This window comes from Mercenaria mercenaria, chromosome 10 (assembly GCF_021730395.1).
Source record: "Mercenaria mercenaria strain notata chromosome 10, MADL_Memer_1, whole genome shotgun sequence".
NCBI classification, from domain to species: domain Eukaryota; kingdom Metazoa; phylum Mollusca; class Bivalvia; order Venerida; family Veneridae; genus Mercenaria; species Mercenaria mercenaria.
In genome coordinates, this window is record NC_069370.1 from 64,500,387 (window position 1) to 64,572,475 (window position 72,089).

The 72,089-nt window shown below is 36.1% G+C and overlaps 2 protein-coding genes and 1 pseudogene across 2 annotated transcripts in view; all 3 read right to left on the bottom strand.

Moving 5' to 3' along the window:
* Window positions 1-366, bottom strand: part of LOC128546439 (putative nuclease HARBI1) — a 6,740-nt pseudogene extending 6,374 nt beyond the window's left edge.
* A 15,101-nt stretch (window positions 367-15,467) lies between these two features.
* On the bottom strand, window positions 15,468-56,803 carry LOC123560248 (uncharacterized). Its single transcript, XM_045352485.2, has 6 exons — window positions 56,684-56,803; window positions 45,713-45,874; window positions 42,862-43,558; window positions 17,419-17,594; window positions 16,375-16,598; window positions 15,468-16,062 (listed from the first exon to the last, which is right to left on the bottom strand). The coding sequence occupies exons 2-6, from the start codon at window positions 45,836-45,838 to the stop codon at window positions 15,834-15,836; spliced, it is 1,452 nt and encodes a 483-aa protein (XP_045208420.2). The 5' UTR covers window positions 45,839-45,874; window positions 56,684-56,803; the 3' UTR covers window positions 15,468-15,833.
* A 10,281-nt stretch (window positions 56,804-67,084) lies between these two features.
* The window catches only part of LOC123560247 (uncharacterized), a 5,349-nt gene continuing 344 nt past the window's right edge, over window positions 67,085-72,089 (bottom strand). The window contains exons 2-5 of the mRNA XM_045352484.2: window positions 69,859-70,555; window positions 68,880-69,055; window positions 67,778-68,001; window positions 67,085-67,438 (exon numbers count right to left, since the gene is read on the bottom strand). Coding sequence (XP_045208419.2) covers window positions 67,210-67,438; window positions 67,778-68,001; window positions 68,880-69,055; window positions 69,859-70,555 — 1,326 coding nt within the window. The 3' untranslated portion in view covers window positions 67,085-67,209. The remainder of the gene's footprint in view (window positions 67,439-67,777; window positions 68,002-68,879; window positions 69,056-69,858; window positions 70,556-72,089) is intronic.

Genomic DNA, 72,089 nt, shown 5'->3' on the forward strand with positions numbered 1-72,089 from the left:
ATTCTTGAAAAAGGGCCTATCACAGTAATATTTAAGAATTGATGTGGCATTATTTTTCCATACATAAGTAAATATAAATCGGTAAAATTACTTTGTCATGATAGATCTATGTGTGTAACTTTCAAATAAATACAATTTTATCAACAATTTGAAAGTTACGTATTGATCCGATTTAAGACTTTCGGGTATTTACTATACCGTTGGGTCAATAAGTGTAACAGTTTACATTGGAAACCAATCATATCGCTTCGTCCGATACTTACTTGCTATGTTGTAAAATTCTTTGTGGATTGCTCTTGCAGCGTCGTTCCCGGAATTTGATGTACTGTCTCTAATGAACAATTGCTGCTGTGGTTCTCCGAACATGCCGAGAAAAAACCGAAGACTTGGAGACAACCGTGAATGTCTCCAATAACAAGATAAGGCTCCACTGGCAAAAAACTGGAGCGTAACCAGGAGAGATATCATGGGCGGAAGGGGAGACGAACGAAAAGTCGGGCTCTCCAACGCGTTGAAAATCATTCCCAATAGAAAAACAATAGATTCCGGATGGAATCTGTAGCGTTGCCTAATCTCGGAGCGTGATAAAACCTCAAGAGGGTTTATACGATCGGGTATAACCCTTTCTACTCGCTGTCTACGGCGCAATCTCTCGAGGCGTCTTACAAAGTCGGCCATATTTGAGTAGATAACAACAATTTGAGGAAGCCATAGAGCTGTCTCAAATTAACACACTCAACTCAAGGTTTGAGTACTTACATGAGTCGATAAAATATTCGTGAAACACATCTCAAATAATTACTCAACTTAAGTCAAAACATGAGTACACTACTGAGTTTAAGTAGTTACAAGGGACTTAAGTTTTTTTGTGAAACCGGGGCCTGGACATGCGCTTATTAATAATAGTTCATTCTCACAACAAACATTATATTAATTATGTTACAATATCGCATGAGATTGTCTATTTTCGGAGACGGATATTTTCACGAACTTTAAACTGTTCAAGATAAAAATGCATTCTATACACATGTATACATTATTCTAAATTCACATAGATCTTCTCTTCTACACATGTTGTCTATTAGTCACACATTCGCGAGATAAGCCTGCATCGGTTTACATAGTCTTCCTGTACAGGGTGGCCAACCCACGTGACTTTTGGATATCGAACACGCGAGAAAACGTCTCGATTCAGGTAATATTTTTGCCTATATTTTCCTTATTACTTGACGGATTTTTATAAGATAAACAGCGTCGAAGACACCAAAATGAGTGCTTTCTTCCGCACAAAGCCTCTGCCGTCAGTTCTCTGTACTTTTCTCAAACACTTCGCCCAACTGCTTTTTCGTGGAAAAACTGTGTAGATAACGTACACACTTTCTTCCAAAACGATCAGTTTTTTCAAGATCAACAAACTTCAGTAGAAATCTATAGCAGAAATATTATAGCGCATGATTTAATTTAACCGTATATAATAAAACCTACAAGATTGGATGAAACACTAGTTGTTTAATGAGAAATCTTGCGAACTGGATATCGTACACACATATATAGTGTATGATATCGTTCACACTGATTTCATGAACTAACCAGGATAATGTTAGAATTACATTGATTTTTCTAAGTTGTATGTTCAAGTAAAAACCTTTAATATCACTGTTTCGGTGAATTCTATTTTAGGTAATAATGCCTCACATATCTTTCCTATTCATAAAAAAGGTACACCAAAAGTAATAAAATTGAAGATGCAATTATTATAAATATTGTTTGTTCTCTTTTGAACAAGAATGTGGGTCTTATTTTACATGTACTTCGACCGTCTGTTGTCATATTTGTATAAAATATCAAGCTTTTTATTCAGAATTATGTATTTTCATGGGTTCAGGCTACTCGTGTGATTAACATATTTATTCTACGTACTCCAAGTAGTGAACATCAATATTGAAATATAGCCGTGTTTTCGTAATGTTGGCAGTTCTATTGTTCCTTTCATTTTGCAATTTGTTTGTAAAGAGCATATTTTGTAACATGTTTGAAACACCCTTACTTCCTAAATGAATATATCTACATACAAAGTAATCATAATCATAATGACAGTGTAAGTGTGAGAAATATATTCTGTACGAAACTGACCATGTAAGTAGAAATGTACTTCCAAACAAGATTCATTGAACATTTCAAAAAGTATTTCCTACTCAGCATGATTGTGTATAGTGATAAAATGGTCTTTAAGGTATAAATTTCCAAAGTTAAGAATCACACAAGGCGGATATCTAAACACTTTTTCTGAACTTTGTGTGCTTTCCTGAAAAAAAAGCAAAAGCAAAAACAAACCAAAAAAAAAATATATCTGGTCAACATTAATATACAATTTATGAATCTGCATCTTTTTCAGAAATGAGTGCGAAAAATGTTATATCTGTTCGGCTTGGGAAATCCCTAAAGAGTGCTGAAGCACTACAACAGCACGAAAAGAGACACAATAACAGTGCGCCTTACATATGATGTGGGTAATCGCCTTTTTTGAAAGCAAACCTGAAGAGACATGAATGCAATGTTGACGGAGAGGTTAAATCACATCTGTGTATAGATTGTGGAAAAGCTTTTGTGACAAGATGTGACATATGTGGTTTTACCGAGGAGGATAACAGTAAACTTGAAGACCATATATCAAAGCACAACGAGTTGAGGGTATATAGATGTAGTAGGTGCAACCTGACTTGCAGGTATCGTAAGCAGCAGTCTCAGTCGACACATAAAGAAAAAACACAAGTGATGTTTTAACATTTATATTTGATTATTGTATTCCGTAATACAAGTTTCCGTGAATCGGTTAGAAGGCAGATAACGTTTTAGCTGCCATCATTATAATATATTAAAAACTTGACATTGACTGATTATTGTTGATATCAGTTTGCAAAATAGCAAAGTAGTATATTTTTCAAATGTTACTAGATTTCCAAACTATATCTATCCCGAGCATTTTAGCCCTCTACTGGTCGAAAACCATTTTCGGGGACTGTAGGATTGCGCTTTTCCGTCTGTATGTCATTCTGTAATTCCGTCCGTCCTCAATATATTGTCCGGTCCGGTCTGTCATTTAATACAACTTGGCAAAAAGTTTTTCATAATGAGACAATGTGTCACGTAGGTCATACGTTTAAATATTGCATGAACAGAGTTTGTTTCGTATCCGATAATGAGACAATTCGTCAAGCATAACGTTCCTACCCCTAGTTTATAGGTCAAGGTCACAATTGGTAGTCAAAAGTTAACATTGCATGAACAGGGTCTGTTTAGTATCCGGTCCAGACCTCTGTCATCCATTAAGGAATTACAGTATTACTTCGATAATCAGACAATTTGTCATGCGCAAAGCCAGGTCCCTAGTTCAAATGTCAAAGTCACACTTTGAGGTCAAAGGTCAATAGAGTTTTTCCCCTGTCGGGTCCATTTCTCTGTCATCCACTGAGGGACTTTAATATTACGTAGCACACATGTTTACAATAATAGGACAACTTGTCATGAAGATCACCCAAACCCTATCTCAAAGGTCAAGGTCACACTTGAAGGTCAAATTCAAAACTGATCTTTCCCTATCCAGTCTTGAAAATATTTTTAACAGAATCGCATGTGTCATATGGGCCGAATTCAAATATTGTTGGTGCGGTTTTTTTTTTCTTTGAAATTCTTTTTTTCAGAAGTACTTCCGTTAAATATGTTGCTTTTCTAAGTTTCATTTTCTCATATTTGCATGGAATTTGATTAAGTTGAAATTAAAAGCTTTTTCATATTTGTAGATGTTATAAGCAATAAACAACTGTATCTTTTTATATATGCAAAGTTTTATCCAAACGATGTCTGCTTTAACATATCATGTATATAGTACAATATTGCATGTTCTAGTATATCATTGATAAAGGTTATGCTATAGTTGAGATAATTAGTTGCCTTCCAGTAGGAGATTTCGTATTGCTGTTTCGTATTGCTGGGCAATACGTCCTTCACTTCTTTGAATTATCTTCATTTTTGTGAATTATCTCCAATGTTTTACTTACTTACATTTAAGACAATATCTTTGATGACTACACTGAATTTTACTGTATTTAAGCAAGTTTTAAACAGTCAAACTTTTGTCCGAAAAGGGGTACGAATCATATTTTGGGTTAGCTTTAGTTTGATGAACTGTGATTTTTACTTAACTGTACTGTGATTTATTGCTGTGATTGTATTTCGTCACTTTGATAATACCAATAAAACATATTAATGGAATAAACAAATCAAAATATTGAATACACTGTCTTGTCTTTTTAATGGGAATCAGTGCATAAACATATACATGTATGTACATTGTATGATATAAAGGTTTTGCATTGTGATGTATAAACTATTCTTATTGTATCTACCAAATATACATTTTCACACTCCTGTACCAATCTGAGCTCACATAACTAATTACATACACTTGGTTATTTAATTTCGTTAATCCTTGATGCAGCTTTTGGCCATCGAATGTTAAACAGCAATATTTTCCTTCCATTGCTTCAGACAAAGATTAATTGCGTCGAGAAATACACCTGGTTTTATTGGAAAAAAATCGTCGTCTTCAAGCATACTATAAGGATTAAATTTTCGGACATTGTCCAAACTAGGTACAGTGAAATTAATATCCGCCTCGCTAGGAGCACAGAGTCCTTTTTGAGCTTTCTCACTCACAATTTGTTCAGAGCTTTTGTACTCAGACATAAAATGAATGAATCTGCCTCCAAATGTTCTATATCCGAATTTCCAGAACTTTTTTTTATCCTCCGAGTAACGCATAATACTGGTACTTTCACAGCTATGAAATCCAGAGCAAAAACGCTATACATTGTATTTGATAATGGAAATCTTTCGAAATAATTCTAAAAGCATCTCGTCTAATCCTTCCTCAGCAAGACTGTCCAACACTTTTGGAAGAAGTTGAATCCATTTCTTTCTCTGAACTTTTTTTCTCTTTCTTAGATGAGGCTTCTTTCGTGTCATCGTGCTGGAAGAAGAAAGTTATCAAAGAGATAGGAAATTGGAATTTTAACAAATTTCTAGCATTTTCTTAATTTTTTTTCATTAAATCAATATTCAGCTTTAATATGGGAAATGACACTGAACTGAAACTGTAAGGTTAATGTTTTTCACATTGCTGTTAAATACAAATAATCAAATGTCAACGCACAGACGTTATTATAGATGCTGTACAGTGTGAACGATATCCATACATAAAACATGTGTGTACGATATCCAATTCGCAAGATTTCTCATTAAACAACTAGTGTTTCATTCAATCTTGTAGGTTTAATTATATACGGTTAAATTAAATCATGCGCTATAATATTTCTGCTATAGATTTCTACTGAAGTTTGTTAATCTTAAAAAAACTGATCGTTTTGGAAGAAAGTGTGTACGTTATCTACATAGTTTTTCCACGAAAAAGCAGTTGGGCGAAGTGTTTGAGGAAAGTACAGAGAACTGACGGCAGAGGCTTTGTGCGGAAGAAAGCACTCATTTTGGTGTCTTCGACGCTGTTTATCTTATAAAAATCCGTCAAGTAATAAGGAAAATATAGGCAAAAATATTACCTGAATCGAGACGTTTTCTCTCGTGTTCGATATCCAAAAGTCACGTGGGTTGGCCACCCTGCTGTAATTTGATATTTACTGGGATAAGATAGAGCAAGTTTATAAATACTTTACACAAAGGGAAGGATCCGCAACGTGAGTAACAGATTTTTAAAAATTATACTTATTTTAAAAGTTATACTGATTTATATTCCGTATTTTTTTTTAAAAAAATTGACTTATTTTTGTTTGTTAGCAATTTCATAAAATTACATTTTACGAACTTATAGAATTTTTTTTTTTCACAGAATTTAAAATATTACATATTTGTTTGGCACGTATTAATTATGCTCTTAGTAATACCACTAGTATATTTGTATATGTTAAATAATGAAACTGTCAAATTTTATACATTTCAGGTGGAAATGTTAATTGGCGGAGTTGAAGAAACATACAAAAATGACGAAACTTGAAAGTTTCAATTACTGCATTACTTTTTGGACTTGTATTAGACTTACGTCGCCATAATATGAAATAAAGATGATAAAATACATGTGTTGATTACTTGTTTGATTGCAAATTACGTTGAAAATTTGGTCAGATTTTGGTTGAAAAGTGGTTAGATTTAGGTTGGAAAATGGTCGGAATGCGACGTCTAGCCAACGTCAGGATCCGACGTCTAAATGGTTTGCAAATCCAACCAAAATCCAACGTTAATCCGACGTCGGGGTCCGACGTCTATACGACGTCTAACCGACGTCAAATGCCTACTGGGACATGGAACCTTCAATGATACACGGGTTGTGTCGTGTAATTCCATAAAGAGCGGCGTTTGGTCCCCAGATAAAGTAATATGTTTGCCCCAAACGAGAAAACAATGGAGAGAACTGAACAAACCGGAATTTAGAAAGGAGATCTGAGGTTATGGAGCCTGCATATCACAGCAACTGTCAAAAGACAACATTAAAAAGCAGGCACGTACCATATCCAAGGGATGATTATACAATACCCCAGGCTATGAAAGCGTGAGTATTGGAACCACCCAGGCCGAAATGGTCATGCTGAGAAACTATGCAGTACCATTAACACGACATAAAAGTCGTACTGAACGATCTGAGAAGATCGAAATATAAGAATTCTTATTGTCGTAGATATTCTGCTGTGTAAGCTGGAATCCTATGGCCTCTCAGAATACTCGGTTAACATTCTGTCTTCATACTGTTCTAACAGGAAGCAACAAGTCATGGTTGGTGGGGTTGTCAGCACTATGGCTCAGATAAAAAAGGGTGTGCCCCAGGGCTCTATATTAGGTCCCCTACTATTTAATGTCTTCATCAACGACATTTTTTACATTATTGATAAATGTACATTGTACAATTATGCTGACGACAACACACTTTCTTTTAGTACCCCCAACTTTAAGCAGTTGATCCAGGTCCTGCAAAATGAAAGCAGTATACTTATAAATTGGTACCCATATACAAAATATATGCAAAAAGGCAGGTCAACAGCTTAACATTCTGAAAAGAATAGGTAGAAATTTATGTAGACTCAATAGGCTCACCATTTTTCATTCTTTTATTTTGTCTGATTTTAATTTCTGCCCGTTAGCACGGCATTTTTGCACCAAAGGGAACTCTACTAAGATAGAAAAGATTCAGGAAAGGGCCTTACGCTTTGTATATGAGGATTACACAAGCACATATCAAGATATGCTCGATAAAGCCAAGTTACCATCTTTGCACATCCGAAGAATCAGAATCATGGCCACTGAAACCTTCAAAATCTTAAACAAGTTAGCCCCTTCAGTTTTGGATGATCGTTTATGTAAGAGGAATGATTCTTATAATTTTAGATATACAAATATTTTACAGGTACCACATGTTAAAACAACTAGATTTGGTAAGAACAGTTTTAGATATGCTGCTCCAGGTCTGTGGAACTCACTACCAGAGGAATTCAGACTAACTAACAATTCTAATCAGTTTAAAAATATGATTTCTTTCTGGAATGGCAAAAACTGCAAATGTGTTGCATGCAACTCTGGATAGTTAGCTCTGCAGATCTGGAAAGGCATGATTCTTCTCTTTAGCCAATCCTATTCCTAGTTTCTCCAATTATACGCTTTAATTAATTTGCTTCGTGCATATGCTTTTCCTTAGTTTTTTTTTTATCCTTATGTGCTACTTTTATTTGGTTATATACAATGCTTGTCTTTTTAGTTCTTGTCTGTTTGCTTTGCTTTGTGAATGTGCTTTCCTTAGTTTTTATCATTATGTGTGCTTTTAATTTTGTTTGTCTACTATGCTTTCATCTTGGTTCTTGTGCTTTAATTCATTGTTTTTTTAGTTCATGTATTCTTAACAATGCATTTATGCCTTGATTATATGTTTTGCTTTGTAGCTATTTGTATTCTAATGCTTATATACAGTGTATTATATGTAGTCGGTTAAAAAGCTCTTATCAGCTTATGTTGTATTGTTGTATCCTCTCGCCGACTTTAAATAAAGCTTACTTACTTACTTAGATATCATTGCAGATCACTCACTTACTCAGTTAGTCGATAAATCATCAACTCGTAATTATAAAACTTTAGTAGTAGTATGTAAGTTTATTTATACTCCCCGCTGGTAAACCATATGGGCGAGACTATCTTCGTCTTCATCTCCGATCGTAGAGCTGAGACGGACGTCTTGTCATGCTGCTGTCGTAGTCCAGTTGGAGTACCGAATTCTGCGTTCGATGAAAATGACAATAGTAAGCTGAGGTGGTAAACGATCCTTCCTAGGGCCATAGCCCTTGTCCTTGGTTGTGACTTCATCGGCTGTCATGAATATAGTTATGGTCACTTCCGGTGAAGCCGCATGCCTGCTCCGCGACGTGCACGTGGCGAGAGCTCAGGAGCAGCGATAAAATTTTAGGTCTTCTATCTCTTTTTATACTACGTCACACCTCTCGCAAGTATTATGGACAGGGTGCGCGTCGGTGATTAGTACAGAATAAAAGAATAAAAACTGAAAGACAGTTCTTTCAGCAATAGCAAGAATGTGAAGGTGACGAATGTTGTTAAAATGTTAAAAGGATGGAGTAAAAAGATAAAAACAATTGCAGTTTACTTGGTATATATATCGTATAGAACATGACGAGCTTGGGATCTAAACGTCTATTCTCAAGCGTGCGCCAGTCAAGGATGTTTTGCATTTGTGAACGTGAGTAATCATTCTTGTCCCATCTGATCGTGCGTCGCTGGACCATTTCCAGCTAGTGAATATGGACCTGTGTAAGTGGTGACCATGCACATGAGGCATATTCAAGCTGCAGCTTGACCAATGTCTTGTATGCCAAAGTTTTGATGCTTTCATGTCTTGTATTGATGTTACGTTGGATGAAACCTAGTTTTCTGTTTGCATTAGTTGTAATTCTGGAGATATGTGTGTTCCATCTAAGATCGTGATCGTGACTGATGTCGACACCAAAGTATTTGGCATCTTTAACTGCAATGGGGACAACGTTTCACTAATTATACATCAATTATCGATAACATGGAAACAATTCCTCCAATCGGTGAAGCTGATCATTATATTATTCTTTCCACTTGTAATACCTCTCTTCGTAGATGTAAACGTAAACCAAGGCTACCCGCCGTATACGGCATCAAGTCAGAACGCCCCCTGGTCAAAACACCCCCTTGTCAAACCCCAACCCCGTTTTGATCAATACGTCCTCCATTTGGTTTAGATTTTGGTCAAAACACGCCCCCATACGCCCCCCACCCCACCTCATCATTATGTTTTTATAGTTTTCTTCTTTTTAATTCTATGCTCAATCTGACTAAAGTACATCTCCTATTACGCTACGCTTAGGATCTGAAGTCGAGCTATTGATAGCCTCGTTCTGACGACCCTTCCGATAGCCAACCAAAAGCTAACTTACAACATTCTGCAAGCTTAGAAAAGCCTTGGTTTTTTGATATCTACAATTCTAATGTCGTAAAATGTTTGATGACCAGTTAGCTCAGTTGGTAGGGTACTTGCTCTGTAAGCGAGGGGTCCCGCGTTCGAGCCCTGGACTGACTGCAAATTTTTTCTTATCTTTGACATGGGAACAAGTCGTCTGATTGGTTTAAATGAAAATAGATTTGCGAAATAAAAATAGCAATATTGGAAATCCAAAATATATCGGAGACGAATGTGAATGGTTCATTCTCAGATCTTCGTTTAGAACATCAAGTACTTTAGTCAGATTGATTCTATGCTTAATACTTTTAGATCCTGTATTACTAAATTCCAATTTTATTATAGTAAATCAACATCATCTTGGCTGAGAAACTTTTTCAATTTAGACCGTAGTCAATATCAGTACAGATAAACCATAAGTAACGGACTTAGAAAATCTATTTCTTTTATCAACACCTAAATCAGTTTAACACCTTTTAAATATACGTAGATTTTTATTAATTAAGCTGTATATTGACAGTATATACTTGTACCATTAAGTGTCATAAACCCATTAATCACGAGTTTTAAGATGTGAACATTTTGAGAAAGGATTATCTTTCTCTCAGCACAATCAACATTTGCTGAAATTTGAATATACAGATATGAATATGAATTTTATTAAGCAGAAAACATCTTGATTTGTTTATAGTCAAAACACCGTGAGTGAGAAAACAACATGTTATTTTAACATTTCCAAACAGTACACGAATCAGCTGGAATGTTATAGATTGATTTTCAACTGATCAGTTTTAACTTTATTTATAATCATTTTAAAGAACTATAACAACTGTTCTAAATGAAAATATCATACAATATATGACATAATTTACGGTATACAGTAATTTCAAACTGAACGTTGAAAAGTGGTCAGGAGAATTTTGCTGACGACTCCCGGTACATACATGAAAAATAACGTTCAGTCAAGTTTTATAAATTAAAGAGCTCCCGGTTTATACGGCATCACAGTTCAGTGTCCAGTTTCTTCAATACGGTAGGAAAATAATATGAACAGTATTTATTAATTCGTAGGAAGGTGTAAAAATGCATCTAACGGCGATAAACATTGAACAAATGATAATCACGAGCTGTATTTATTAACTGTGTGTGATATGACAGTGTCATAAGTTTGAGGTAGTGACGTTGCCTTGGAGGCGACAAATAAATATTATGCATGTTCTAAAATTTGTAATTTAAATATTTACATTCAATGTGTTCATACCCCTCATATTTTCAAATTTTCGCAAAATTGGACTAAAGAAAAAGAAATGAGAGCACTTTTCCAGGAATTTATTGACCACCCCTCGTACTAAAAAAGGAAAACATGCAAATAAAAAGATATAAAAACTAAGAATGTTGTCGTCTGTCTTCTCCTACCACATACAATTGTTTGAATTAAGTTTGTGTTATCTCAAATCAAAGATACAATACTTAACTCGGTCCCCATTTTCCTGGTAATAGATATTTTAAATTATTCACGTTTTTCATCGTCTGCTAATCTATTTTTATCTCCAGTTCCCGGTAGTTATTTTACCTCGTTTTCTGCTTGCAATTCACGATTTTCTCATGTTTTCAATGCACTATATAAGTGATTGTTAACTGATACTCTTCACTCGAGGTTGAATATTTGACAACAGAACAAGTATTTTGATTATTTGTTTATTCCCCCCACCCACCCTTACAGACATTTCAAGTTTCTTAATAGTTATTGCTGATGGCTTGTAGCGGTATTCGTATATTAAAGGCAGATTTGACATTTTGACTGTGATTGCAACAAGAGTAATTATTTAATTCTAAAGAGATTCATCAGGCCAGACATTACGTCTCCTTTATGTTCTGATAGAAAATAAGGTTAACAGTTACGTACCTTATATTTGAAGGGTCTTAAGACATGAACAGTTCTTTGATAATTATTATTGTTGAGTATTCATGTATTACTAGAACTTTAAAGGCAGATATACATTTAATATTACATGAGAACATTTGAATTCTTCATGCCAGACTTAGTATCTACATTTAAATAAGTGACATTCACAAGTACGCATTTAATTCTGTATCAATATATTTTATGCTGTTTTTTCCCAATGCAATGTTATTCTTTCGTTATCAAATTGAAATTGCCGTTAAGTTTTCATGAGATTTTGATTTTACCATAGAGGAATGTTATGTTTTTCACACTACACATTTTTTCTTATTTTGTGGTTGTTCAACGAAGCTGCGAGATACCAGAATGGCCGTCTTAGATGCTGTTTAACTATTCTAGATCAGATGAGTTCAAGTTATTACATTTGGTTCATCCATAGAAAACACATTTTTACAGTTTTGATTTTCATATACATCTGATTGTATGTTTGTCTTAAATTTTGATAGTATGTTTTTAGGCTGAGAGGTGTACAAAGATAAAGATACCGCATTTTCCCCACTTCTACTGGTCGATCATTACCACATTGCACAACATCATACCATCTGACATTTGCACGACAAATATATTCGTATTTTTTTACATTTGAATGCTGTCAAATACTAAGACCTGTATCCTATATTTTTGAATGTTGTTTTTGTAGTTAGGAACATGAAATTAGTGAATAATTGATTGACTCACGACATAGAGTGAGTAAATTTGTTTTAACTGACTCGTGTATCTAACAAAAATATACAATACATACAGTTTTATTAACAAAGTCTGTATCTAAGTAATAAATACAGTACTTTGAAGTTACTCCATATCTGTGATAGTTCGAACTAAATACATATCATGTAATAAATAGATAAGTTAGTTTGAGTTTTGTCTTTTTCGTCTAAATAATGGATGTTAAAGTTGTCACCCGCCTTTTTCGAAGAAAAAAGGGATATAGAAATAGGCTGCGTCCTTCCGGCCGACCGTCCGTCACATTTCCTGTCCGGTCCATAACTCTGCCATTCACGAAGTGATTTTGAAATAACTTGGCATAAATGCTCTGCATAATCAGACGACGTGCAACGAGCAAGACCCAGACCCCTAGCAACCAAGATCAAGGTCACACTTCAAAGGTTAAGGTCAAAGGCAACCAAGTTAACTTTCTTTTTTGTTTGTACATGAAATTACCTCCCTTGTATATGATAAAGTACAATACTTGTGTTTTTATATCAGTTTTCCTATTAAATAAAAATTGAACATGTTTTAAGTAAGGTGATATAAAAAAAAAACTATTAATTTTAGACTTGTAAAATGCAAACCCAGGCACAAGTTATAACGTAATGATATATATAGGTAAAAATGCAGCAATATTGTGGTTGCAATACATTAGGTTCATATGTAGTGCAGCTCTGCATTGACTAATAATAGAATAAACCTTTTCTGGTGTGTAATCTAAAAATATAAGTTTTCTTTTTCAGTATCATTTAAGTGTCATGCATTTCATTTGTTTATTAATTACCTCTCTTTAATATGATAACATATTTGATTATATTTTCATTTATTTTTCCCTACCAGTTTAGAAATAAAATCACATTAAATTTTTAAAATACAGATATTAGCTTTGGAAAGCATTATAGCTTTCCAGACATTTTCAAACTTCATAATGTCTTCATGAATTATATGATATATAGTTATGTTTTATATACATTGACACATTGTTAGTATGTTGCTCTATTACTTAGAGTTTTTTTTGTGGGTGGGGGGGGGGGGGGGGAAGAGGGCCGAGGGGATTAACACCGTTTTTCAACAGTATTTCAGTTATGTAACGGCGGGCAATCAACCTAACCAGTTTTCCTGGATTCTGAATCAGAGGTGGTTTATATATATATATATAAACCACATATATATATCACATATGCAATTCTTTGCACACATTGCTCTGCAGTTATTTACAAATATTTCTGTTAATCGTTGATTGCAGTATTGTCCAGTGAAGCTTTCTTTACGAATTACATCTTTCGGAGCAGATCCGTTTTTTGTCTACTCAATTCAAACGAGCATCCATAAGAGCAGTTTCTTTGACATTCTTGCGCAATACCGGTAATAACATTTTTCAGTTAGACACATAGTACATTTTTCGTATCAATTACATGTCCAGCCTTTAGGACAGTCCAGATTACAGGTCGAGCTATATGAGTAGATCGATATAATTTGCATGAATTTCCTGAGAAGTTATCTTGGCAATCGCATTGTCCAGTTTCTTGTTTACGAACGTTACCAACACAGCCAGAAGATCACTTTTGTGTACACATACGTTCGAAATAACCAGAATTAATCCCGAACATTCGTAACTCCTTGGCCAAGTGGTTAAGGTCACTTGCCCCTCACCGCTGTAGGTTCTAGTCTCACTCTGGGCGTTTAATTCATCTAGCTGTCTTACGGAAGGTCGGTAGTTCTACCAAGGTGCACGAAATAATGCATGGAGGGACACCGTGATGGGGTCTTCCTCCGCCACCAAAGCGAGTTGCCAAATGACCCATATAATAATATGTCGGTGCGACGTTAAAATCAACAAAAACAAACAAAACAAAAAAGTATTCTTTAGTAATCACACATACTGCATTTACATAATCTTTTACATATTCCTGAAACTACATGTGAAATAAAATCTCGAAATGTTTATTTTGGCTGGTAATGATTTTAAGTTTATCTGTTGTTGTTTTCAAAGTCGTAAAATATCACTTTCACGCTTCAGACGTAAATTGAAAGATCAATTTTATATAATCTGATTTTTAGTTAAACGCAGAGTCACGATATGACGTCATAACATACCCGAGGTTTTAGTGTTGCAAAATACATTAAATATTTTCTATTAAAGGTATATTGTTATTTGTTTCTTGCAATAGAAAATATTGGGGGATGATGACGGAGATGGGTAGGGCACCCAAAATTACTACAAAAAAGAGAGAAAATGTTCATATTTTCAATATTTGAAATTTTCTCACTTCTCAGTAAGATATATTCCATATTCACTCAAAACAAACAAATATCGTCTATTTATCATAGAAGTACCGATACATATTCCGCTGCGGAAGGTGACTATAATTATAATCATGTTTAATGTATCTACAAAACATGGTTTTATGCTTAAACTATATCGATAATGGCCCTTTCCGCAATCTGACGTCATTCACAAAAACATGAACAAAATGACATCAAATTGGACACAACAATTTTTAAAAGAATATTAAGTTATATCTAAAACTAACTTTGCTAAATTGAATCTACAAGACTATACGATTTTTCAAACGATTTAATATATATAAGGACGTATGCTAGAATTTGGAGTGAAAATTTTCACAACAACGGAATTTCCTCAAACCTTGGATATTGAAGGAAAATCATCTGAGAAACAAAAATATTCAATAAAAATCATAGGTCATCGGTATTAAAAAGAGTTATCTGCCCTTGAAAACGGCATTTCCCCCAAAAATAACGTTTTCAAGGGTAGATAATTCTTTTTTAATACTGGTGACCTATGGTTTTTATTGTATATTTTTGTTTCTTAAATGATTATCTTTCAATATTTGAAGTTTCTAGAAATTCTATTATTGGGAAAATTTTCGCCAATCTTATATACAGGGAGTTCTAGCGTACGCCTTTCAATAAAAATATATTTGCTGGTATGCCTTTTTGTCTGTTATACATACATTTAGATGTCGAAAAGATCGATATCCTGATATTTATTTTGATTTCCTGATACTCGTGGAAAGCGAACCACTTTTTTGTAGCAAGTTACTATGAAAAAAGTAAATATAAAATAGAATGTTATTCTTATGCGTTATAAACGCACGAAGTTAACATTTAAAATTCTTAAATACACATAGCTTGACTTTCTTTGAGTAACTGGCAAGTCGAGCGTGAATAAATAACATTCCTGTAGAAAATTCATTGGATAAAACACTTTTCAAAATGATTCCACAGATTTTTATCAGCTATAATCTAACTTAACTCACTATATTTGTAAAATAAATAGCTCCCTAAAATGTGGCAACAGATAATATTTCAGATCAAATGTTTCGTATTATTTAGTTCTAATTCTGCATAATGACTACAGTTATCGAGAAGATACATCTACAGTAAATATTATAAATATTTGACAAGTTTAACGACTTTGTCAGGTCGTTCGGTTGTTTAAAAGTTTGTAAAATAACAATAATAATAATATTTCAAAAAAAGTGTCGCGTTTACAATCTTATACAAAGTGGATCCGGTACGCTGTTCACCATTACACAAGTCATACAAATGTACATGTTTATATTTGATATATGACAAAACTGCCTGAATTCAGACTCCGATTTCTTCAGCTCTCATGATTACTCTATCTTTAACTGTGTCCGCTAACTGTTCCATTATTTTTGACGGAGTTCGAATGAGGTCGAAACATTTTGTTGTGTTTTTCTTGTTATAAAGGTAAGTATGTTGTTCGTAGGTATCAGCTGTATTAGGCCTGAGCCATTCCTTTCTACAACTCCGGAAGTGATGCATAGTGACCTCCTGTGCTCTCGCATCGACCCTGTAAATAAAATGAAAAACATTCATTCTCCGTTGTATTGACTTGCAAAGTATTTGAACTAAGTCTTTGGCAGGATAGTTTACAATGATTCTGGTAAAGCGATAAAGTTGCCCAGTTTTCACTTTATTTACTTAACAACAATGTTTGCACAGGTAGCTCATACGTACTTACGTCAGAAAATAGCTATTTTGTATAATATCGGGTAATATTATAAACCGTTCTATGCAGACTAAATGCCACTTCAACTAACAAAAGGTGCGTATCAAAAGCTTAGGAATTCTGCAACATTATCAAAACGCATACATATAGTACCTTCTGTAGCCGCTTAAAGGTCTGAAAAGGTGGGTAGTAACTGATCCTTGTTGAACACGTGACGGCATATAGACCCCCTTCACTCGGTCATACAGTGGTAAGGTGCAATTATTATACCGTCCTATATGCAGCGGATGGTTAACATTTGTGGGGCCCCAAGTGTCTGCGTGTACTCTCACAGAAAATAACAAACCAGCAATATTTGTTCTGCTAAATTTCTTGTCCTGTAAAAGAACAAGGATTTTCAAACTGTTACATGAAAAATAAACAAGTTTTTGAAGATCTGTTAGATATCGATTTTACGGTCCGAATTTCCTCTACCTTGTTCCATTCCTTATTCATTCGACTTTAATTCGAATGCGGGACATTTCCGAAGTCACAGCGGTCGTTAGGTTAGATATTATAAGGTTCTTTCATTGGTTGAACGTATGGATAGATATATCTGACTTGAGGGTAGCTGTTTAAGTAGGATGTAGGCTGTTTCAAGTTACCGCAAAAGAGTTACCGGAGAGCCAGGTATTTCCATCCGCACTCATTCATAAATTACAGCACTTGAGTCATCTTATTTCCCGGGGTGTAAGACGAGTTTTCCTAGCACCGGCAAATACACGGAAAAATCCTGTCCAATATGCAAGAAGCCTTCATATGTAATACGTTCATTTTACCGAAAATTTGCAGATTGCTTGTGTGTTGTGAGAGAGTCTGTCATTTATATCATTTATACTGCCGCTGTGATTTCAAAAGTTCAAAAGCACGCCTCACTGTATGAACTGAGATACTGGCAATGAAAGAAATAAAATAGGCTATAAATTCATTATGGTGTGAATTATCTGTCTTTTATCTTATCATTGGGTCCTTCAAAACAATTGCAATTCGTAACCAAACGAGACCTAAAAACCACGACTAACTCCTTAGAGGCAGCATTATTCTGTTTTTGGCATTATTTGAAAGTCATTAGGTTTCCGGACATATAAATAGCTCGTGAATATTAAAATTTTCTACTGAAATGATTTCAGCAATTTACTTTTTTTGCTAGCGACTTACCATGAATATTTTCCATGCATTTGTGAAACGCTTTGTGACTGGTATCATAAATTCATCTGTGTCGACGACAGCAACATAATCATAATTTCTTAGTCGTTCCTGGCAGTCAAACAACGCTATCTGTTCATCATTCCAGGACTGCAGGCGCTTGACGCCAACGTCACGTGCTATGGATCCTGACAAATAATTCAAAATTATTTTCTAGATGAATATATACTCATTATATGCATCTGTAAGTCAAATATATATATATATCTCTTGAGTCATTTTTAGCCAAGGTGTGAGTTCATTGATTAAAGTGATACCATATCTAAGAATATTTAACAATTTAACATTTGGTAGTCACCTACTACATTTCCATTAAATTTTCTTGGAAGACAGGTATTAAATTTCTATGAAAATAGAAAAAAATAAAAAATAAAAAGAAAAGAAAACACGTGTTTTAGGTATGACGGTAACAAGTTTTAGCCGAAGAAAATTAGTTTAAGGTAGTTCTGCACGTTTTTTTTCTACAATGTAGAATTTGATTAAACTCCGATTTTTCAAAAGTTCAAAATATACCTAAAATTTCAGCAAATAAAAAGATAGGGTCGTGTGCTTGATTTTTTCTAGACCGAAAATTTTGGACCTCACGCAATTTATCATAATGGAAGTCTATGGGAAAATCATATCCCTCATAATATTTTCGTGAATAGAAATTTTTTTACAATGTAGATTTTGATGAAACATTTAACAGTTGTAAATAAACATATGGCCTATATCGTGGTGAAATAAAATGTATAGGTCCGTGTGCTTATTTTTGAGATATTTGACCATGATTAAAGTAAACCGAATATTTCACGCTAATTTTGAGACATTATTTTGAATTATTCAACATTTCAGTTAAGTTGGTCTGCAGGTCGCATTCCCAATTGCGAACTGCAAACTGATCTGCCGTTCGCAGCTCACAGTTCACGATTCGAATTGCGAACTGCAAACTGGTTTGCAATTTATGATTCTAACTTCGAAGTGCAGTCTGATCAGCACTGCCATGCGAGCTGCGGAGAAGAAAACATTTCACAATTCGATGGCTGGTCATGGCTTTAGAATTGAATGATTAACTGCAGACTGGTTTGCAGTCCACTATTCGAACTGCGAACTGCAAGTTGGTTTGCACTTCACGATTCAAAATGACAGTACAAGGAATGCTACTATTTTAATTTTGGTAGCTTTGGAATCGAATTTTAAACTGCAGACCTATGGAATCCCGGTGCGTCATGCATTTTGCTTTTTGCTTTTTGCGATTTGCTTTTTGCATTTTGCTTTTTGCGTTTTGCGTTTTGCTTTTTGCACCGGGATTGCATACTATGCAGTTATGTAGATATTAGAAAATACTACACCCAAAACGCAAAAAGCAACACGCAAAAAGCAAAAACCATGAAGCAAAACACAAAACGCAAACAGCAAACAGAAACAGCAAACAGAAACAGCAAGAATAAAGACGCAAAATACCATAAAATCAAAACGCTAAAAGAATTAAACATATTGTATAGAGATTTCGTAAAATGCAGCCGATCTCACTACTATAGAAATTCAGAATACTACCAATTTTATACTTTTTAAAGATGCTTTACATTGATTTCTAGTGTTCGGCTTAAGCCGGTGCTAGAGGGTGTAAGAGATGTTGCACATTTCATTACATGTCATGGACAGACTCAATCAAACCGAGTCTGCTATTATTATTCTTCGTTGCATTCTTTGCTTCCAAAGGCATATATTTTTAAAAAAAGCAAACTAGCAAAAGACAAATAGCAAAACGCAAGTGGCAAAACATAAATGCAAAAAGCAAAACGCATAAAGCAAATAGCAAATGCAAACAGCAAAAAGCATGTGCACCGATTCATAACAGCTTGCTTTCGCGATCAACGCACAGAATGGTCTGCAGTCAGACTCAATTTCAAATGAGTCAATCACACGCTGCAAATTGCGACTAGATCATTCACATTCGATGGTCATGGCTTTAGAATTGAATGACAAACTGCAGACTGGTTTTCAGTCCACGATTCGAACTGCGAACTGCAAGCTGGTCTGCACATCACGATTCAAAGTGAAAGTACAAGGAATGCTACTATATTAATTTTGGTACTTAGTAAGTAGTTGTTAGATAGAGTTTATGGGTCAGCACTCCCTCCTTCTGCATTAAAATGGCAAACTGCCGGTGTAACATTAAATTTTGACCCCGTTGAAAATTGACCCCATGGGTCATTTTTCAACGGATTAATGACCAATTTTCAACGTTGAAAACTGATCCGTCCCGTTATTTAATGACCCAATCACGCGTAAAACATTGACCCTCGTTGAAAACTGATCAACTATATTCAGGCCTTATTTCAACGTTGAAAACTGATCCCAATAATCGTACGCAATATGTCTATTACCATACAGATCAAAGATTAATATTTCTGTATGTTTCAGGACTTTAAAAAGTAATAAACGTTTAGGTATACATTTAAGCGCGCCACGAGCTAAAAATACTTCTAATTATTTGCCAATTCATCGGCAATAACTCTGCAGATACTCGTCAGAAAAAGAAGTTAAAGCCCATCTACACATCTTTGGATGTTTATTAACGAACTGATCAACTACAGTGGGGTCATATTTCAATGTTAAATTCAAAAGCTCTCATTGATTTAAGGCCGATGGTTCGAATGACAGCACTGACCTGATTGTTTATTACACATAATTGTATCACTTGTGTATATTTGATTATAATCAGACAAAAAGAAATTATTTGTTTCCGTATTTGACGAGAGAAATTGCCTAGTGTAAAATAAGACACTATCAGTTTTTGGTGAGCAATTTGGCAAAATATTTGAAAAACATTTCTCTAGTTAGGACAAACGAAACATAAAATGACTTCTCATAATTTTTCAGATTTTGAAGAAATTATCAGGTGGGACACCTTTAATTCCATGCTTTCAGCGGAAAGTAGGACACTTAATTGCTCTAAGCGTTTTGTGACATACGTGATCTCGCTAGAAAAAAAAAGCCTAGTTAATGGTAACCGGCTAAGGGGGATAATATTACAGCGGACTTAACCTAATTGTTGATCATGATATCTAGAGAGTTTGGCTGTACGATTTCCGCATAAAGGTTCTGAATGTGCGCAATACTATTTCATTTCACAGAGTGGTTCGACTTGATCCACACATAATATATTACGCATTCGTATCAGTTAGTGTTTTGCTTTTGGTCATGTAAACGTGTTGAAAGTTATATTTAGACCCAGTCGGTAATTTACATAGGGGTCATTTTACAACGTCAAAAATTTACCTCCTGGGACATTTCAACATTACACCGCCATTACATGACAGAGTTATGTAAATCTACATGTATTGAAAAAAGAATGTCATATCCAATTGGGCACTGTTACAAGCCTGTTATAGTAATCAGTGGGGGCCTCCGTGGTCGAGTAGTTAAGATCGCTGGCTTCAAATCACTTGCCCCTTATCGATGTTGGTACAAGCCTCATTCGGGACGTTGAATTCTTCCAGCTGACTTACGGAAGGTCGATGGTTCTACCCAGGTGCCCGCTCTTGATGAAATAATGCACGGAGGGCGCCTGGGATCTTCCCAGTAAAGTACCTAAATTTGAAACCCTTCAGCCTATCCATTACTTGTGTCTTATTACGATATATGTAATGAATTAAAAGCAAACAGTTAACAAGTATATCTTCAATGCTATACTCATACAGTCGTACATTTTTATTAGCTCGACTATTCGAAGGATAATGAGAGCTATTCTAATCGTCCTGGCGTCTGCGTCGCACCTTGGTTGAGGTTTTGCGTGCAAGTTATTATCAAGGCCATATTTCAATAACCTCTTGATGCACTGGATTGAAACATCACACCAGCCTTCCCAGTGGTCAACCTTATCAAAATAATAAAGTTACACAATCAACCAACTATCTTATCTTTACAACGGCATATGCCGTGCTCTTGATGAAGGTAAAGAAGTTCGTGCTGTGTTTTGTGACATATCCAAAGCGTTTGACAGGGTTTGGCACCGCGGTCTTCTTTACAAATTGGCCCGTCTTGGCGTGAGAGGTTCATTACTGCAATTGTTTTTTCACTGGATTGAAACATCACACCAGCCTTCCCAGTGGTCAACCTTATCAAAATAATAAAGTTACACAATCAACCAACTATCTTATCTTTACAATGGCATATGCCGTGCTCTTGATGAAGGTAAAGAAGTACGTGCTGTGTTTTGTGACATATCCAAAGCGTTTGACAGGGTTCGGCACCGCGGTCTTCTTTACAAATTGTCCCGTCTTGGCGTGAGAGGTTCATTACTGCAATTGTTTTTTCTTATCTTTCCTCTAGGCGCCAGCGGGTCCGATATGGAAATTTCTCTTCTTCGTGGTCTCATGTCTCAGCTGGCGTTCCTCAAGGCTCTATACTAGGTCCTTTGCTCTTTCTTGTATATATTAATGACATTGGTCAGGATATCTGCTGTAAAATTAAGCTTTTCGCTGATGACACGAGTCTTTATATTGTTGTCGACACTCCGGATTCTGCTGCACGAAACTAAACAAAGACCTCGACACTATCTTCTCCTGGTCAAAATCCTGGCTAGTATCTTTTAATCCTGACAAAACGGAATCCATGATCTTTTCAAGAAAGACGGCAAAACCCAACCACCCAGACTTGCTTTTTAATAACACCTTGATCCCCGAAGTCCAAGCAAACAAACATCTAGGAATTACCTTGTCTCACGATGCACATTTGAACGCCCACATTTCAGCGACGCTCGTCAAAGCGTGGTCAAAAATTGGCATGCTTCGGTCACTGAAATACCTTCTGGACCGATCATGTCTAGAGCGTATGAATATCTCTTTTATCCGTCCTCTTCTGGAGTATGCTGACGTTGTCTTGGACAACTGCTCGAACGATCTAAGCAAGGAAGTTGAGTCCGTTCAAAATTAAACAGCCAGGATCGTTGCCGGGGCAACTAAATTATGTAATCTTCAGAAACTTATCCATGACCTCGGAGACGAAAAAACATAGACTCATTCTCCTTTTCAAAATAAAAAAAATAACCTTTGTCCTGATTATCTCTGTAACCTCCTGCCACCAAATCAACAGCAGCAATACAACCTAAGGCATTCCAAGGACATTACACCTCTCCGCCCTCGCACAACTCTATACTCTAGTTCATTTCTTCCAAGAACTATCCAGGAATGGAACTCATTATCTGAAGACGTCCGCACAAGTACGACAATAGGTGCATTTGCATTTAAGGCATCTCTCAACCGTACCTCACGGCGAACCCCCAAACACTACAATGCTGGTACCCGTCTTGGTCAAATCCTTCACGCTCGCCTGCGACTAGGATGCAGTTCTTTAATTCATGACTTGTACAGAAGGTCGATTGTAGAGTCACCGTGGTGTACTTGTTGATCGGTAGAAACGGTTAGCCATTATTTACTTACTTGCAGTAACTATCTACAATTACGCCAGCAGTTTCTTTCAGATATCCCATGCCCACGGACCCTTAATAACCTCTTGTTCAGGAACGAGCACCTAACTCTTAACGAAAATACCCTTCTCCTCGTCAAAGTATAAAAATTCATTTTATCAACAAAGCGCTTTGATATGTAATTTTAATCAGTCTTTGTCATCGACGACCTGCTAAGTGACCATCGCTTGTAACCGTGTGCTGAACTTACTGTGTCCATATTTGTTTTTTATGTGTACACTCTTGTTGATTTCTTTTCCAGAATTTTTAATGCCTACTTACCGTAAAAACTCACTTTTTGCTACATAATAATAGGCATATATTGTCGTATTATTTCATCTTTTCCAAATCCCACCATCAAAGGTTTCTCTTCCGTACTTCATCTGCAAATGTTACACGACCATGTTGCTAACGCATCTTTGTATTTGTGTAAACATTTCTTAATGGAGAAGAATTCATGTAAGTTTTTGTAAACTTGTTTTCTAATCCATTCATGTACAAATTCATGTATATTGTTATATGTGCAGTTTTCTAAATAAATACTGTTTAAACCAAAGTTACACAATTCTTGCTTGAACATAGTTCAAATTATGGCCCTTGTATGACTTAAAAATTCTGATTGAGTAACCACTTGATGTATTGAATTGAAACAACACACATGTCTTCCTGGTGATCAAACTTTACTTTTTCAGTTTTTTCGCGACAACTGTTACTTGCTAATCTTAAAAAGCAAAATGTTTACAGAAGTGCTCAAAACAATGTTTATGTTATGAATTCTATCAATAACACTATTAGTTGTACATGTAGCAAAATGAAAGAACTATGAGAGCCAGTCTTGCAATTATATACTGGAATGAGAATATGGTTAACTTCTTCTTCTTCTTGTCGTTCACGACTATACTGTCAGTCCAGTAGCCTCGATGAAACTTGTGGTTTGCCGCAGATCCTCAATGCTTCCATACAGTTTCTGGTGGATTGAGGTATCAGCTCGCTTCTGGTCGTGCCTTTTACATCTGTGAAGTATATGCTCCGCAGTCTGATCTTTTTCACCACATGGACAAGTTGGCGATAATATCAGTCTGTATTTCTTGTACACATAAGCATTGAGCTTGTTGTGCCCTGAGCGGAGCCTGACCATCATCACTTGTTCAGATCGATCAAGGAGATGAAAAGCATCTTCCTCCATCCTTGGTCTTGATGATGGCGACTTTCTCCTTGTAACTCATAGGTTCTGTTGGTTGTTCTGACTGAGCTCCTAGCTTAGCCAGTTTGTCTGCCTCTTCATTGCCTGCAAGTCCACAAAGGAATGGAATCCACTGAAGTGCTGCTTTGCAGGTTATACTCATGCTCTGCATTCTCCTGGCTAGGCATTATTGTTGATCTGAGCTTCCATGACAGACAGCGCATCTGTGAGAAAGACGACTGAGGAGCTTTCTTCTGCCGAGTCTTCAACCATTGAGACGGCCTTCATGAGTGCTTCAGTCTCTGCCTTATAATTGCTACAGTGTTTTCCTGTGGCTGCATGTAGTGTTTCTCTCTTGCCAGATGGGTATTGAATGAAAACTCCTGCTCCTCCATCTTTGACGGCGCATGTGGCTGATCCGTCTGTATAGATATGAGTCCATGATTCCGGAGGATAGTCTTCATTGATCATAGCAAGTGTGAGGCTTTTCCGAATGCCTTCATCCTCTTGCTTCCCGCGGTCAAGACGAGGAACAGCAAGTCTCACAGTCACTGAGGACAGATCATTCGCTAGTGGGATTATAATGTCTTCACTACCTAGGGGAGTCGTTGGTATGCTCAGCTCAGTTTTGAACTCTCGGTTGAGTTTCTTTGCCTTATGTACGAAGCTGCTACGTTTGAGCCGATTCTTTGTGTAGCCATCTAGCTTGGCTTTCATGGGATGGTCTTGAAAAGACCTGAACTTCTCTGCTTGAAGCAGAACCTTTGCATGTCTTGTTACGGCTGTGTGCCTGTTAGCTTCTCCATGAAGGAGATTGGTGTAGACTTTGTAGCACCTGTCATGATCCGCAATGCTTGGTTCTGAACCTTGTCTAAAGCCTGTTGGTTAGTTTTGACAGCAGTGGACCAGGCAGTTGAGCTTTACTCTAAATGGGGTCTCACTGTTCCCTGATATACTGTCTTGAGTATTTGCTCATTTGCTCCCCATGTTGTTCCAGCAAGTTTGCGCATCATGGCAAGCTTCCTACGGGCCTTCTCTTCTGCTTGACTAATGTGGGGCTTCCAGGTTAGCCGTTTGTCAAAGGTCACTCCGAGGTATTTTGCCTCGTCTGCTTCAATCAGCGAAGTATTTCCCATCTTGATTTTATTCGCCCTCTGCTTTGACGACAGGGGAGAATAGTGTGGTGGACGATTTCTCTGTATTTATCGATACACATCAATCTTCAGCCCAAGCTGAAAGCTTGTTGATGGCTTCTTGCATCCTGTATGTGACTGTAGTGGCATGTTCTTCCTTACACCATAACACCAGATCGTCAGCGTAGAGAGCAGCCTTAACTCCTTTCGGTAGTTCAGACACCAGATCATTGATGAAAAGCAAGAAGAGTGTAGGGGATAAGACTCCGCTTTGTGGGACACCATGACGCAACAGGAACTTCCTACTACTGGCATGTTCTACACTGACTCTTGCTCTCCTGTTTTTGAGGTATGACTTAATCCACCTCAGCATGTGACCTCCTACTCCAGTCCTCATCAGCTTGACGAGGAGTCCATCAGTCCAAACTTTGTCAAACGTCCTCAGCAGATCAAACCATGCTGTAAGCACGACTTTCTGCTCTTGGAAGGCGTCCTCTATCTCTTGCGATAAATAAGTGGTCTGGTCCTCAGTCGAGCAGAATTGTCTGAAGCCAGCTTGTTGCGTTGCAAATAGGTTGTTAGTCTCCATGTACCACTTCAGGCGTGCATTCACAATCCTCTCCATGGTCTTTCCAACACAGCTGGAATATGGTTAACAATTAGTCTTCTATTCTGACACGATCCGATTCATTTTACTATTAAACAAAGAAGGCTGAAAAAAGTGAATTATTATACAACAATTCACTGTTCTGACGTCACAATCATTTCGTCTAAGCAACAAGCAGTATATCGGCGCGTTGGAAAGAAACCGATAGAAAACGAGCAAATATTTAATGAGTACCGTCAAGACTGTACTTTAAAATCCTCGGTAACGTGTTAGAATCGAAATAATATATCTTATTTAGTGATTTGCTCTTGAATAAAATCATTGTTTGTCGTTCAGATGCGTATTATAATATCACTCTGGCTGCGCATCTGAACTCTAAACAAATATTTATTCAGCGACAAATCACTAAATGAGATATATTATTTCTTAAGCAAATACTGCTACAGAAATAAATTGTGGGGGAAAGGACAGTAAACCACTTTTTGAATGACCAAGCATGGAGACTTTTAAAGGTATGTGAATGGGTATTTCAGTTGCATGTAAAATTGCCTTATATTATACAGGTTGTACAAAAAACGGGCCGCTCGATTTCATTTCGTCTCTAAGAGTAACAGTACATGGCACGTGTTTTTGTAATCACCACTGTGTTTTGTGAATAGGCCTTCCATTTCCCTTTAAAGGTCGTGAGTCACAGTAGGCCTACCGATCTTTATGTACGGTATCCCGTTAGGGCCAGTGCCTGATCCCTATGAACGCAAAGCGCGAAGGTATGAGGACGGAACGCGACAGTGCGATGGTTATAACACGACAGTTCGACGGCAAAGCACGACAGACTGTCCGTCGTACTATGGCGCCTCGTTTCACCATCGTATTGTCGCGCTTAGCAATCATACTGTCGCGCTTTGCCATCATACCGTCGTATCTTTGCGCTCAAAGGAATCGGCGCTTGCCCTTATGGAACAGTGTAGTTAATGAGAAAGCGGGCATTTTTTTAGGAAGACTAAAGCCTTGTGCTGGTAAGTCTCAGGAACGACTGTTCGGTAAACTGTTTAAAATATTGTTGCACACTAGCGAACCTAACGCCATTTTGCCTTATCTTTCTGAATATATTTAACCCTAGAAAAAGAGCATAGCTAACCTGATACAATAAGTTAAGTTTAATTGAAATACAAACGTACCTTACAGTAAACGTAAAAATAGTTCAAGCTTTCTTTTGTTTGTGTGTCACAGGAGTGACGAATACTACCCCCACCATATGACCTTGTCACAGAAGTATGACAAATTTGAAGTTGGAATGAGGCCATAACTACGTCAAAAAGGTAGTTTATACCTTAACCTATTACCTTTTGCAGCCAAAAGTGAACATGATGTTACACCTGTGTACCAAAGATTACATGTATTTAAACTATCAAGCCTTTTACGGGTTAATGTCCAAAAACCATGAAAACCAACAGGGACCGTAAGACAGACAAACTCACTCCTATACACCCCCTCCCCCTCCCCTCCCCTCCTCTCACTCCCCAAACTTTGTCTGAGGGGTTATATAATTTTCATTTATACCGTGTTGGGCGACCTGTGTTATTCCACTATTATTCTGCTTAGACATGCACCACACAATATTTTTAACTTTAGTGTTATTGAATTGCTTGAAATTTTAATAAATGTATGTATTGGTAGACTCATATATAGACGTTTATGTTTTTGTTCCCTCTGAATACTGTTATAAAAGGACCCTATTACTGCTCTGTACGCACTTACATCATTACCCATGTAAATATACATGGACAATAATGCAGACACAGAACAGCAATAGAAGAACAACTAGACTTGTTCCGTCCAAGTGTAAACCAGCGTCATAATAGACAGATAGAAAAAGAAAACAGTGAAATCTAAAAGAAAAAAGAAAAGGGAAGAATAGGTCTAAGTCTAATGCTGCTAACATGTTGGGCTTTAACAGCAACAGTTGGAAAATAATCGACGTGTTACATCAGATTTCTCATATCAATTTCTACGATCTGCATATCTTTAGAGAAAAAATATAAGGAAAAAAACAAACAAACAAACAATCGAAAAACACAATAAGCACGACCAGTTTAAGCTAATCAAAAAGGGAAATTAATCATTCAACAACTATTCAAATAATAGTTAGGTTATTTCCCCTTGACCGAACTACTGTAAACAATATGAAGTACACTTTTGCATGGATATCACGAGATACCTTGCTATAACAGGTTATATGTACTAGGATTGTGTACATTGCATGGGATATTCCGGCCGTGAAGTATGAATAGCGGATTAACGTTACCACTTTACATACAATTCTAATGGTAAGAGCTTTATCAATATCAATTATTTGTCGTTCAACAGTTTTTGAAAGTGTAAGAATACAAGATAATTAAGATAGGGATCTAAGCTAAAGTCTCAACAAAAGGAAAGAATAAATAAAAACAGTGATACATTAAAAACAATGAAGGTTATCATATACAATCATCAGCTACGATATACATTATATTAACATTTTAGTACGTGTAATACCAACACGTACACGTACACGTTAAGAAATATAAATATCACTCTCGCTCAGTTTTATACAATTGCAACTGCATCATGATTAGTAACATTTGAAAAACCGCGAACAAAGTTAATTAATACTAATTTGAATCCTGTAATAGGTTATCGAATAGAACGAGATTTAAATACTATTTACAATTAATCTATATTTTAATAATTATATATATACATATTTGGAACGGAATTACGTAATGACTCCTCTGATTCTTCAAAAATAAATGCTTTAATATAGTTTCTTTTTAATCCGATGAAAAGTAAAGAATATCTGTTACATTTTAAAAATAAGAAAAATATTTTTTGTTAACTTTCAAACAATAAAGCTGAACTCAGTTACATGAAAATGATAATACAGTAAATACAGATATGTATTTCAGGCGGGGGCTGTGTGTGTTTGAATGAATATTGACATAGTGTTAAACTAAAAAAAAATCAAATATTTGTGTGAGCGCACGTGATTAAGTGCGCATATATGTGCATGTGCGGGCGCTCACATGTGTTTACTAAAACTAGCGTGTTTGAGCGTGGGTTCGTGCACACGTGCGTGTGAGCCGGTTGTTTACACATATGGTCGGCGCACGTGCAAGTGTGTGTGCATGCGCACACAAGTAATGGCTAGAAGTATTCTTATGCTAACAAATACAAAGAAAGTACATCCTTTATTATATATTTTTAATATAAACAGATTATATACACATGCATGTACACATAACACCCACACACACCCACACATACATACATACATAATTATACACATATATACACATATGTACACATACATATATACATAAAGTAATATTATATTACTTAAAATGGTATTAAAACATGTTTTGTTTATATGTTTATATGATGAAATTATATTTTGTCAACAAACAAGTGCTCTTTGGTTCTATTAGTTACACTTTGTGCAATAATATTACACTTCAGCTTTGTATTAATACGCTATCTTATTGATTACAGATTTATCTATTTATATATTTTTCTAACTTATGTCACTAGTAGTATTATCATTCATTAACTATCACAGATCACTATCTGGTCTCCTGATACATGGCCTTATAGACCATTACTTTCTGGTAACCAAGGATTCTGTTTCATTTCATCAGTTGGGTCCTGTAACAGATGATCTAGTTCTTCAATGGAACTTATTAAGCTGACAGAACCTTTCTCAGTCACTTTGTAAAAAGTCCTGCCATCCATGGTCCAGTAGGAATTTACTTTATTTCATTTCTCAGCTCACCCAGTCTTTGAACAATGTACTGCCTTTTCCTGGTGAGATCTTCAGTGATGAAGACAGAAAAGGTATTAGACTTGCACCTTTTGAGATTTGATTTGTTTCTATACACAAGATCTTTTTGCTTCCGGCTTTTAACTTTACATATTATTTGGAAGTTGCCTTTATTATATTTTTTTTTGCCAATAGTATGGCTTCTCTCTATATCAGTTTCAGAAATGGCAGGATTTACATTCATTTGATTACAAATGTCAACTATTATTTCATCAGTGGTAGGTGTTGAGCCATCAGGTTTAGAGTTTATTGGCACATTATGGAATCTGATGGTAGATCTTCTTCCATATTGCTCTAGATAATCATTTTTAATGTATATGTCCTCTATATCATCTTTTACAGACTTCAAATTTTGCCTGAGCTTTCTATTTTTAGTTTCTAGAGGCTTTATTTTGGATTTTTGTTGTTCAGTTGTTTTACTTTAGTAATGTTTGCTGGTTGAAGGGAATTTATTCGTGAATGCAGCGAATCTGTGACTGGTTGAATTATCCTTTCAACTATACTTGAAAGAGCAGACACCATGGCTGCAGTAAGGGCCTCTGTTACTGATTCACTGGCAATTGCAGTCTTCACAAGTTTAATTAAATCTACTGTTTCTCCGACTTGTTGTGAATTTGAGGACATAACTAATATTGTTGGAGATACTGTTTGAGTCTTACTACCCAGTGTTAGTATTCTAGAGCGCGTTGGATCAGGGGCTCCAACATGATCTTGATCTGCCAGGGATGGACTAACCGTTGAATCAATTGAACGCTTCAAAGAAGACGTACTTACAGGGTTATTGTCTGACATATTGAAAATTTGTTGATATAAATTTAATACACAAAATACACAATGTCAATAATGTCAATAATCCGCCCGCCGCTCTTCGAAAACAAAATCAGTTCAACACACAAAAAAACACACGGTGGTGAGAACAAATCAGCTCATTCAGATATATGTTATACATGTTTGCTATCAGCCGTTAGATATAATGTTTACATTCGATCGAATACACAATTTTATGTGTTTATTTGCTTCAAAACAAAGATATAATTGTTTTTTCACAACTGTTGTTTTTTTTTTTGGCTACCTAGCCGCCATCTTACTGTAATTTTTAAACTCAAGATGCTCAAGATGCTCTTAACTGAAAATAATACTTTCACATTGTATCATGTTGAAACAGTGCTATATACATTGTCTACAACAACCCAATCCCGTTCATTATTTTTTCTAAATTTATCGTATAACAAGAGCTAATTTATACGTATTTTGGCGGGAAAGTTGGGCGTGCTTTCCATGATGTGCCTTCGGTAGGCTGCCTCACTGGCACCAGACCAGAAAGAAAATGCCTCTGTACATGTTACACCCTACCCCTAGGAATTCTATAAGAACCAAGGTCATGAACGGGAATGTGCACTAATCCAATTCAATCGTACATTTCTCATCTAAAACGCGCAGTTCGGTAAATGGGTACCTAGTATATTGAACAAGTGGTAATTTATCTTCCATCGTGCACCAGTCACATTATCTCAATATTCCATATTGCAGAGATGCTCCACATATTTTATGCTTTCGTCAACGCTACAGAAAAAAAAAACTTGCGTGAACTCCCCTAATGAATATCCGGTCTAGAGGTCACAGCAGTGTGCACATGTTAAGATAAGATAAGATACGATTTATTTAAAGTCGACAAGACATCAAACAAGTACAACATAAGCTCATGTGAGCTTTTGAACCGACTACAGTTATATGTTAGGCGAAATGTAAACAAAACAAAAAAAAAAAAAAAACAGAATGCAAAATATTCAAAGTTTTACGGTAAAACTCGAAATGATGAATGAAATTTTTCTTGGATATGATTTTGAATTTGAAATCATACATTGGTACACATCTGTTCTGTTTATTTAATTCATTTTGCACATTTATGCTGCATAAACACATTTTATCGTACATGTGTTGTAAAATGACGATTGACATACATTTTCACATCAGCCAATCAGAATGATTTTGTAATCTAGACCAGAACTTCACCAGGGAAGTTCAAGCAAGTTTTTTGTGTAACGTTGAAAAAACTATAAACTACGCTTTGATAAGAAGTTTTGAAGAAATGTGACCGGTACCAATGGTACAGAAATTAACACTTGTTTGATATCCATAGTACACGCCTGGTAAACTACAGAGCTACCTCTTTAAGAGGTATACGGTAAACTGCTCTGTCGCAACTTCCGAGGTAGTGCACGTCGTGATAAAAGAACATCAACAAAGGTGAGTATCATAATATTTTTACAAGTAGTGTATCAAACATCAAAAATCGGGGAATGTGACTTCAGATTTTGAGTAAAATTATCTTTATATAGAATTTGAATCTTGTCATTTTATGGCGAAAGAGCAATAGCATCTTTAAATTGCGAAATTTGGGGAAAAAACATGCCCGAGCCGGTAATCGCATTTCCTTATTCATGTACTGTGAAATCATTTAAATTCGTTAGCATGAAATTGCGCGCAAACGGCAAAAAGGCAGTTTCGCGCGGGCTTTGATTTGCGCTTTTTCATTTTTTTTTCATTAATCGCCAGCATCACATTTGTCTCTATTATGTACCGCATGTCAAAAAAAGTGATCTTGCGAAAAATCAATATGACTGTGCGATAATTGGTGTTAATTGACACAATGGTTTGGTGAAGTGTGAAAGAATATGAAATAGTTTGAAGTCGCTTGTCCAACCCCTCTTAAGCAAAAAACGACAGGTGCGAATAATTACGAATGGACATATCCAAAACTGTCAGTCATTAATATAAATATTTACATAAAACAGACTGTCCAATCAGGACTGCCAAATGCCATTCACCTAGTTTACACAATAGACACGTGCGTTTTGTTTGTGATATCGTTTGTGAGCACTTTACCTTGGTATGAATAGAATAACAATAGAGGGAGTTATGTGTAGGCTACTAACCGAGTAGGAGGTGTTCATGAATTGAAGATATCCGCGCTCGTGCGAATCGTGACGCGCTCGAGGTGTTTCCGCACGACCGCGAGTTTTTTCAATTTATGAACACCGATCTAGGAGGTAAGTAACTGACTTACAGAATGTCATATAGAATTGTTAGTTTTTATTAATTCACCAGAGCACAAAGTGCTCAAGGTGAGCTGCTGTGACCGGTCATTGTCCGGCGTCCATCGTCCGTCGTGCATCGTCTGCCAACATTTGCCTTGTGAACACTCTAGAGGCCACATTTGTGGCCCAATCTTTATAAAACTTGATCGGAAAGTTAGTCTTGATGCTGGGTCAAAAACTAGCCTAAGGTCAATAGGCCAGATCAAAGGAAAAGCTTGTGAACACTCTAATGGCCACATTTGTGGCCAATCTTTATGAAACTTGATCAGAATGTTTGTCATGATAATTTCTACGTCAAGTTTAAAACTAGGTTATGTTTGGTCAAAAACTCACCTAGAGCACAAACACTCTAGAGGCCACATTTGTAACCCAGTTTTTATGAAACTTGGTCAGAATATTTGTCTTAATGATTTCTAGGTCAAATTTGAAACTAGGTCATGTGGGATTAAAATTAGGTCAGTAGGCCAGATCAAAGGAAAAGCTTGTAAACACTCTCGAGGCCACATTTGTGACCCAATCTTTATGAAACTTGGTTAGAATATTTGTCTTGATAATCTCTAGGCCAAGTTTGAAACTGGTTTATGTGGACTCCAAAACTAGGTCAGTAGGCCAGATCAAAGGAAAAGCTTGTGAACACTCTAGAGGCGAATGTTTTGACTCAGTCTTTATGAAATTTGGTTTGTCTTGATGACCTATAGGTCAAGTTTGAATTTTGGGTCATGTAAGGTCAAAAACTAGGTCAGTAGGCCAGATCAAAGGAAAAGTACTCCATATCATTGCCTACATTACTTCTTTGTACGTAAGATTAGGGAAATGATCATAGGTCGCTTACCTGAGAACAGCTCGATCAAATTAAATGAATATCCTTTAAATGCGACCCCTTTTGCATTGCGAAGGTATTTCTTTGATTTGACTAGGTGAAGTAGTTTTTTTATCCAACACGACAATACTAGTATTTCCATTAAAGCTGGAAAGTCGCCATATGACCTATCATGTGTCGGTGCGACGTTAAATAAAAAAATACTAGTGTTGAGAACAATGCCAGATTAACTTTATAGTGCTGCTTCACTGGAATGTCGCCCTGTAGATGCATGCAAAACTTTAACCAGGATTTTCTTAGTCCAAAAGAGGGCATAATTTGCCATAAATACAAGTCAGAGTTATGGAGCTTGACCCAGTGGGGTTGGAAAATGACCTAGAAAAAAAAGTCTCAAAGCTAAATGTCTTTGAGTTATAGCTATATGTACTTGCACTGAAAAACTTTAACCAGGATTCTTTGGGCATAATTTGGCATGTCAATGTTATGGGACTTCATGCTATCACCTACATTTATAATCCCAAAGACACCTGGTAAGTTCCAATTCAATATCTGCATTTGTTTTGGAGATAGTAACTTGCATGTAAAACTTTAACCAGGATTTTCTAAGTCAAAAAGGGGGCATAATTTGGCCAAAATACTTGTCAGAGTAATGGGACTTGACCCAGTGATGTTGATAGTTGTCCTAGAAAAAGAAAAAAAGTTTCATAGCTATATGTCTTTAAATGATAGCCATATGTACTTGCATGCTAAACTTTAAGCAAGGGTGAGCAGAGCTGAGTTATGTAACTTGCACACTGCATGTCATATCATCACAGTGAACAAGTGTGTGAAGTTTCAATCTATTCCTATTAGTGGGTACTGAGATACCACAATTTGCTTACATGTTAAAACTCAACCAATACTTTCTTAGTCAAAAAAGGGCATTTAGGTTTTGTAAAAAGAGCTATCGGACGACAGCAACGCTGGACTATTCAACAGCCTTGTCAACTGAATGAATATAAAAGTCGAAAAAGGGGCATGATTCTGTAAAATTGCAAAACAAGGTTATGGCACCTTTGCAAGTATATCAGTTCATGACAATGAACAATTATCTTAAATTTCATTCCATTCCCATTAGTGTGTTCTGAGATGTCAGCATACATACCAAAAGCTGCTAAGTCGAAAACGAGGCATAGTTTTGTAAAAATATAAGTAGAGTTATGGAACCTGTGCATTGCATGTCATAACATCACAGTGAACAAAAGTGACAAGTTTAAGTCTATTCCCATTCGTGGGCACTGAGTTACGAGCTTACGTATAAAACCTTTACCAAAAATTTCCAAGGTGGAAAACTAGCATAATTTTGTAAAAAGCAAAACAGAGTAATGGAAACTATGCAGTGTAAGTCAGCTTATCACAGTAAATTACTGTGTGCAGTTTCAATCCATTCCCACCAGTGGTTACTGAGATACCTACTTCCATACAAAAACTTAACCAAACCTGGACACCAACGCATGGGTGAGTCCAATGGCTTCTTTCAGTAGTCAATCTAAAAAGCAAAACAGAGTTATGGAACCTGTGCAGTGCAAGTCAGTTCTTCACAGTAAAAAATTGTGTGAAGTATCAATCCGTTCCCAGTTGTAACTTACATAACAGTTTTACATACAAAAACTTAACCAAAATGGGATGCCAACACCAACAAATAGGTGAATCCAATAACTCTACCTTTTCTTGGAATAGTTGATCTAACAAGAACTGTCCGTAAGACAACACCTTCAACTTTTCTCAGTGTTTGACTTTGAATTAGAGCATTTACAGTAAAAAGGACATGAATCTGTCAAAATTCTAATCAGAGTTATATGGATTGTTTCTTATGTTGTAGCCTTTGATGTAAATAACTATTTTAAGTTTCAAATCAATGGCTTTGATAGTAACAAATGTATTAGATGTTATATAAAACTTTAACAACAAAAAATTAAGTGGAAAAGGAAAATAACTCTGAAAGTTAAGTTTAAACATGTAAATTTTTTCTCCTGGTGTAGACTTTGAAAGTGAATAACTATTTCAAGTCCTACTCCTTGATAGTAACAGAGATATTTGACTTTATCAGAACGTTAACCGAAAAATTTTAAGTTAAACTGGGGCATAAATCTATCAAAATTCAAATCAGAGTTATGGGGATTGTAAACTTTGATATTAAATACCCATTTTAAGTTTCAAGTCAATAGCTCAGATAGTAACAGAGAATCTTACTTTTTCAAAAACTTTAACCAACAGCAACGCCGACACCGACGCCGTGGCGAATGCAATAGCTGTATATTTTCTTCGAAAAGTCGAGCTAAAAAGTGTGTAATATTAATGTCAAACTTGCTTCTATATTTGATTTGCATGCATGTGTACACAGAGATGCCAGGCTCTCATAATTTGAGTAATTTATGGAATCGTGAACTGCGAACTGCAGATCAGTTTGCATTTCGTAATTCGAACCGGAAACTACGAACTGCATACTAACCGGCTGTTTGCAATTCTAATGGAGGGACAGGGAGTGCAGGCACTTATCCTCCCTTTAGCAACCACTTATTATGTATTAAAAAGTAAAAGTAACGTTCAAATATACTTACATTCTGAATCGTCTGAAAACCGCAGAATAGCCGGCTGTTTGCCATTCTAATGGAGAGGGAGGGAGTGCTAACCCATAAACTCTATTTAACAACTCCTTACTAAAATTACAATAGTAACATTCCTTGTACTTTCATTTTTAATCATGATCTGCAGCTCGCAGTTTGAATTGTGAACTGTAAACCAGTTTGCAAACCAGTTTGCAGTTTGCCATTTCATTTCAAAGCCAAAACCATCGTATTGTTGTTCGCAGTGCGTAGACTGCACTTTGAAATTTGAATCATGAACTTCGGATCAGTTTGCAGATTGCAATTCAATTCCAAAAGTATGGGCCTCGAATTGTGAAATGCATTCTAGTCAGCAGTTCGTAGGAAAGTGCTGATCTGACTGTACTTTAAAATTTGAATCGTGAACTGCAGACCAGTTTATTGCTGTTCGCAGTGCTTAGACTGCACTTTGAAATTTGAATCATGAACTTCGGATCAGTTTGCAGATTGCAATTCAATTCCAAAAGTATGGGCCTCGAATTGTGAAATGCATTCTAGTCAGCAGTTCGTAGGAAAGTGCTGATCTGACTGTACTTTAAAATTTGAATCGTGAACTGCAGACCAGTTTGCAGTTCGCAGTTCGAATCAATAACTGATAACAGCAGACTAGCCGTCAGTGTGCATTCAGTGGATGGAGTGCAGACCCATAACCCAACTTAACAACCACTTCTTAACTACTAAAGTTAAAATAGTAACTTTCCTTGTACTTTCATTTTGAAACTCGAATTGTGAATTGCAAACCAGTCTGCACTTTGCCATTCGTCATGACCATCGAATTCCGAAATGTATTCTAATTTGCAGTTCTCAGGGCAGTGCTGGTCAGACTGCACTTTGAGATTTGAATCGTGGGTTGCAGAGATGCAGTCTGCAATTCGAACTGCGAAAGGCAGACCAGACTGCAGTTCACCATTCGAATCGTGAACTGCCAACTACAGACTAGTCTTCCATTTTCAGTTCAATTCCAAAGCTATGACCCTCGAATTGTGAAATGCATTCTAGTCCGCAGTTTGCATGGCAGTGCTAATCAGATAGTACTTTGAAATTTGAACCGCGAATAGCAGACCAGTTTGCAGTTCGCCATTCAAATCGCCAACTGCAGACTAGTCTGCAGTTTGCAATTCGATTCAAAAGTATGGGTTTCGAATTGTGAATTGCATTCTAGTGCGCAGTTCGCAGGGCAGTGCTGATCAGACTGCACTTTTAAAACTGAGCCGCGAACTGCAGACCAGTTTGCAGTTCGCCATTCGAATCGCGAACTGCAGACTAGTCTGGTTTGCAATTCGATTCCAAAGCTATGGGTTTCGAATTGTGTATTGCATTCTAGTTGGCAGTTTGCATGGCATCGCTGATCAGACTGCTCTTTAATATTTGAATCGTGAACTGCGAATCAGTTTGTAGTTCGCAGTTTGAATCGCGAAATGCAGACCAATCTGCAGTTTGTAATTCGATTCCAAATCTATGGGCAATTCGCAGGCAGTGCAATTTGAAAATTGAATCGTGAACTGCGAATTGCGAACTACAGACCAGTTTCCAGTTCGTTGTGCGAATCGTAGACTAGCCGGCAGTTTCAAATTCTGATGGAGGGTGGGGTGATGTTAAGTGCAGACCATAACCTTTATTTAGCAACCGCAAACTTAGTACTAAAACTATAAGAGTTACGCTCCTAATATTTTTGAATCGTAAACTGCAGACAAGGGGAAATTGCAGGTTCATTACTTCTATTTAGCAACCACTTATAAAGTACTGAATTATAAAAGTAACGTTTCAATATACTTTTATTTTGCATTGTGAGATTCAGACCAGTTTACAGTTTGCAGATCTAATCGTGAAATGTGAATTGCGAACTGCAGACCAGTTTGCAGTTCGCAATTCAAATCGTGAAATGAGGATTGCGAACTGCAGACCAGTTTGCAGTTTAGTTTGCAATTCGAAACGGAAAATGCGAATCGCAAACTAGCCAGTAGTTTCTAATTCTGATGGAGGGAGAGGGAGTGTAAACCCATAACCTCTATTTAGCAACCACTCACTAAGTACTCATAAGTGTAACGCTCCTAATACTAACATTTTGAATCGTAAACTGCAGACCAGTTTGTAGTTTGCAATTTGAATTGTAAATTGTGAACTGCAGACTGGCCGGCAGTGTGCAATTCCTATGGGAAATCACAGGTTCATTACCTCTTTTTAGCAACCACTTATGTAACGTTCAAATATACTTTTATTTGCATTGTGAAATGCAAACCAGTTTGCAGTTCGTAATTCGAATCGTGAACTGCGAACTGCAGACCAGTTTCCAGTTCGCGATTCGATTCGGAAACTAAGAACTGCAGACTAGCGGGAAGTTTGCAGTTCTAATATCGGGAGAGTGAGAGCATACACTTAACCTCTATTTAACAACAGCTTTTTATGTACTGAAATTATAATAGTAACATTCCTTGTACTTTCACTTTGAATCGTAAACTGCAGACCAGTTTGCAGTTCGCAATTCGAATCGGAAACATAACTGCATACTAGCAGGCAGGTTGCAATTTTGATGGAGGAACAGGAAGTGTAGATACTTAACCTCTATCTAGTACCCACTTACTAGGTATTAAACAAGAGAATCACAATGTGGAGCAATATACGGCCGAGGATATAAACTTTGACCCCTAAATGTGTCCTTGACCTTGTATTAGCCATCCAGAGCATGCACTCTGCGCATCGTCTCGATGTGGTGAACATTTTAGTCAAGTTTCATCAAAATCCGTCAAGGAGTTCAAGAGTTACAGAGCTATGACCTTTGACCCCTATGTGTGACATTGACTTTGAAACGTGACATCCAGAAAATGCACTCTACACGTCGTCTTTTGGTTTGGTGAACATTTGTGCCAAGTTTCTTTACAATCCTTCAAACAGTTAAAGAGTTACAGAGCGGAAACGCAACACACTCATATGACTTTTGACCACTAAGTGTAGTGTGACCTTGACCTTGAAGACAGTCATCCACAAGCTGCCAAGCTTCTTTAAAATCCTTCAAGGGATTCAAGATTTACAGAGCGGGCACGAAGTTGATATCGGACAGACGGACAGACTTTATATAATATAATATGTCCTTTCGGGCGTTTACAAACGTAAGAGTAACGTTTCAATATACTTTGGTTTTGAATCGTGAAATGCAGACTAGTTTGCAGTTCGCAATTCGAATTGGAAACTGAGAACCCAGTGCAGACTCATTTCATCAAATTAGCCACCACTTACTTAGTACTTAAATTGTAATAGAAACATTCCTTGTAATTTCATTTTGAATTGTGAACTGAAGACCAGTTTGCAGTTCGCAATTTGAACGTGAACTGCTAACATCGACCTGCAGACCAGTTTGCGGTTCGCAACTTGAAACGCGAACTGCAGACCAGTTTGCAGTGTAGGGATAATACAATTTTGTTTGTGTATTAACGTCTACAGAAGCCCAGAGAGACAGAAGGTCGAGGTCACAAACATATCCCAAGGGCTTCTACAGACGTTAATACACAAAACAAACATGTTTTGTCGCTATTCTTGCACAAAAACATTACACGACGACTTAATGTATTGTTTTCATATGTGATGACTTGACGATTCCGGTACATTTTTAATTACCATTCTGTTGTTCTTGGAAACGGTAAACCTATTTTAAATATCCGTATCCAGGGCCCAGAAATAAACAACACTATCAAAAGCACACCCTGAAGGTTTTTAAACGATTATTTTTTTATCTCTCGTTATTATAAACATGAAAGTACCAATAATTGTTCATATAACTTCACAATTTGGTGAACTGGAGCACAATTTCAAGAATAATAACTTTACATTCGAGTTATATTGAGTATTGACATAGTTGGAGTACGGATGAGAACGAACGTAGTGTTAAGCTTTCAAGCTGTTTATATAAAATCTTTCATAAATTAGATAAAAACATACCGACTGATACTTACCAAAATCATAAATATGATTCCTAAAAACAAACAATCGCACAAGTTACACGCGATTCTTAAACATTCACGGTTATCTACAAAAACTGAAACGACGCTTAGTTCTAAAAGGGAAGTAAACAAGGGAAGAAGCGAGTAAGTACGAACATTGTTGGGGGCAGTGCGTTCGTCGTTGGTAACTGATACAACACAATTTTCTATGGTTTAGATTACATTTCTTATGCTACAAAAAAGGGGTTATTATGGAAGAAACAAGAGGAAGATACCAGATGTCAATCTGCGGAGAAATACATGTACGTCCCGTGGAAAGCATTTTAAAAATAAAAATCATGTATTAACAGCACGTGAATTGCCTTGTTTGCACATGATTTTTCTCCCGTAAATACACGGACCCCTCCAGTGAAAAAAGTAGTTTTTATGCAAGAATTCAAATTGGAAACTAAAAACTACAGACTAGCTGGCAGTTTGCAATTCTAATAGAGGAATGGGAGGGTGAGGGTACTTAGAACTGCATATCTGCCGGCAGTTTGCATTCTAATAGAGATGGACTAAAATTAAAATAGAAGCAATCCTTGTACTTTCATTTTGAATCGTGAGCTGCAGACAAGCTTGCAGTATCCGGTTCGAATTGTGAACTGCAAACCAGTCTGCAGTTTGCAATTCGAATCGCGAAATACAATGTTTTAATGTCATATTTTGTATTTAAAAATAAAGTAACAGTGCTATTTTAATAAATTTTCTCGCATGTTGTCATTAATTCATAAAATTACTTTCATTTCCATACGCCGAATCCAGTCTTTATTTTACGTTTTCCGGGTAAATGACGTTACGCCATCACTTCCGGTAATCAAACGTGCAGAACTACCTGATTATACATGTAAATATGTACATGATTACAAAACTGTTCAGTAACGGTATAACTGATAAATTATCGTGGAATAATTACGAAACCTTAAGTTCCACAATTGTTGCACATGAGTTCTAAATGAATTTGATTTTGATTAAATTTCATCATTTAAATCTGCCTTTTTAGTCTACATTTTGTAGCCATTTTCAATCCCCCGCCACGAGTGGTGGGGGTTATAGGAATGGTCTCTGTCCGTCCTTCCGTCTTTCCGTCTTCCGTCCTTCCGTAACATTTTGTGTCCGTTCTGTATCTCCTAAACCCCTTGAAGGATTTTCATGAACCTTGGATCAAATGATAACCTCATCAAGACAATGTGCAGACCCCATGAATCAGCCATGTCGGGTCAAGGTCGAGGTCACAACTCAAGGTCAAAGGTTTGAGCCTTCCATTTCTTGTCCGCTCTTTATCTCCTTAACCCCTTGAAGGATAATCATGAAACTTAAGTCAAGTGATTACCTTATCAAGACAATGTGCAGAACCCATGAATCAGCCATTTCAGCTCAAGGTCAAGGTCACAACTCAAGGTTAAAGATTTGAGCCTTTCATTTCGTGTCCGCTCTCTATCTCCTAAACCCCTTTAAGGATTTTCATCAAACTTGGGTAAATTGATCTTCTCATCAAGACGATGTGTAGAACCTATGAGTCAGCCATGTCGGCTCAAGGTGAAGGTCACAACTCTAGGTTAAAGTTTTGAGCCTTCCATTTGGTGTCCGCTCTGTGTCTCCTAAACCCCTTGAAGAATTTTCATCAAACTTTGGTTAAATGATCACCTCATCAAGGTGATGTGCAGAACCCATGACTCAGCCATGTTGGCTCAAGGTCAAGGTCACAACTCAAGATCAAAAGTTTGAGCCTTCCATTTTGTGTCCGCTTTGTATCTCCTTATCCCCTTGAAGGATTCATATGAAACCTTGGATCACCTATCCAAGACGATGTGCAGAACTTATAAGTCAGCCATGCCGGCTCAAGGTCAATGTCACAACTTGGGGTTAAAGGTTTGAGCCTTCCATTTTGTGTCCACTCTGTATTTCCTAAACCCCTTGAAGGAATTTCATCAAACTTGGGTCAAATGATCACCTCATCAAGAACTCATGAATCAGCCATGTCAACTCAAGATCAAGCTCACAACTCAAAGGTTTGAGCTCTGTATCTCATAAACCCCCTAAAGGGTTTTCATGAAACTTGGGTAAAATGATCACCTTATCAAGACGATGTGCAGAATTTATGGGTCAGCCATGTCAGTTCAAGGTCAAGGTCACAGCTCAAGTTCAAAGGTTTACCCTTTCACTATCCATAACAGTGGCGGGGGATTTAGCTGTCTTTCAGACTGCCTTGTTATTATAGTTGTTATGTCTATTCTATGAGAAATACTCAATTACCCAAAGATTTATATTTTTTAAAATAAAACAAGTATTGATAGGTAAATAGTGAATTCAGAAATGACAAATGAATAAATACACACATGCACATGAGCGTACGTTCAAAAGTAAGAGACATTTCGTGCGTGTGTGCGTGCGTGCGTGGGTGCGTGCGTGTACTTGGACGATCATACCTGTACAAAAGAAAAGCTATAAACAAAGGATCAAAGACTACCAGAATATTGCTTTCTGTTTCAATTTAAAAACAAATACATTGTATAACAAGTGAACAAAAAACACTAGCAAATAAAGATTATTTTGGGGTTTTCATATTATAAAGTTAAGTATTTACATGTATATATGTTTATAAATATAACAAAGATCTTTCCAACCTTTCTCTGGAATGTCGTAGTCATACACCTCAGCCAAACCAGTGTTCTCGTAAAAATCCAACACTTTACTTGCCTTGGAATTCAGGTGGTATATATACGCTATTACCTTTTCAACACCAAACAATCTATGTACCTCAAACCATTCTATAAGCCTCCGTGCATCCAGTGAACCATACGCAAGTTTGACACATATCGCAATTTTCGTGCTGTTTTTATTCTGATATTTAGTTTGACGTTTAACAATAGTCGGAGGTAAAAAGTATTTGTCTTTGTTTGGACAAGTTGAATTTTTAATCGCTATTGAGATAGTTTTGATGTCTGAAACTTCAACATTTATGGGACATTTAAATTGTTTTGCCTGTAATTTTGCTTTTCCAACATACATCCATTCTGTTTTACTCCAAGACAATTCTGAAACTATAGTACCGTCTTTTAATTCAAAACAGCACGTGAAATTTGATGAAGAATATTTGTTTAACTCCCAGCCAGACAATATGGCCATTGGACCGACATATGTTATACCAGTATTTTTTCTAACTCTTATTTCTTTCTCATTTATTTCATTATACGTAATGATAGCAGAGAATATATATACACGGGCATCTTGCATTTTAACGAATATTGGCACGGACTTGCTCTCTTCATCTTGTTTTAAATGCTTCAAGTTGATCTGGAACTGCCCAAGGAATTGGGCGTGCTGAAAGTAAGTATATAATAACTTATATTAACGACACATATAAAGAGCGAACACTTTTATAAAACGGCATGCATGTTTCTCGAAAGTTTCCTAGTGAACTAAAATTTTCACAGCAATAATGTCTGAATAATAATTGAACATATTTTATTGTTCAAGCGGTGTATTTCTACAGACGTTTGTATATTTTCTTCTAGGTTTCAACATCTCAACGACATAATTTCTGAACGACCCTTACTAATTTTAAAGGTCTGATTTATTTTATTTTGTTGGGTTTAACGTCGCACCGACACAATTTTAGGTCATATGGCGACTTTCCAGCTTTAATGGTGGAGGAAGACCCCAGGTGCCCCTCCGTGCACTATTTCATCACGAGCGGGCACCTGGGTAGAACCACCGACCTTCCGTAAGCCAGCTGGATGGCTTCCTCACGTGAAGAATTCTACGCCCCAAATGAGGTTTCGAACCCACATCGATGAGGGGCAAATGGTTTGAAGTCAACGACTCTAACCACTCGGCCACGGAGGCCCCTTAAAGGTCTGAACTCTGCATTACTTACAGGCATAATATGGGTTATAAGCAAACAAGAGCTCGTAGAACACGAAATGCCCCTTGATGCATTCAGTAACTGCACAAGAAACAAAAAATATTTGCTCACTGTAAACAAAAGCTCTACCCTTCTTGTTCAATGTGATCTTGACCCTTGACCTATTGACCTCAAAATCAACAGGGGTCATTTGCTGGTCATGATCAAGCTCTCTATTAAGTTTCGTGATCCTAGGCCCAAGCGTTCTCAAGTTATTGTCCCGAAAGGGTCTAACTGTTTCGGGCCAATGTGATCATGCCCTTTAGCCTACTGATCTCAAAATACAAAGAGATCATGTACTGCTCATGACCAATATCCCTATCAAGTTTCGTGATCCTATGCCCAAGCGTTTTCAAGCAATCGTCTGGAAACGGTTAAACTGTTCCGGGTCACTGTATCCTTGAACTTTGACCTACTGACCTCAAAATTTATAGGGGTCATCTGCTGGTCATGATTAACCTTTCTATTAACTTGCATGATCCTTGGCCAAAGCGTCGTTGAGTTCTTGAGTTATTGTCCGGAAACCGTTCAACTGTTCCTGGCCAATGTGACCTTGAACTTTGTCCTTATGACCTCAAAATCAATAGGGGGCTTCTGCTTGTCATGACCAGCCTCCCTATTAATTTTCCTGATCCTAGGCCCTGGCGTTCTTGAGTTATCATCCGGAAACCGTTTAACTGTTCCGGGTCACTGTGACCTTGACCGTTGACTTACTGATCTAAAAATCAATAGGGATCATTTGCTTGTCATGACCAGCCTCCCTATTAATGTTCCATATCCTAGGCCCTGGCGTTCTTGAGTTATCATCCGGAAACCGTTTAACTGTCCCGGGTCACTGTGACCTTGACCTTTGACGTACTGATCTCAAAATCAATAGGGGTCATTTGCTGGTGATGAACGACCTTCCTATCAACTTTCACGATCCTAGGCCCAAGCGTTCTTGAGTTATCATCCGGAAACTGATTGGTCTACATACAGACCGACTGACCGACCGACCATCTGCAAAACAATATACCCCTCATTCTTCGAAGAGGGGCATAATGAAAAAAGGTATGGAAATGAATAAATTCAGTTACAAAATGCACTAAATCAAGTTGCATTTATTACCTTTTAATGAATATCTTTCTTAACAACAGAGAAAGGTAAGATGAAAAGACTTTATCAGTGAATTTCATATTTCATTAGTGTTATATAGTATTTCCCAAATTACATTCAGTGACGTAAATTTTTATAAAGAATGCATGATTGACATTTCTACCATTTCGTTCTGCCATGTTGGTGCGTTTAAAGGGAGCTAACTAGCCAAAACGACAAAGTCGCGCGCCGATACGACAAATACGGCTTTTTTCGTATTGGCGCCTTAGTTTGTTGTTCTGGCGCCTAAGTTTGTCGAAACGCGCAAGCAAGCCAGAACGAAATGGCAGAAATCATGAACCATAAGAATATGCATGTAGAATTTACGTGCAGGTATTCTTTTTACACAGGTAAAGATAAATGCAATATTTAAATTAGAAATGAAACTCAGTCTCTTTATCTTTAACACAATTTTGAATATGTCTATAATCTATTACCTTTCCAATTTTAAAAACAAAAGGACCAGATGAGAACTGTATCAAGTCTATTCCTATCAAGAATGTTGTAATGACGACAAAAGCGGTACTGAACTTTGCAAGCCTGTTGCGACAGAACTTGACCATGTCGAGCTGATGTTATATCTTCGTCACTGGAAGAACCTATAAATATAAATACATGTAGTTAATATCACGTTAAATAACATATAGGCGTTCTCTATAGCTAAGCTGTTATCAGAATGGCTCTACGAGTTGAAAGTCGTGCGTTTATAACCAATTATTATTCGGATGCCGCTTAAAATCTAAGGCCTGTCTAGTAATTTACCCCTTGAACTGGGGTATCTTCCTGTAACTACAGTTCTTTCTGTTCCTGCGAATTAGACAATGTGAATGGAATCGCGTTAGTCTGTTTAAAGCTTGAAGGGTATAGACCAAATACCATAGCCTAGTATGCTTTCTTTAAAGTTTTTAGTTCTGCATTTGCAATACCTGAAACTGAACAAAGTGAAATCTAAACCGGTTGCAAAGTAGGTAGTGCTATAAATGAAGTGGGCAATATATGAGATACACCAAGTACTTTAGTATAAATAAATGTCTTGACGAAATGAAACTAATCTTGACTCGTGCCACACGTGAACATACTGCGTCTGCTGCTCACCCGTGAAAGATATCTCAATCTTACACTGAAACAAACACATATTCTCTTTTTTTATATTTATTTGAATATTTATTGATATACGAAGCATCTCCATAGGATGATTATATCTTGAGCGCTGATCTTGAAACTGAATACACCTGTGACAATTAAATGAACAGTACGGTACTTTGAAAAGATACTTGAGTAAGTGAGAACAGTTACGTAAAAAACTAAATCAATAAATCTTTTAAGAAATTTGGCCAATGATACACTGCAAACCTGATGTCTATATTCACAAATAACTTTGAAAGAACAGTGATATTGCGGTTACTTTAAATTATATATTGCTTTTCGGAAATCTCTGTTATTTGGTCAAGGACAAAGGAACTTAATTAAAAAGAATAAGAATAAACATTCCCTCGTTTTCTTGTTTGGTGTGTGTCAATTTGCAGCCTCTGCCATAAATGTGTAGAACAAACTCAATTATTGTGGAAATAACTGAAACTCCTGGTGCAAAAATATATCATCAAGTTTGGCCTTGTTCACCTCATTCAAAAATGAATGTTCCATATACCACACAAAGCAAATCCCATTGTCGTAAAGAGCAATTACCCATGGATAAAGACAAAATAAAACAACAAGAGTTTCTTTTGAAAGGCACTGTTTACAAGATCAATGATCGATACCATCTACCGTTCTTTAATCAAAGCCTGAAAAGATGGCAAAGATGCCATTATCTCGTATGACTGCATTATAACATATAATAGTCCGTCATTGGCCACTGAACTTCATATATATTTTTGTATTGATGCATAATTGCAGACACAGTTACACACCTGATATAATTTTATTAAAACTCATAACACTGATGTTGTCATAGGAATATTCGATTAGTCAACTTAAAAACTTTTCAAGTTTTAATATAGTTTGTAACAACAATGTCCCTGGTCTTTACAAATACACTTCAAGCAGAATTATTATGTAATGTCATTTAACATCAATTGTTAATAACATGAAGCTTGAGAGAAGACAGTGAACATGTTATATGTTATTTTGCCACTAACGCTAATTTTACAGCATTTAAAGAATGAGTATAGTAGATCGTAATGAATTTCTCATCAGCGAGCTACTGAATCTCATTAATTTGCCGTTTGTTACAAACATTTAATTTGAATACAATGAAAAAAGAAATACATGAACACTGAACATGCAACTGAATTGTTGCACCCGAAAACGACTACTACAAATCTTTTTGTTTTTTGTTTTAGTTTTGGTATTCGACCAAATTTTCTATTACTTTTTTGCTTTTTTGTGTCAGTTGTTCTTTAGGTTTTATCGTTGGTGTGCTGTCTAAACATATGTTTTGATATAATGAAGTGGTGTCTTATATTCTGTTCTAGTCAATTTCCAGCACTAATTACAGATCAATATTCATCAATTCCCTCTGGTCTTCCTCCTGAGAGACTTTTAAAGGAATAAATATTTTATTGCGTCGATCAATTTATGCCACACAATGATTTTCTTGGCATTTCTTTGCAATGAAAATAGTCCTTATTCGCCTTTAGAATTATTGTTACATGTAAAACAGACTTAAAAAAAATACGTTACCGGATGATTCTTAAATTCTGATAGTGATAAAAACACCCTTATACTGTGTCATAAACACTTGAAAATTTGTCTTCACTCGGCTTTTACTGTCGTATTTCACTTCACTTGTTTAGTCTCTTCTAATGTTAGAATGAGAGAAAAAAAAACATCCATAACTACCGGATATACCCTATTATATTGATAGAAACCTCTTTCAAATTGATTTAAAATCAAATAACATTTACTGTACTGACAAAGACTAGAGACTCAACACTATCTAGTGACCGTATGTAAATAGTGCCTTAGAAGAAATCGTTACATATTACGTATATTGTTTATTTTTCTGTAATTAACACTCATTTCATTTTACATGAAAAACATATCAAGCGTTTCTACAAATTCCGCGCTGATTTTTTTAAAATGTTGTCAATAACAGACGTGTAACATTTCATACAATTTTTATATATATGTTATCAGAGAACTACTTAAGGAAAAGACACAAAAAAGGTATAAAGTGCTGAAGCTCAGAGGTGACATTTGTGCTTTCTTAAGCTAGTATCTCATGGCAACGAGATAAAAGCTAACACCTGTCGCTCAAATTATCTCATGGTTATGACATACTTACTCGTGACAAAAAATAGCAATTTCAAGCCACGACACAACAAGCCAGTAGACATGTTATACTAACTTTTGATAACTTGACAGTATTCGTGACTACGAGACAACTAACCAGTATGAAAGAAATACTATTGTGTGGGAAAGGCAGATACTATCTCAAAGAAAATGGGATACTATCTCGTATCCACGAGTTAGGTACCTCGTGGTCGAGTTATGTATCTCGTGGTTACGAGATAGTATCTTGGTCCAACGTCTTAGTATCTCGTGGCCATGAGATAAAAAAAAACAACTCACACATGTCATCCCGGAACTTTCGTAACATAGAGCTATATCTCTATGAAAATGTATTTTCAACCTTTTGAATAACCTCTCTTTGAGGAAAAAAGGTTAAAAACACACATCATTTTTTAATTTTAAATCAAAATTCTTCTTTTAACTCCTTGTTTGATAGGTTTTGGGAGGCTTCAACAGTCCCTTTCAATATGCAAGGTTAAAAATGCTTGAAGCCTCTGAAATAGTTACTTTTACACGATCTTGGTTGCTCAAGACAGACTAAAGGAAATTATTTTGATTTAGTAATTTGTCATATATAACCATATTTAAACTCAAAAAAGCCTCTTGCTGTAAGGGTATATCATTCTTTCATGTAAGGAAGCCATCCAACTGCCTTATCGAAGGCTAGTGTTTCTACTTAGGTGGCAATCCGTGTTTGAAATCATGCCCGGAGGAGGAAGTGTGTCTTCCATCACTAATAAAAGCTTGACATTTTCAAAATGACTTTAATTTGTATCGAAGTGACTAAAACATGTACAGGAAAGAGTATAATTGATGCAAGTTGGTCACGGTGGTGCACAATAAATGATACTCGCGGAAGTTGATTAATTGATTTTATAATTCAGGTAATTTATAATCTTTTCTATAGTCCAGATGAGAGGGAGAAGAGAGTCATTGGGAAGATAACGTATTGATGTCTATTAAACAGTTTTTGTGCTACCATATCACCTGAAAGGTCTTGTAAAAACATTAATCTGAGATGAATTCCAGTATGAATTATGAGGCGAAAGCTTTATTTTAAATGCATTGCGTTCGTAACTTAATCCGCGATAACTCAATCTGTTCATGAAAAGCTGATACAAATGGCCTAATTAATGTTTCATTCTCTCCTTTGAACCATCTTATTAATATCTTTTCCGATACATTATTTTAGTTACATGGTTATTGGTGGCCGGATGCAAGGAAATGTATATCGGACGAGACATCCATATTCTGCAAGAATTGAAATCGAACAACAAACTGCCCCTCTGTTACAACACGACTTAACCCAACCACGCCGTCGGCATCAGAGTTATTTTGGGACTTTACGTACCCAAATTGCGTCAGATCAGCACGATAAACAATGGCCAATTGAAATGAAGAAACGAACTTCTATATAGGAGACGATATAAAGCTATTTTTAGAACAAATGCAGTCATTTTCTCCCCTATAGTTTTGCCGGTTACTTTCAAACACACATAAAACACACACTCACACACGCAGACAGACAGATAGAAAGAGACACAGATCAATACAATGCTTCAAAGTGAGGTCAATGCAATGCTTCAAAAATAATTTATAACAGCTTTAAACAAAGCTTAAACGGCCAACCAATTAAAATATTTAAGGTAATTATTTAAATGCATCACTGAAAACAGTATTCTATAATTTGAAAGAAAAGTAGAACGGCAAAAACCAAAAACAAATTATGTCTATCAAAGAAAATACATGAGGTAAAATGGTCAAAATGCAATAGCAAACATGAAAATGTTCCAAACTTATATTTATACACATCTAATTAAGCATGCAAAAATAACCTACTGTAAGCTTTACATTTTCTGTAGAAGGATTATTTCAAATATTTAGTGGTTATTTTCCAAGAAAGCAATATAAATCATACACCACTCTCAATGGTACATTTTGAATTTAAAACGATAACATGAACATTTCAAATTTTATAACTAAACATGTTGTCTTAACTGGAACAGATTTACTGAAAAAGTTATGAACTCTTTTTCGTAAGTTGTAGCTGAATATAAATTTTGTCCCGATTTCGACACTTTTTAGGCATAGCAGTTTACTCAGAATTTATAGCTTACGAGATTTTTTAAGAAAGGCGATAATCATATCTTACCAATAAAATATAAATGCCTTAAAAGATATCAATAAATTTTATTCAGAAAATCGACCTCCTGGTCAATTTTTGTTAGGGTCAGATACCGCCAAAAGAGTTACCCGAGAGCATAAACCAGGTGGTGATTACCCTATTTAACAACTGATAGAAATAAAGCGAAACGAAATACATTCCTTGTAGTAATTAACGTACGTACACAGAAATAAATTCATAACGATTCAAAGACGTACAAGATCGGATAAGTTTTGTTTAGTGAATGACCCCTCTACAGTTAATTGCTACGCTTTCCTATTTGGTGGTGCGATGACTAATAAAGTGGAAGACTCCATGATGCTTTTCTCCTATATCCTACATACAATTGACAGAAGGAGTTGATTTTTTGTCTTAGAGTTTTCTTAGTCGTGCCCTTAAAAGTTAGGCTCTTGGTGCTCTGACTTCAGACAAGTTATTGGGTACATTGGTGTAATTATACCTTAGATTTATCTTAATTTTATGTTTTACTTTATTAATTTGTTATTTTTGCGCTAATGTTAGAGCCTTTTCAGCGAGGAGATTTAATATACATTGTGTTGTCTAACTTGTTGAAATAGGGTAAGTGCAAGGTTGGCATGCCCTAAACACGTTTAAACACCCAGTTTCCTTTATGTAGGTTACTGACCGTTCAAAGGCGGTGCCCCTATTTTCAACTTGTTTTCTGTCTTTCTTGTATTGTCTGTTGCGTATGTTTTTTTGTTTGTTGTATGCGTTTTTCCTCCTCCTTACTCCTCCTATTGCCCCCTCCTTTCCCTTGCATTTGCGCTACTTTTTGCATCCCTCCCTTTTTACTTTGAGTAAATTTTCGTGGCTACCCTATATTCAGGCTGACGGAATCCTAAGGAGGTATACAATTGTTTTCCTGCTTATATGGGTGCGTTAGTGTGATTGTGAGTCTAAGACGGTGCCCTACTGTTTTCTATGTTATTTAGTTGGGTATGGTTGTGTATTTGATTGATGTACATGGGTGTCTGCGCTTACGTTGTAGTGTTACTGTTATTAAGGAACGTAGCATTCCCTTTGTATTTTCATCATTATTGTTCTTCTTTCTTCAAATTGTTCTCCCCCCCCCCCCCCCCCCCCCCCACCACCCCACTATTTTACCACTTCCCCACCCTCTATCTATATTTCACATAAAGTAATATGTACTTGTTAGATGTTTGAAGGAACCCGTCTGTAATATGCTTTTCCATTACAGCTTCTTTTTGTTGTGGGCCTACTTTGCTAATGCGTAGCTCTGAGGCTGTGTTTTAGGTGCGCTGTGCTTCCGAGAAATATACCCTTACCTATCATCTTATTGAAGAAATAATTTATAGTAAAAGAGTGTTTTAACACTATTTATGCACGATGGGTGGTTATTCGTCGGGCGTAATAATTTCATGAAAGAGCATGCCGAGTGCAATTATTTGTACGACATACATGTATTACCGCCCGAGCGCATGAATAGTATTAAAACACTCTTTTGCTATAAATTATTTCGAATATTCCCTTAATCTAAAATAGTAGATGAAATATAGTAGCGCTCTTTCTTGTTCGCAACAGAAACATTAACGTCACCGCACGTTAACGTGGCGTCACTCTAGCTTTCAGTGTTTTAACAGAGAATAGCATATGAGAATATTTTTTGCGCAACGTTATGTTTGTTCCGGATTTTTTTTTATTTGAATCAAGAACTATAATAGAAGGAAATAACTATCAAGGCATTTGATTTAGTGTTTACGAATTTGCGTTAACAATATATAATCAATGCGCGAACCGTTAGTTTTCAGAAAGAAAAGTAAAATCGTACCTGAATCAGTTGCTATATCCGGAACGAAACAATGAAATTCATTGCCGCTATAACATTCTAAAATATCGGTAAGATGCCAAACGTATTCTATTACAGCTATCTATTTTTCGTATATTTATAATTCATAGCACTGACTTCTACAAAAAATGTTTACATTGGAACTGAATTGTTTGCAAGGTGTTGCATCTTCTGAAACAATGTTTCATAAAAATTCAACTTTACGCTGGTGTTTTCAAATATAGTAAAATCATTTATAAAACAGCCCAATACAAAAGAGGAATTATGTGTTTAATAGTAAAGCATATTGATTGAAACTACTATGTCCATAAATGTCATTCTTTTGCATATTAAACTTGAGCATTCAGACCGGAGAGATGTCTCATGTCTTGCACATACTGTAAAATCATTTAATTTCGTGGGCATGAAATTTCGTGGTTATGGTCAAAACAGCAATTTCGTGGGGATATGAATTCGTGGATTTCAACTTTTTAACATAAAATGAATGGGAATTTTACTTGTTCGTTGGTATTAAATTCGTGGATTGACTCAACCACGAAATCCACGAAAATTAGTTCCCCACGAATATTAATGATTTCACAGTAATAAATGTTGCATATTTCCGTATTGAAGATAAAGACCAAAGACTAAATCCGCATTGTAATCAACGCAGATGTTACGCAGATGTTAATTTATATTTAATATTTCTGCATATTTTTGGAGCGGAAGTACATAAGGATAAGTCATCAGGCGTGGTAAATCCCACGAGATATCATCACCAAAGCTAGGATTAACGGATGTTTTACTAAAATATTCAGATATATGTTATAATGTTTAGAACAATTGAAAGACGAAAGGTAGATAAAATTTTAAAGAAATCCTCGCTTTGAGGATATACTGTATTGAGTGTAGACAAACAATTTATAAATGTATATATTAATAACGTATTCCTGTGTTGTATTCACAGTCATTTGGTTTAGTTGTTAATGTGCATGGATTCTTGGACAGGTTACCCCCACCCCACCCCAACGATATAAATCTATATGATATATTTATTCACAATTTTCAATAACCTTCAATGGCTTATCACATCACGTTAAGGTGAACTAAGGTAACAATGTTTGATTGGCTACAATTTGTTGCATACGTCAGTTGAGATAGGCGCATGTAACCAGACCTTGCCAATGGGATGTTTACATTTTGACGTGCCGTTTACTATTTCAACAGCAGTCGCAAGGTAACGTTTTTGTCGTTTCAGAGAACTATAACTGTCAATGTATGCAATAATGGAACCATTGAAATAGTTAAATGAAAGAAAACATATATGATAATATTCGCACTGTAGTAATTTCTAATTCAATACATGGCCGTGTTTTAAGTATATGTGTAGCTCCAAACACTTTAGACGCGTAAATGTATTTCGTGGCCGTAGTACTAAATCACAATATTTCTTAAATAAATGTAAGGTGAGTTAGTACCTAAAATGTATTTATTAAATGAGAATGGTCGTTGTCACATAAAGCAAAATATAAACATAGAGGAGAAAACCCTTATTACAGAGAACGTTGAATTGGTAAAGTACTATCTGCTTGAGAAATAGCCTATATCAATAGCCTTTTCCGGAGCAGATTTTCAACTGATTTTTATATTTAGTAAAATAATGAGAGTGGCCTAAAGGGACTGATTTCCAGATCATACGAAATCAAGAAAAAATGATATACTGAAATTATACTATATTTCTAAAGGATGCTTTGAAGTTACTGATATAAATATATGTATGTTATTGTTTTCTTTTAGTTTTACAATTCAAATCTGAAAGCGTTTGTCAGGGGATACAGGGTGTAAACTGCCTTAATTATAACGCTTTATATGAATGCTGTGGTGTATTGTTCAAAACGATACTGGTCCGGTGCCTAAATCCGTACGGTGCTTAAAAATTCGGACACCGTTAGAAAACGCTTCACGATCGTGATTTTTTACTGGAATGAATATGAACGACACAGACGAACGCTTTGGCGACCAGTTGTCAACAACAGTGTGTGAATGTAAATATTTCCAGAGAAAATTACCTTCAAATATCCGCACCGCTAAAAGTAAACATTGTGTGTTGTGGGGCATGACGTCATACAGCGCACGCCAGTTATTTGAGGTGCGACGAGGTACTAATTTAATGAGAAAACAATTCTGCCTCTTTTTCTTAGTTGATCAAAACTGATGTAAAACAATTTTTAGAATTCTGTACTACCCTCGGTATTTATTCAAGAAATTAAAACCGGTTTCTGTTATGTAATAATTAATTCAATAGAGAAGAAAATGCCAGCATTTTCAGACAAGGGAAATAATTCATAAGACAAAATTTGCGCGGCGTCATTATAGTGCATAGTTGCGTCAAAAAGTATAACGACAGCAACAGAATCTGCATGAGGGTAAAAATAATTGTAAACATTAATTTTCGCTAAGAGAGATATTATTGCGTATTACATTACTGTTATATTTGGCAGTTATACATTAAATTAGAAACTAGTCCACATGATCACGTGATTAACAGGTAATAAAACATCAATCGAACGGAGATGTCTGTATACATTTACAGGACTGAATCCGACTGCTTTGTTTCAAACAAAGTCGTGTTCATTGTTATTTTTGGTGCACTGATTCGTTGAATTTCATACCGAAATAGTGTCCGAATATTTAAGCACTCTGAAGGTCAATTTTGAAAGCTTTTACTGGCCTTCTTTGGATGACTTTTTAATGATGAAATCAGCTCAATACGATTTTGTTGTTTTGCAAAGAGATTTATGAAGAACCTAAAATTATACATTTGAAATGTGATGCATGTGCGGTTTCGAAATGCAAAGTTATCGTCATAAAACCACCAAAAGTGTCCGGATTTAGGCACTGGACCAGTAGGGAAGTTTTATTGCTGAGACAACCTGTGACGATTCCCGACTCCGAATTATTTTCTTGATTTAGCATTTTAAGATAGTTTAGAAACAAAAACAGGCGTTGTAATGTTAATATCACGGCCAAACCAAAATTCAATCTAAAGAAAAGTCAGTTTGAGCTTGAATCTGGAGTACAGTCCGTTTCAAAGTCCTGTTGGACAGAAGCTCCACTTTTCGATTTTAATTTATCAGTATATGTCATTTAAATAGAGTTTACAAAAGCTAACCGTTGGATTTTTAGCAAAGTTATTAATATCCGTCTCACCGAAAAAGCCACTGGAAGTTACGTGCCTGCCTAACAAAACTGTATAGAGCACTTTCATAGCTGAGAGAAAAAATGATATACCTTCTTTATAGGAACGTGCGTGCATACAGTCAAATTGACTTATATGTCGTCTGGTGCATTTTATTTCGCCAAAGACTTTCCTACAATTACCTATTTTTTGTAATCGGCAACCTTTTGTGTGATGAAACTTTGTATATTCATATTTTTTAAAGAGAGTACTTATACAAAAGTTAATTATGTCTTATTTTTGTTAATGGTCATCTAAGTGTCAGGATCCATGTTGTCCGCTTTCAAAACCTATTGGAATTCGAGAAACTGTTAGCAAACAGCATGGATCCGCGCAGTGTGACGAGGATCCATGCTCGTCGCAAACGCACTATGTTGGTTTTCTCATGGCGCGGCTCAAATGTAACTGTAGCATGTTGTCATTTTTTTCACTTGTAATTATAGAATAATATATAGTTATTGAATTATTTCTAGTAACGTTCTGTGTGATGCCATTCTTTTTTAACATTTGATAATTACAGTTGTTAGCGGTCATGTTACTGGTTATACGTTACCATATTTACCAAACTGAACTTAACGGAAACAAAGTTTTAGAGCCACTCTACGTATTCATTGAACAACCCCCGTACCATATTCAGCAATTATTTTTAACAAATGTTAAAAAAGAAAAGAAAAAAAGAACTAAATTCATGCGCAATAAGAAAGTGTGCCATATAAACGTAACCTAGTTTAAATAAAATGACAATTTGAATAATTCCCCCCACCCACCTTGTACTGAGTGAAGTAATTATTTTTAAGAATATGCAAAATGTTAATATCTAATATGTAAAAGAGCAACGATAGTTCAAGGCATGAACGACATTATTTGAAATCTATGTTCAATATATTTTTAGTACGCATACATACCTTTGGTGTTATAAGATTCCTTGGAAGTAGGCCTTTGCCATTATTTTATTTTAAACCATAAGTAACGGACTTTTTTTTCTTTTATCAACAATCAACACCTCTTAACTATACGTAGATTTTTATTAATTAAGCTGTATATCGACTTGTACCATTAAGTGTCATAAACCCATTAATCACCAGTTTTAAGGTGTGAACATGTTGAGAAAGGATTATCTTTCTCTCAGCACAATCAACATTTGCTGAAATTTGAATATGTAGAAACAAATTGTTTATAGACAATATAATGATACAACACAGTGAGAAAACAACATGTTATTTGAACATTTTCCAAAGAGAACATGAATCAGTTGGAATATTATAGACTGATTTTTAACTGATCGGTAATAACTTTGTCTATAATCATTTAAAAGAACTATGGCAGTGTGTATATAATGTATATAATTTGTCTATGATATCGATTGTCCGATTAGCTCAGTTGGTAGAGCATCTGACTTGCAAGCAGAAGGTCGCAGGTTCGAGTCCTGTATCGGGCCACTGGCACCATAACAGAAAGAAAATGCTTCTGTACATGTTATACCCTACCCCTAGGTATTCTATAGGAACCATGGTCATGAAGGAGAAAATATACTAACCTCAACTTAAACGCGCAGTTCGGTGAATGGGTACCTAGTATAATGAATAAGCGATAATTTATCTTCCATCGTGCACCAGTCACATTGTCTCAATATTCCATATTGCTGAGATTATCAACATATTTTATGCTTTTGTCAACGTAACAGATAAAACTTGCTTGACCTTCCCTAATGAACATCCGGTCTAGAGGTCACGGCAGTGTGCACATGTTTGGCGATATGTAAACAAACAAAATCAGAATTTAAAAAAATCACAATTTTACACTAAAACTCGAAATGATGAATGAAATTCATCTTGTATGTGATCTTTAATTTGAAAAAGTACATTGGTCTGGATCTGTTCTGTTTATTTTATTCATTTTACACATTTATATTGCATTTTCACATTTTAGCAAACACGTGTAGTAAAATGACGATTGACATACACGTTCACAACAGCCAATCAGAATGGTGTTGTAATCTAGAACGGAACTTCACTAGGGAAGTTCAAGCAAGTTTTTTGTGTAACGTTGAAATAACTATAAACTACGTTTTCTAAGATAAGAAGTATTGAAGAAATTTGACTGGTACACAATGGTAGATAAATTACCACTTGTTTGATATCCGTAGCACACATTTACCGAACTGCGTGTTTTAGGTATGAAATGCGCGATTGAAGCGGGTTAGTATATTTTCTCCTTCATGACATGACCATGGTTCTTACAGAATACCTAGGGGTAAGGTATAACATGTAAAGAGGTATTTTCTTTCTGTTCTGGTGCCAGTGTATCGGGCTGCACATTTTTCCGCTCCTATTACAGAACTATTAACAACCGTCCGAAATGAAAATATCACACAATAGCAGTTTTCACTGTTTTAGACAAAATGACATATAAGTACTGCACAGTATTATGGCGTTTTTATTTTTAGCAACATGTAAATAAACAATCAGTACTAAGCACTCTCTTTTAAAACAAAAGATAAAGGAAGTCAGTTCAATAGTTGGCTTGGTAGCGCAGTAGGTTGAGTGGACAGACATATAATCATTTTGTAATGATAGTTTTGATGGTTCGAACCTTGCATCCGTCCATTTATTTTTCATTTTGCATTTAATTTACATACTTTGTGTAAGTTTGTTTTTCTCTCGTTTCTAGTTCATTCAAGAAAGCTTCAAAAGGATTAGACCATATTTAAGACGAAGCGTATTTAAGCATAATTACGTGTTAACAGTGACATATATAAGTTAGTGAACAAGTTAGTACTAGATTAACCAACCCGTGTTGTTTTCGTTGAATCGTATTGAAAAGAAAAAAGAAATTAAATACAGTTTTAAAAATAAATATTTACGGGTCTGGGAATCGAACTCCCGACGAAAAAGTATAACACGAATACCGTTACCGCTCGGCCAACGAAGAAGAAACATCTATTAACAGAAATGGAAAGAGATGAGAAATCTTTATATAATTATATATTTTTAACTGATTTCGTTTTAACAATTTTATAGTACTTTTATGAAGTGAGTGTTTAGTATTTGTGTTACCATGTCAATTAGTGTAGAAAGTTATTAGACCCTTAGTTTCTGCATATGTTTGTATCATGGTGTCATTGATGCTGTTGTTGTTTTGTTTGTTTGTTTTTCTTGTTTTGTTTTTTCTGGGGGGAGGGGGGGGGGGGGGGTTAACGCCGCTTTTTTCAACATATTTCAGTTATATTACGGCGGGCAGTTAACCTAACCAGTGTTTCCGGATTCTGTACCAGTACAAACCTGTTCTCGACAAGTACAACTTCCCCACATGAATCAGAGGTGCAGGACGAATGATTTCAGACACAATGTTTTTCATCAAATCGTCACGGAGAACTCACGACCCCGAGATCCGTAGATCTGCGCTCTCCCTATTGAACTAAGTGGGCAGGCTTTAGAACATGTTGTATTGGCAGTCAATATGTTTTGTGAAAAATGTCAAGAGGCGGGGGACGTTGGTAACTGTTACAAATTTTACAAATTATTGTTTAAGTTATATGGATATAGTACATAATTGTATATATACCCTCCATCTGACAAGCATTTCGTAGCATTTTGGTTTGTTTAAATTCATTCTTGAATTCCATATCACAGAAATGACACGAAGCATATGATGTACAAGACCTTCAGTTGTCTGGGCATGATGCGCCACAATATGTACCTAAAGTTTTGGCTCGTATCCTTCATTATATCTTCCGTCCTTTATATATCACATATGTTGTCATAGCAATTCTTTGCACACACTGCTCTGCAATTATTTCCAAATATTTCCGTTAATCGTTGATTGCAGTATTGTCCAGTGAAGCTGTCTTTACGAATTACATCTTTCAGAGCAGATCCTGTTTTTGTCTTCTCAATTTAAACGAGCATCCATAAGAGTACTTCCTTTCACATTCTTCGCAATACCGGTAGTAACATTTTTTTTTCAGTTAGAGCACTTCATAGTGGATAAACAATACAGCAGCTTCATTCATTTTCTATCCACATATTTTATACAGTTTGACCATTTCAAATTTTGTTATATATTATTTCATATATGGAGTACATTTACAGCAATCACGGGTTTCCTTGGTACCAAAGTCTCCCAGATGACCATTACAGCAATTCTTTTAGCAGTTAGTCATAAAATATCTGAGTTTACAAGAACAGCCAGTAAGACACATAGTACATTCTTCGTATGAGTTTCATGTCCAACAGATTACAGGTAGAGGTATATGAGTAGATCAATATAATTTGCATGAATTTTCTTAGAAGTTATCTTGGCAATCGCATTGTCAAGTTTTCTTGTTTACGAACGTTACCAACACACCCAGAAGATCACTTCTGTGTACACATACGTTCGAAATAACAAAAATTAATCCCAAGTATTCGTTAAGACCTACTGCAAAAAGTCCAGCCTGTGTGACAAGGTAACAGGAACATCTGTGTTAGGACACCCTAAAACACTAAGTGCCATTTTGACGGTAACCGTTTACAAAGAAGACACACTCGTTTTCTAATGGACAAGAAGTACAATTTGTCGGGCATTTTCCCGGGAATTGTTAGTGTAATATGAGGTACCCTTGTGACAACTAATATGTTAAGGTATAAGCTGATCATCTATACATTTATATTATTCAACATTTTATCATTCAAAAACGTATAAATGTCCACTTCTTCCGGGTCGTGAAAATGTATGACATTTCACCAAAACGAAAAGCTATTTTAGATATAACTGAACTTTTTATCTGTATGTCAATAACGAACGAATGAATGCATCGATTGCGTACCCAGATAAGATTCAGAATATTCAGTTATTCAGAAATCTCGCAAGCATTTACTTTGACAAACTGACACCTTTTGTTTGACTGTCGGCGCAACATTCACTTGTAAATATTGTCGTCATACTTCCTGTTACTGGTAAAAACTCTACCCTACTGTATCGCCGATCATTTATAGTTTATATTGGGACTTATAAATGGTAGGATCCCTTTTTACCCAGCGTAAGATTAAGAACATTGTAATAAACCCAAACGGAGGACTATTTTTTGCTCAGCTAGATCTGTTGCGGCGGATGGTCACTCAGAAAGGGAAATTCCGCAGAGTTTCTGATTGGTTGAAAACGGCCATTTTGGTGGAATCCGGGGTTCTGATTGTATGGACGGATAAATTACAGCTTTCAGCCTTGGAATCGAAGCATTATCGCGGCGCAGAACTTTTGGTCAGGACCACCCAAAATTACAGTCGTCAGATTTCTTCAATAAATCTTTCTAAATTTAATAAAACTAACAGAATATTAATTAACATTTCCCTAGAGGATCAGAGAACCATACAGGAGCTGACCAACAGCAATATAACTTTAGATAAAAAAAGGATATCACACAGACTTTACCAGAACACTTGAGTAGATCTATTAAATCAGAATAACATTTTAACTAATATATTAACCTTGCTAATTTTTAGCTATTATAATTAAATATAATTATTCGTTAAACAAATAGCTTATTTATTTCTCCCTTCATTAAAGTCCGCTCGACCCTCAGTAAATATACGGAAATTGTCGTCTGCCGTCGTAGCCGAACGTACGTTAGGAACAGGACCAAGTACCAGTTTTTTCCCGTTACATTATTTTTGTATCTTTAGCAGGACATATGCCTAATTCTTGAGAACATGGTAATTCTTTGTAGGCAGCGTGGAGTTATGTTCAGATGAGCGAGGTTAACAAAAAACCGAACACCCACAATTCCGGTATTTCAGGTAATATTCTACAGTAAGGGGCCTCCTTGGCCGAGTGGTTAAGGTCGCTGACTTTAAATCACTTGCCCCTTACCGATGTAGAATTTAGCCTCACTCCGGGCGTTGAATTCTCCATGTGAGGAAGCCATCTAACTGGCTTACGGAAGGCCGGTAGTTCTACCAATGTGCCCGAAATAATGCATGGAGGGGCACCTGGAGTTTTCCTCCGCCACCAAAGCGACCTATATAATAATATGTCGGTGTGACGTTACAATCAACAAAAACAAACAAAACAAAAAAGTATTCATTAGTAATTTTACATAGGGGAGAACGGGGTTGAATGTGCCATCTTCTTCTCTAGCGCTGTTTCAGTTTATCAGTACATTGAGACCATGTTTACATAAAATAACATTTTCGTTAAAACATGAGATGTAACAACAACGGATTACCGTATTTGTCTTTAGTTTAAGAATACTGTTAGACTAGTGTAAACATGGCCTGTCAAATGTCACAACTTGCCCAGCGTCTGGGGTAGGTTGTGACAGTATGCGTACGTTACAGTATGGTATAGCATTATAAAACTACATGGCATTTAACCTTTTCGTATTTCTGTATTCACACATCTCAACAAAATGCTGAATTTCATAATATATCTTATGTTAATATATCTTTATAATATATGCATAATTCATAAGTATATGCATTGCGAAAATATGTTAAGCTTAATTTTTCCAAACGCATAGATGGGCCGGTTTTAAAGTCCTTGGGTGTATAGTTTTTATTAATTGGATGGCATTACTTCATTGTCAAAACAGCACAATATAATTTTATGATGTTCTTTATACCATGCAGCGTAAATAGAGTAAAAAAGTGCCAATTCTGAACTTTGAGTTGAATTAACCTAAATATGTCAACAAAGAACCAATAGTACTGTAGGACATGTTAAAGCTATTTATGTCTCCCACCACACAGTGGTGTGGGAGACATATTGATTTACTCCAGTCTGTGTGTGTGTCTGTGTGTCTGTCACAAAGCTTGTCCGCACTCTAAGTCGAACATTTCTCATTCGATTTTCACCAAACTTGAAAAAAATATGTTTGATCATAAGACCTCGGCCAAGTTCGATAACTAGCCAAATCGGCCCAGGCGTCTTGGAGTTATGGCCCTTGAATTACCAAAAATCGGTCTTTTTACTCTTGTCCGCACTCTAATTCGAATATTTCTCATCCAATCTTCACCAAACTTGAACAAAATGTGTTTGACCATGAGACCTCGGCCAAGTTCGATAACTAGCCAAATCGGTCCAGACATTTTGGAGTTACGGCCCTTGAATTATCGAAAAATTGGCCTTTTCACTCATGTCCGCACACTAAATCAAACATTTCTCATCTGATCTTCACCAAACTTGAACAAAATGTGTTTGACCATGAGACCTCGACGAAGTTCGATAACTAGCCAAATCGGTCCAGGCATTTTGGAGTTACGGCCCTTGAATTATCGAAAAATCGGCCTTTTTACTCTTGTCCGCACTCTGAGTCGAACATTTCTCATCCGATCTTCACCAAACTTGAACAAAATGTGTTTGACCATGAGACCTCGGCCAAGTTCGATAACTAGCCAAATCGGTCCAGGCATTTTAGAGTTACGGCCCTTGAATTACCGAAAACATCCGTCTGTTTACTCTTGTCCGCTCTCTAAGTCGAACATTTCTCATCCGATCTTCACCAAACTTGAAAAAAAATATGTTTGGCCATAAGACCTTACCCAAGTTCGATAACTAGCCAAATCCGCCCAGGGACTTTTGATTTATGGCCCTTGAATTACTGATTGGATCCACTCATCCAGACCATCTAATTGGATCCACTCGTCTAAAACATATAGATAAACTAACAATTTTCATAGGGGCAGTTGTGGGAGACCTGCGCTTTTCTCAAAAGCATCTCTAGTTTTCTTTTAAACTTCGTTTTTAGGACAAGCCAGACACTTTTTTGAACAAGTTAGATATATTTTCAAAAAGGAATGATTTTATAGGCAGTCGCATACAAGGTTGATAGTTACTTTTGAAAATAGCTTTATTTACACCAGTGACCAAAATATTCTCACGCTGCCTGCCCAATTTCCAACATCAAATATGTCTTTCTTCTGGTAGACTGCAATACCCTGTGGATGTGCTAGTTCGTCAAATTCATTCTTCGATTAGACCAGATGTCTACCGATTGACTTTGTTTGACTTGTACTAACCCAGACCCATCCTCTGTTAGTTGCATTGGGTCGCTCTGTTGAGCACTGTAGATGGCCTTGACCTTACCATCAAAGAAAATATTAAGTTTAAAAGCTTGAGATTAAATTATTTATTTCACTCCAAACGTCACAGCATTTTCTGCAGATTTGACTACATCCATATTATGTCATTCATTATGATTTGCACATGCTCCGCAACTTGGTATATAAATCGATCGCATTCTTGTCAATTCCTTTTACCCCGGTTTCTCAGTACAGTAGGTGTGATTTAGAAAATCCTCAAAATGCCTACCTATCCATCCCATTTGCTTTGCTTTTGCCCTTTTACTTTATGTTTTCATGCATATATACAAAGCTACATTACTTCGTCTTGGCTGGAACAAGCTTCTGAACTTTACTATTGTGAAGATGATTTACAACGTCCTGAAGTGGGTCGGTAGCCGTAAACTCCGATTGTGATGTTTATCATCAAAGTGAACATAAACTTTGTAACAATTTGTAACCAACAACGGTACAAAGCTTATTATGGGAAACATAAACGTTTAGCAAAGTAATCGACGACGGACAAAGATGTACATATACATAAACTTTTAACAATTTGTAACCGATGCCGTTACAAAAAACATTGATAGTATTTTTCCGCTGCAAATGACGAGAACCTTACATGAATTACATGTTTTGCGATCGACGAAGAAGCATAACTTCCACATATACAGTGAAACAATATCATTTATTTTCAAAATATTTGCCACTGTATGCCAAGTCATGACAGAAATTTCATGCCAAAAACTGTTCTCCCCAGTGACCTTGTTGGAAAATAAATGTATGATTGAATTGTTTTTATACGCCCGAAGGGACGTATTATGTTATAGTCCCGGTGTTCGTCTTTCCGTCCGTCCGTCCGTCCGTCCGTTAGCAATTTCGTGTCCGCTCTGTAACTCTTGAACCCCTTGAAGGATTTCAAAGAAACTTGACCCAAATGTTCACTACACCAAGACGACGTGCAGAGCGCATGTTTTGGATGTGTCATTTCTAGGTCAAGGTCATACTTAGGGGTCAAATGTCATATGAGCGTGTTTTGTGTCCGCTCTGTAACTCTTGAACTGCTTGAATGATTTCAAAGAAATTTGGCACAAATAATCACCACACTAAGACGACGTGCAGAGCGCTTGTTTCGGAAGACTAGCTTCAAGGTCAAGGTCACACTTAGGAGTGAAAGGTCATATGAGTGTTTCGTGTCCGCTCTGTAACTCTTGAACAGCTTGTATGATTTCAAAGAAACTTGGCACAAATGTTCACCTCACTGAGACGACGTGCAGAGCGCATATTTTGGATGATTCGTTTCAAGGTCAAGGTCACACTTAGGGGTCAAAGGTCATATATGACTGCTTTGTGTATATTGCTCTGCATTGCAGTGCTCTTGTTTTTATTTGGCAGATCCCTTTTTGTTCTCTTACAATAATTTCTAATTACTTCCCTTTTTTGTTACTATAAATAGCTTATTTTGAAACTTTTTTATTATTGGCCGTAGGGAAAACCCAAGACAAATTTTCAGTGGTACAACATTAATGGAACATCCAATTTTTAGATGTATTTTGACCTAACTTTACCTGGTAAGAATTTTTTGGCGGACATAGACATTTTTTTTTTTTAATTTCTTCGTTTTTGCTGTTCCTGTCCTTTGGGCTTCAACAGTCAAGTTCTTTAAATTTTGCTCCCATCCTCTGATGTAACCCTTCGGGCGTATATTGCCCCGCTTGGCGGCGCTCTTGTTAGTAAATTCACTGAAGTTCAACGGATATGTAGTTAAACATTTAAATAAATGACCAGAAAGTTGATATTATCAGTGCATTGAATCAAAAAAAGCAAACAGGAAAAAAAAAAACATCAAATATTCTTATTCATTTTATTATACCACATTTATGTTGCAAAAATCTTGACAAACGAGTGTATACATTCACACACTACCACTATTATAAAAATACATCTATGTTTTATATTTTTACCTGCCATCTTTCCTCTTTTATGATGGTCTTTATGCCTCTTCAGATAATGTTTTCAGATAGTCTGTTTGATGTCAAGTTAGTGATAAACACTGTTGAAATATACATATAATGCACGATGACGCCAAACTGCTTTCAAGGCGTTTTGTCGTAACATCTCTTTTATGAATATTCTGTTATCTTGATTTTAACATATTTCCCTGCGTAAGGTACCGGTAATTATATAATAACTTTTTATGTATCTACAAAACATGGTTTTATGCTTTCATGATAACAAAAATGGCCCTTTCGCAATCCGACGCCATTCACAAAAAGACATGGACAAAATGGCGACGTTCGGAAATTCTGTCAAAATTAGACACAGAAATTTCGAATAGAATTATATAGTTATATAAAAGTAATTTTTCTAACGGTAAAGTTCAAAACTGAATCTACAAGACATATGATTTTTCAACGGATTTAAGATATTTAAAAAAAAACTATATTTGAAGGCATGTCTTTTCGGCTGTTATATTCAGATGTCGAAAGGATCAATATCCCAATATTTATTTTTATGTCCTGTGAACCATTTATTTTTGTAGCAAGCTACTATAAAAATGTAAATATAAAAACATAATGCTATTCTTATGCGTTTATTAGGGTATTAGTTTGCATTTAATTCTTGAATATACATAGCTTGTCCTTCTTTGTGTAACTGGCAAGTCGAGCGTGAATAAATAACATTCCTCTAGAAAATTCATTGGACGAAAATACTTTCAAAACGATTCCACAGATTTTTGTCAGCTAAAATCTAGTTTTACTCTCTAAATTTGTAAAATAAATAACCCACTGAGCATTTTGTTTAAAACACAGTTAAATGTAAATTCAATCACGGTGGCAGCAGATATTTTTTCAATTCTAATTTTTCATATTATTTAGTTCTAATTCTGCTTAATGACTAGAATTATCAAGAAAAAACGTCTACAGTATGTTAATAAATATTATAAATATTTGACAAGTTTAACGACTTTGTCAGGTCGTTCGATTGTTTAAAACATTTAAAAAATAACAATAATAATAATACTAATATGAGCCGTGCCATGGGAAAACCAACATAGTGGGTGTGCGACCAGCATGGATCCAGACCAGCCTGCGCATCCGCGCAGTCTGGTCAGGCTCCATGCTGTTCGCTTTTAAAACCTATTGGAATTGGAGAAACTGTTAGCGAACAGCATGGAGCCTGACCAGACTGCGCGGATGCGCAGGCTGGTCTGGATCCATGTTGGTCGCAAACCCACTATGTTGGTTTTCTCATGGTGCGGCTCATATAAACAACACTATTTCAAAAAAGTGTCGCGTTTACAATCTTATACAAAGTGGGCCCAGTACGCTGTTCACCATTACACAAGTCATACAGATATGTTGATATTTGATATATGATAAAACTGCCTGAATTCAGACTCCGATTTCTTCAGCTCTCATGATTACTCTATCTTTAACTGTGTCCGCTAACTGTTCCATTATTTTTGACGGAGTTCGAATGAGGTCGAAACATTTTGTTGTGTTTTTCTTACTATAAAGGTAGGTATGTTTTTTGTAGGTATCAGATGTACTAGGCCTGAGCCATTCCTTTCTACAACTGCGGAAATGATGCATAGTGACCTCTTGTGCTCTTGCACTGGTCCTGTAAATAAAATAGAAAAAAGCAAAAAATGCATTCGTTTTCTTTGTTATTGAATGTGCACATTATTGTATTGACTTGCAAAGTATTTCGACTAAGTCTTTTGCAGGACAGTATACAGAATGATTCTAATAAATGAAGCTTGCAAAGCGATAGAATTGTCAAGTTTTCACTTTATTTGCTTTACAACAATGTTCGCAAAGGTACAGAAAATAGTTATTTTGTACATCGAGTAATATTATAGACCGTTCTGTGCAGATTAAATGCCACTTCAATTAACCAAAGGTATGTATGAAACGCTTAAAATGTTTGTAACAATATTAAAACGTATACATATAGTACCTTCTATAGCCGCTTAAAGGTCTGAAAAGGTGGGTAGAAACTGATCCCTGTTGAACACGTGACGGCATATAGACCCCCTTCACTCGGTCATACATTGGTAAGGTGCAGTTATTATACCGTCCTATATGCAGCGGATGGTTAACATTTGTTGGGCCCCAAGTGTCTGCGTGTACTCTCACGGAAAATAACAAACCAGCAATATTTGATTTGCTAAATTTCTTGTCCTGTAAAAGAGCAAGGATTTTCAATCTGTTACATCAAAGATAAGCAATTTTTGAACATCTGATAGATATCGATTTTACGGCCGAATTTCGTCTACATTGTTCCATTCCTAATGAATGACTTTAATTCAAATGCGGGACATCTCCAAAGTCACAGTTAGGTTAGATATTATAGGTTAGGTGTGCATAGATATATCCGACTCGAGGGTAACTGTATAAGCAGGATGTAAACTGTTTCAAGTTACCGCAAAAGAGTTACCGGAGAGCCAGATATTTCCATCCGCACATTCAACTAGTGGCGGTTCCCGCAGTCTTCAATTGATTTACGCATTCAATCATAAATTAGAGCACGTGGGTGTGTAAGACGAGTTTTTCTAGCACCGGTAAAAACACGGAATAATTCTGTCCGATAAGCAAGAAGCCCTCATATGTAATACGTTCATTTTACCGGAAGTTATCCTTGCAGATTGCATGTGTGTTGTAACTTGTGAGAGCGTCCGTCATTTTTATCATTTATACAGCCGCTGTGTTAGAGACTGATTTCGAACCTATATGATTTCAAAAGTTCAAAAGCACGCCTCACTGTATGAACTGAGATACTGGCAATGAAAGAAATAAAATAGGCTTTAAATTTTCATTATGGTGTGAATTATCTGTCTTTTACCTTATCATTGTGTCCTTCAAGAACAAATACTTCAAAATCATACCAAACGAGACCTAAAAATCACGACTAACTCCTTGGAGGAAGCATTTTTGTTTTTGTTTTTGGTCATTATTTACAAATCAATAGGTTTCCGGACAGACAATTAGCTCGTGGATATCAATATTTTTTTTTCTACTGGAATGATTTTCAGCAATTAAGTTTTTTGCCAGCGACTTACCATGAATATTTTCCATGCATTTGTGAAACGCTTTGTGACTGGTATTATAAATTCGTCTGTGTCGACGACAGCAACATAATCATAATTTCTTAGTCGTTCCTGGCAGTCAAACAACGCTATCTGTTCATCATTCCAGGATTGCATGTTCTTAACGCCAACGTCACGTGCTATGGATCCTGACAGATAATTCACAATTATTCACGAGATTAATACATAACACAAATATATTTCTCTTGAATCACTATTTGACAAGGTGATATATTCAACCGATGGTTTTACTGACTGAAGCAATATCATGTCTAAGAATACTCAACAATCTAACAATTTAGAGTCACGTACTACATTTCCATTTCTTGGGTGACAAGTATTCAATTTCTATGAAAAAAAAAGAGAAAAGAAAAATAACACGTTATTTAGGTATAAAAGGTGACAGTTTTGACCGAAGAAAATTTGTTTATATGTAAACATGTACATGGTTAAAACAACTGTTTAGTAACGGTATAACTGATTTTGAAATAAATTCATCTTTCAACTTTTTAGTCAACATTTCGTCAGCAATTTTTACAACAGTTGTTTATGTCTATTCTATGAGAAATACTCCATTAACCAAAGCTTTATTATATATTTTAATTAACAAGTATTCATAAGTAAACAGAGAATAAGCATAACCACTGATCAAAAATGACAAATAAATAAATATACACATGCACATTAGCGTATGTTCACAAGGAAGAAAAATTTCGAGCGTGTGTGTGTACTTAGACGATCATACCTGTACAAAAGCCAGGCTATGAACAAAGAGTCAAAGATAACCAGACCCAAACATAATACTGCTTTTTGTTTCAATTTAAAAACATATGCATTGTATAACATGTGAACAAAACCACTTGCAAATAAAGATTATTTTGGGGTTTTCATGTTATAAAGTTAAATGTATAAATATACATATGTTTATAATTATTACAGAGATCTTTCTCACCTTTCTCCGGAATGTCGTAGTCATAAATCTCAGCCAAACCACTGTTCTCGTAAAAATCCAACACTTTACTCGCCTTGGAATTCAGGTGGTACGTATACGCTATTACTTTTTCAACACCAAACAATCTATGTACCTCAAACCATTCTATAAGCCTCCGTGCATCCAGCGAACCATACGCAAGTTTAACACATACCGCAATTTTCGTGCTGTTTTTAGTTTGGCTTTTAGTTTGACGTTTAACAATAGTCGGAGGTAAAAAGTATTTGTCTTGGTTTGGACAAGTTGAATTTTTTATCGCTATTGAGATAGTCTTGATATCTGAAACTTCAACATTTATGGGACATTTAAATTGTTTTGCCTGTAGTTTTGATTTTCCAAGATACAACCAATCTGTTTTACTCCAAGACAATTCTGAAACTATAGTGCCGTCTTTTAGTTCAAAACAGCACGTGAAATTTGATGAAGAATACTTGTTTAACTCCCAGCCAGACAATATGGCCGTTGGACCGACATATGTTATACCAGTATTTTTTCTACCTCTTATTTCTTTCTCAGTTATTTCATTATACGTAATGATAGCAGAGAATATATATACACGAGCATCTTGCATTTTAACAAATATAGGCACAGATTCGCTCTCTTCATCTTGTTTTAAATGCTTCAAGTTGATCTGCAATTGCCCAAGGAATTGGTCTTGCTGAAAGTAAGCATATAATAGCTTATACATTGTATTAACGACACATCTAAAGAGCGAACTCTTCTATAAAACGACATGCACGTTTCCCGAAAGTTTCCTAGTGAACTAAAATTTCCACAGCAATAATGTCTGAATAATAATTGAACATATTTTGTTGTTCAAGCGGTGTATTTCTACTGAGAAGTTTGTATTATTTTCTCTGGGTTTCAACGTCGAACCGACATAATTTCTGAACGACCCTTACTAATTTTAAAAGTCTGAACACTGCATTACTTACAGGCATAATATGGTTTATAAGCAAATAAAAAAAGGTATGGAAATGAAGTAATTCAGTTACAAAATGCACTAAATCAAATTGCATTTATTACCTTTTAATGAATATCTTTCTTAACAACAGAGAAAGGTAAGATCACTGGCACCAGATCAGAAAGAAAATGCCTCCGTACGTGTTATACCCTACCCCTAGGTATTCTATAAGAACCATGGTCATGAACGGGAAAATATACTAACCCGTTTCAATCGCGCATTTCATACCTAAAACACGCAGTGCGGTAAATGTGTACTATGGATATCAAACAAGTGGTAATTTATCTTCCATTGAGTACCGGTCACATTTCTTTAATACATCTTATCTTAGAAAAACAACGCGTAGTTTATAGTAATTTCAACGTAACACAAAAAACTTGCTTGAACTTCGCTGGTGAAGTTCCGTTCTAGATTAAAAAACCATTCCGATTGGCTGTTGTGAAAATGTATGTCAATCGTCACTTTACTACACGTGTTCGCTAAAATGTGAAAATGCAGCATTAATGTGCAAAATGAATAAAATAAACAGAACAGATGCAGACCAATGTACGATTTCAAATTAAATATCGTATACAAGATGAATTTCATTCATCATTTCGAGTTTTAGTGTAAAATTGTGATTTTTTTAAATTCTGTTTTTGTTTGTTTACGTTTCGCCAAACATGTGCACACTGTCGTGACCTCTAGACCGGATGTTCATTAGGGAAGGTCAAGCAAGTTTTTTCTGTAACGTTGACGAAAGCATAAAATATGTTGATAATCTCAGCAATATGGAATATTGAGACAATGTGTCTGGTGCACGATGGAAGATAAATTATCGCTTGTTCAATATGCTACATACCCATTCACCGAACTGCGCGTTTAAGTTGAGAAATGTACGATTGAAACGGGTTAGTATATTTTCCCGTTCATGACCATGGTTCTTATAGAATACCTAGGGGTAGGGTATAACACGTACGGAGGCATTTTCTTTCTGATCTGGTGCCAGTGGGTAAGATGAAGAGAATATATCAGTGAATTTCATATTTCATTAGTGTTATATAGTATTTCCTCAATAACATTCAATCACGTAAATGAAGAATGCATGATTGATAATTTCTGCCATTTCGTTCTGCCATGTTGGTGCGTTTAAAGAGAGCCAACACGCCAAAACGACAAATTTGCGCGCCGATACGACAAATGCCGTTTTGGCGTATTTGCAGTCTTGAAACGCGCAAATAAGCCAGAA

Coding starts and splice junctions, on each gene's coding strand:
- LOC123560248 (XM_045352485.2), bottom strand. CDS start 45,838: ATGGTCAAGTTCTGTCGCAACAGGCTTGCAAAGTTCAGTACCGCTTTT. Junction 43,559..45,712: donor TTGTTTTTAAAATTGGAAAG/GTAATAGATTAT, acceptor ACTTACTTTCAG/CACGCCCAATTCCTTGGGCA. Junction 17,595..42,861: donor CTACGACATTCCAGAGAAAG/GTTGGAAAGATC, acceptor ATTATTTGTCAG/GATCCATAGCACGTGACGTT.